The sequence below is a fragment of the Pinus tabuliformis genome, chromosome 3_2 (assembly GCF_031772625.1).
Source record: "Pinus tabuliformis cultivar Carrire ecotype Pingquan chromosome 3_2, CPIR1, whole genome shotgun sequence".
In the NCBI taxonomy this organism is placed as follows: Eukaryota; Viridiplantae; Streptophyta; class Pinopsida; order Pinales; family Pinaceae; genus Pinus; species Pinus tabuliformis.
Window position 1 is genome coordinate 593,802,476 of NC_142302.1, and position 72,089 is coordinate 593,874,564.

The 72,089-nt window shown below is 34.1% G+C and overlaps 1 protein-coding gene across 1 annotated transcript; it reads right to left on the reverse strand.

Annotated features, from left to right (window-relative positions):
• Positions 1–13,780: 13,780 nt before the first annotated feature.
• Positions 13,781–14,721, reverse strand: LOC149181973 (uncharacterized). The gene is made up of 3 exons (XM_089414410.1): positions 14,384–14,721; positions 13,960–14,263; positions 13,781–13,873 (listed from the first exon to the last, which is right to left on the reverse strand). Exons 1-3 carry the CDS (start codon positions 14,719–14,721, stop codon positions 13,781–13,783), a joined length of 735 nt encoding a protein of 244 aa, XP_089270536.1.
• Positions 14,722–72,089: the final 57,368 nt, after the last annotated feature.

The following is a 72,089-nucleotide window of genomic DNA, read 5'->3' on the forward strand; positions in this document are numbered from 1 at the left end:
CATCTCTGCCATTATTGGTATCGCTGCAACTTGATCAAATTTTGAGAACTTGCTCTACCAAATTGCAATTCGAGACTTTCTCAAGAACTATAAATGGTAGACTTTGGCAAGAACTATAAAACAGTTTCTCTTTGAATGTATAATAAGGCCATTTTCATTTTGTAGCCTTATTTGGGATTATATAGAATTGTAAAGCAGCATCGTATATGACTTGAAATGTACTCATTCCGACATAATCTTGAATAATCCATGCTAAAAAATTAGGATGAGATTCAATATAGCTTTCGTGGGTCGGAATTATGGGTTCTAAATATTTTGTCACTTTTAATTCAAGCTAGATATTGTTTAAGAATGTACATCAATCTAATAAAATAAACCCTGAAATTGCCTGCATTTGAGTAACAATTTTCAAATTCTAAGCAGAAATATTCATCCCTGCTTATGCTCCTACATCATCCAACTAACAAGAAAATGTCAATATAGTACTTCCATCTATAGAATTAGACGAGGATCATTGATCCCTCCTTGTTGAAAGGTGATCCAAATAAGTACTAACATACAAGAAGTGTTGTAATTAAATAATCATTTTGTTAGGCAATAGCTACTCAAATGGCTTGGCCAATCACCCAATACATAATCAGTTGTGTCTAAATATAGTTTTCCCTTTTAATCCTATCACCTATGTAGCTTATACCTCCCCTATGTGACTAATGAAAATTAGATCTATTTTTTATCGTACTTGTAATTGTGCATTTGTTCTGTTTATCTAGCAGTGCATGTTCTTTCCAATAAACAAATTATTTAGATCTGTACCTCCACTTATCTACTTAGTATTTATCATTGTTTATCAATTGTAAGAAAAGGCGTGGTTCATGTACACTGATTCTTCTTCTCCCTAGAAAATTCACATAGAACTATGTTTCATCATATATCATACCTAGGGTTGAGCTTAGGATAATTAGTAAAAGCATTGAGATGGTAAGAAATTTTTATTTTAAGAGGCCCTTTATTTTAGGAGAAACCCAACTAGGAATCAATGTTTTCCTTTGGAAAAGGGGATATGGATCATTAGGGGTGAGCCTTCTGCCAAAAAGGAAATCATTGAACAACGCTGAGATGAATTATTCCCAACAGTCAAGCAACTCTAAGAATATAAAATAATAGACAATGGATTTTTCCTTGTTAGAAAACCTATATATATATATATATATATATATATATATATATATATATATATATATATATCTATATATATCTATATATATATATATATATATATTTGAAATTCCATTCATAACCTCATTTCCATTTTTGGAAGATAAGGGAAGCCACCCTTTTCATAGATAAAAACAAATTTTGATTAGTCTAAGCTTGTCCAAGATAAACTTTCTGGTAAATATAGTTCTAAAACATCATACTATTGGTCGTTGATGTCTTTATAATTTTGCAAGCTTCAAAATATTCCTTAGCTTATCAAGAATAATAGCCCCTTCCAACACAGTCGCAAGTCTAGTATTCATCATAGAATTTATACACATTGTAACTGAAAATGAATTTCAAACAAGCCAACTGTGTTCATAACATTTATGTTCGCCAAATGTTATGTTTTATGTCCTTTTCCTTGAATAATTGTTATATTAAGCAGAGGTTGGTGTAAGAACATCCAAAAAAGAATTAGTTTGAGATGAAAGAAAAACTTTACATCTCGACATGCAGTTGAAAATTAAACTCTGAAAACATGGGGCATAAGAGCCTCAATAAGATGATTTCATAGTGCAAATTCCATTGTTCCAAGTGTCATTGGATGTGGTATGGGAAATTTCTATTAAATTGAAACCGTAGATAAATTGCCATTTAATAATAATCAAGTTTTTAGGTACCAAAACATAGTCATATGGTACTGTATCACATGTAGGCTATATGTCTTTCCAATGTATAATCAAGGTTTTAGGTACCAAAACTTAACGTATGATATTGTATCACATGTAGGCTAGGTCATCTACAAAGGCCTTGGAATTGGGTGAATGGTCAAAATGATGAAAAAAAATAAAAAAATTCAAGAAATTTGTTATGTTTAAATAATATTTTTTAGGGAAAAAATAGATTTAGCACCATCAAAAAAAATTTGGCACTCAAAATTTTGAAATTTGAAAGCTATACATTGGATTTTAAAAGATCATTGTTAAATTTGATCAAAAACTTGCCAAAATTTTCATAATTTCCCAGGCAAAAAAACTAGTTAGTTACACTACCATTAGCATCCAAATACAATCTTTTGTAAATGTTGTTTAATTATGCATAATTTTTGGTACATACATATGTATAGATATTATAGAAAATTTAGACAAAAACTTGGGATATAGATACTATAGAAAATTAGCCAAAAACTTGGGATAATAAGGTAATAGAAATCATAAATATAAAATTGGTATTGTTTATAAGTAATTAATTTTTTTTATAATACTAAGTGTTATGGTATAATTTTTATATTAAATAATAATAAATATATTGTGTATATTTTTCTAAGTTATAAGGAAGGTTACCGCGAAAGTATAAATATTATTATGAACTTCGAATTTCAAAATAAAGATGATAGTAAAATAACTTTTCAAGGTTATAATAATGAAGATATTTTTTAATTAATTAAAAACTTATAATATTAAATATATTGTATAATTTTTATTTTATAATATAAAATTAGTTTTATATATATTTTTGGGTGACTTAGAAAGAGAGTGGCTAGTCGTTAGGTGTGTTCTATGAAAGTTTGGCTCATAATGTGTTACCAAATACATTCTCACATGGATTAAGTATGGCAAGCATTTAATTGATTTAGAGTGAGATCATATGATTATATGATCTCACAGCTTCTCCATTACATTAAGATCATATGATTGGCACTTTTCAGGACCCATAGGAATTTTCCAGAATATCCACATAGAATTTCCAAATATATAGTCCTCATAGATATAAAAGTCTAAGATGCCCAACTTCATTACAATATCTTGTTAGGACGAAGCTATGTATATTCCATGAAAGCAGTAGTGTCATCTTTATTCCACGTCATGATGTTCCACCATAATGGAAAAATAATCACTATCGACCAATTAACGCACTACGAAAAAAAACATCTTCCTCGCCCAATGGTGCGATACCTTTTTTAGGGTCCCAACAAGAGTTAGTCCCCTCCCTAACCGAAAATATTCCATGGATTTTCAAAGCCTTGTCATTCTTCAGTACATATCTAGGATATCCACCAATGGCCACAATTCTTTGCAGTAAACCAATATGCATGATGAGTGCCTTATCCAACTCTTGAAACACACAATGTTGTGGCAACTAAGCCACCCTTCTTACCTTACGCGATAATAAAAACACATTTCTTATACCCTCCACCCAGTTTTGTCTCGAACCAAGTCATGACAACTCTAACCTATCCAACATGGCTCTTGCGATACATGTTTTTTATTTGGCTCCTTAGGCCATATCATCAAGCTTAGGTGTTACTTCTACTAGAGTAATTCCTTTAAACACCCCTCAAGAGACTACTCCTCAAGGAGTCATACAGTCATCAACAACAATAGGTGTCACTAAGGGGGGTAAACATAGAGCCAAGAAGGTTGAAACTTTAGCTAACTCTTCTCCTATGATGCCTCCCCCATGTGCATTATGTAATGCAACTCGACACCCTACCAACCAATTCCCAACATTGGATAAAATCAAATCTCTCCTTCATGCTCCAAAAACACCTATGGCCCCACCTCCACCCCCAAGAGACAAGGCTACCCCATCACGTAGTAAGGGATTACGTACCAACCACCCATTTTCTATTTGGGCATTACGCGCACCATTGCTGTGATCTCCCTCACTATCAGGATGATTTGATGGCCCTCCACCAGAACAATGTTGTGACGCTATCAATACCTACTACTTTAGTTATGCATGTTGGTTCTCAAACCATTTATAGGGTCTTCAAGGAAGAAGCTCCATGCTTCGTTCAACCTTATGATCATTCTCATTCAACCTCTCACTCTATGTCAGTGTCCACTAGGATGGCAAAGCTTCCAAAATCAAACCTCACCTAAATATGTCAACACATGTGCCTTATGTGACCAATCTGGACATTTGATCAACTAGTATCTAGATTTCAAAAAACTAAGGAATATTTTTCTCTCATTAGTCGATATTCCTCAACCTATTTGTTCAAACTAGTCTAAATGAAAGTGCAATAGTTGTCGCATGTTCTCACAGGACCACCACACACTTCCCATACATCCCTCGACTTCGAAAGGCACAGACAATATTACGACAAAATGATGCAGGGCCTTATGTCCCTCCCCCTGCCACTAAAGCTAATATCAACAGGTGCCACACACCTTAAATAAGTGCCCCACCTCATGATTTTATTCACTAATTATCATCACAAGCTACGGGAGATGCCACCATGCACACCATTTACTACATCAACACATGACCAACATTAAACGTAGTGCACCCTTGTGATATTTGTACAAGCACCTTTCATAGCTTAGCCACTTGTCCACTTCTTCAGATATTTGGATAACTTAGCATAGCACAACGTCCTCTCCATGCAATTCTTAAAGATAAGGACCCCATGGCCCTTAGGACACCACCACCTTCCTAGGAACCTTCTCCAACTGACCATCAGGTGATCATCTGGGTGATACTCCTGCCTCTTGGTGCATATGACACCGAACACCATATTCGATTAATATCGTCGACCATAAGAACTTCAGTTCATGCCATCTACTCATGAATATTCAGTGTGGATATTTCTTTGCCCTTAGCAAAGGTTGCACTACCAATTAACACTTAGAATCGTTATGTCTATGCATTGTCAACCTCATTAGGTTCTACAACATCAATCACTAAATAATTTTTGTGTTTATCGACCAACACCTCACGCTGTCAATCCCACCTGCATGACCTCTTACCATCCCTCTCACCTTGAAATAACCTTTAACCTAGATGAGGATTCCAGAGGTTATGATGGAACCACAAGACCCATGGGATATCATGCATCATCGCTCATTCTTCTTACCAAAAAAAGATTTATCACCTATTAAAACACCAAGGCATAACATTTGCACAATAGAGACAAATGATTTTCTATCACCAGGATAGGCATTTTGGTTCAAGAACCCTATCCCTACACCAGAGGCATGCATGGAAGGAAACATGCCCAATATATCACCTATGTCTAAGGTAGATATCTCCACCAAACTCGACATAGTCGAAGAAATATTGTTGGGAGCAACTTGTTCCCCTACAAAATTATCCTCGTACGAGGACTTATTTCAAGCATATAGGGATATTTTCACATGGTCGTATTTGAAAATGATGGGTATTAGTACTACCATTATGGAGAATCACATCGTCACATGGCCTGATGCCTACCCAGTTAGGCGTAAGCAACATCAACTCCACCCTTCCAAGGCAGAGGCAATTATACAAGAAATCGTTAAACTCAACAAAGTCAATTTTATCTATCAAATCACCTACACATTGTGGGTTACTCTGTAATTTCTTTTGGATTAATCACATAAGCATTATTTTTTGGTCAATGTTTCAAACCCTCTATTGTAATTCATCATGGATTTCCACCCATCTTAAAAAAATAGGACATCATTCCAGTTTATACTGACTTTCGAGATTTAAACAAAGCATGTCCCAAAGACCAATATGTGACACTTTTCATCAATCAGTAATTGACGTTGAAGCGAGAACGAAACCCTATCCTTTATGGATGGATTCTCAAGATACAATATGATTCAAATCCACCGCATGGATTAGTACAAAACAACCTTTAAACCACATGCACCCCATACATTATTCTAAAAATCCTTTGCAACAAAGATGGTTCTTAATAATAAATCTATTATTGTTCCTTTTTCCAAAAGTGCCTTATAATAAACCATCATGCCCTTGAACATATTATATATAAATATCTAGGATTTTTAAAACCTCAAAGTCCCCACCTAAAAATTCATTAAATTCATTAATGATAATATGAAATTGACTTTGTAACTAAGTATCTTAATTGCATATAAAACAAATTTTCATAAAATATATATATATAAAAACTATATTAAAAAAATAAAATTTAGTAAATAAGATGGCCCATGTTTATAAAGATCAATCCATAATAAATATGAAATCATTACTTCATAATATATTTTATATTGCTAAAGTTTAAAAAAAATCATAAAACTATCTATATTATTATTATTAAATATAAAAGAGTCACACATAAAAACTCTTCAGTTGTAAATTGGTTTTATTACAATATAATGACCTAATATTATGTATTACCAATTCATCAATTCTTTCATCGAAGTGTTATTAATCTAATATTTTTTAATAAATCAATATAATTAAAAAAGACAAAACATAATTGTTTTAGAAATAATACTGATTCTTTAATTTATAAATAATACTAAAAATATTCTAAACTATTTTATAAAATTTTTATTTTTATTTTTTATTTAATAATTATTTATTATTAAATTAAATTTCTATATACCTTGTATGAAAATAAATATACCGATCACTACAAATAAAACTTTGTAATTAAAAATAAAAATGATAGCTGTAATAGTTTACACCTACATGCTAAATTGATGATTGAAAATGATATATGCACAATAAATTAATACTAGATAGATAGGGTAGAGTATGAAAAATAAAACTGAGGATATTATAGGGCCTTTATGTCTATGGAGAACATTCATGAGTTATATACAATATATGAAAAGTGAAATTGAGGATATTATAGGACCTTTATTTCTATGGAGAACCTTCATGAGTTATATACATAAGTTTAATTTGTTATTTTACATCATAAATAGTAAGGACCTTTATGCCTCTGTATAACACTCATCTAATTTGTGATTTTACATCATAAATCATAAATGGTAAGTCTGTTCTATATATGTATATATAAATAAAGTTATCGTTATATATATATATATATATATATATATATATATATATAATTTAATTTATTAGAGGTGGGTTTATGGTTTGTTTTTATTTTTTTATTATAAAATAATGGAATTTAAATTTTAGATAAAGTAATTATATTTTAAAATGATGTTTGTTTAGATAAGAGTTTATTTAGGTTAATGATTCAAAACATATAATGAAAATGAAAATCTACCTGTTTAAGTATTAGTGCTGAGTAATTCTGAGTGGCGTGGCTTTTCTTGAATAATTCTTTAGACACTAGTAGTGGGGTAATTTTCAATACTGTGACTTTCTTTGAATAACTGTGATGAATCAGCTTCATTGACAAATAAAATCCCATGGTAATTTCCCATTACTAATTTGAAAACTAAATTATGATAGATTTTCCCACTATATAAAATTAAATATTTTATATCCTTAAGAATAATATTAAATTTTTTAAATTGAAATACACTAAAATTAAATTAATAATTTAAAATAAGCTTACAAATTCTATTTAAAACCTAAAATCTTATTTTTTTCCCATATACATATTAACAAGAATAATTTCTATTTGTTCAAATTTACATAGATGCCGCACTTCTTACGTTGAGGATTATTCAAAGTTTTGAACTTGAACATGATAGAGCTTTTGTTACTTCTTAACAGATTTTTTTTTCGTAATTTTGAAAAAATTTCAACATATATGCCCCAAAACCTTATCGCATTAAACGACATTTACAAAGTAGTATGTATAAAGTCTAACGGGAGGGGCCGCTTCTTCTTTACTACTTCCTGGTGAGGAGGCTCAATGAAATTCAAACCTGAGACCATTGAGGCACTGTAGGCTATTGGCTACTGATAGGGCTGGTTCAATTGGTCCTACATCCAGTTGATTGAAGGCTTTCAATTCACTCCCTCAGACTATCATCGCATCCTCATGTCTTTGGCTATTGTTATACTTGAAATAAATTGATTATGTTTCAATTACAAAGTGTGAATTTCCTCGTACAGCTAATTTATATTTTATTCCCAGAAAAACTTGATTTCTATACTCTAGGATTGACCATCTATAGTACCCGTCGTAAATCCTCTTGAAAACCGGGATTTTTTAATTTCTATACTTTTAGTATTAGCGAACTGTAACACCAGTTCCAAATCCTGTTGAAGCCCGATCCTTCCACTGAGAAGTTCAAGTTGGCATGTTTCCAAACACAAGGTAAGCATATTCAATTGATATTGACTTCTCCTTGCCTGTAAGATTCAGAATTATTAATTAAGGCATAGAAACTAATTACTCCCAACACGCTCAACACCAATGGTTTCTGCCTTCAATTGCGCCTAATTCCTATTCTCCTGAATTTCTTAGTTTACACAGTTTTTTTTGGACGACCAACCCAGATCTTTCTTAAATAAATTTCCTGAATGTCTTAGTTTACACAGTTTTTTTGGACGACCAACCTAGATTTTTTTAAAATAAAAAATTAACATACACATAATATTAATCCCTGAATGTCTTAGTTTACACAGTGTTTTTGGACGACCAACCTAGAACTTTTTTAAAATAAAAATTTAACATACACATAATATTAATCTGATTAGTTAGAAAAACATATTTATTAAATATATTTATAATTAATTTTTTTAAATTAACTTAATTTTTATCTTTAAAATTAACCTTATCTAGTAGAAGGCATCTACTACTTTAAATTTATGACCCATCAAAATTTATATAAACAGCTTATATCAATGATTTAATAGTGTACAAAGTGAAACTCTGCTCAAAGTAATTAATTTTGAGCAAATTTGCTTTAAACTCTATTTTAGCTTCAAATTTTGTTGAACCAAGTTGTATAAATTGTTTACATTAAAATATTTTTTTGAAATATAAAAGTAAATAATTTTTTTTTGAAAAAATTCATATATATAATATTCTAATTATAAAACAGTTACCATTTTACATTTTAAATTGATTAAGTAAATTTATCTCCAATCAAATTTCATAAAAACAGCTTATATCAGTTCAATGGTGTACAAAGTGAAACCCTGCTCAAAGTAACGACTTTTCAGCAAATTCACTTTAAACTCTATCCTAGCTTCAAAATTCGTTGAGCCAAGTTGTAAAAATGGTCGAGATTAAAACGACTTTTCAGCAAATTCACTTTAAACTCTATCCTAGCTTCAAAATTCGTTGAGCCAAGTTGTAAAAATGGTCGAGATTAAAATATTTTTTTGAAATACAAAGTAGAGTAAATAAAAAATTTTAGATTTAAAAAAAAAATATATATATATATATATATATATATATATATATATAATACTTTAATTATAAAACAGTTACCATTTTACATTCTATATTGATTGAAGTTATAATAAAATATAATTAATATTTTCAAGATATCCTAAATATATTTATGAAAAATAAAAATCATTTTATTTTTATAAAATTGTCATTTGCAATAAACGAATTAAAAAAATACAAAATTGCCAACATCTTTTTGTTTAGTTTATTTTTATAAAATTGTAACATTGACCGAAAACAATACCCAATACAATTAATATATAATTAAACTATTTAATCATAAATGAAAATTAATCTTAATTTCAATAATAAAACTAAATTAGAACTTACAAATGCTGAATTACTATTAAAGAAAAACACAAGAAATAAAAATTTAATCATAAATGAAAATTAATCTTAATTTCAATAATAAAACTAAATTAGGACTTACAAATGTTGAATTACTATTAAAGAAAAACACAAGAAATAAAAATTTAAAATAAATTTAATATGCCAGTGTCTTTTAAACGTCCATGAAAAACAAATCGCGTGCATCTTTTAAACCTCTATTGAATGTAAATACAATTATATTGATTTGCAAGTAAATTTTTTGGATTAATGACCATTTAGAAAATACATATTTAAAATTCAAAAGTATATTATCAATTTTACAGCATGGAAAAAAATATAATTTAATATTAGAATGGGAAATTAAATAGATAACTTTATATTAACAAGTAAATTAACAAAACACTAGATCACTAATTATTCAAAATTTTATAAACTTCTACATCTAAGATTTTAAATTGATTGATAATTATATTAAATTTACTCTTCAAATTTTACCGCAACAAAAATGCTAAAGTACACTCATCTTACTTGTATGTAGATGAAATTTTAATAGAATAAAATTGCGGAAATTAAAAAATATCACAACATATTTGAAAACCTAATAACTTAACATTACATCCTTGTAATAATTTAAAAAAGCATGATAAATTTAAGGCATAAGATGACAGGCACAAAAATTTAAGTGGTCAGATATTTGGCAAGGTAGAGTGATGACCTTTTCTATATATCCAAGTGAACCTGAAGATAATATAGATGACAACATTCATAACCTTAGTTCAGTGTTATTTTACTTATTACATATTGTACTAATTTGATGGTAAGAATAAATTAAGATGAGTTTAAAACAATCCGGATCGTAATGAATTTTCTTTCCATATTCTTCATAATGAAATTTCATATTTATATCAATTAAATAAATTACATGTCATAATATTAAGTTATTTTGTTATTAAAATTTCAAAATTAAAATAATATTAATTAATTATAAAATTTCATTTTTTAAATAAAAATACATTATTAATTTTAATATTTAATTATACATTTTAATAATATATTTATAAATAATTTAATTTTTATTTTTATTTTTATTTTTATAATTTTTTGACTTAACACTAAATATTAATTCAAAATGGTTATGGTTATTATCAAATCGGGTTTTTTTACATCACCTTGAATTCACAAAAGACATAATGTCATCATTGACGCGGATTCGATGTTGATTATTAGGGTGGCCAAGAAAATATGTAATGTTACATCATTGGATAAAGTGTCGAAACACTGAACGCTATCACAAGTCTTTCACCGTATCTGCACCCCATTGCAAACCTTAAAAACTGTAAGCTTTGTCTTTGTGAAAAAAAAATCTAACATGTTAGCCGATCATTTGGTGAAAGAAGGAGTGACTAATAAGGAAAGGGACACTCGACACGTTTAGGAGTTGTTACCCCCAAGTAAACTATTCGAGCACTGACTGTGTCAGGCTGCCAAAGATAGGGAGCAATGGATTGACAAGATGGATCAAAGAGGATCAGGAGACAGGTGAGAGGTTAAGGAAGTTTAAATTGTTTCAGGCTGCCAAAGATAGGGAGCAATGGATTGACAAGATGGATCGAAGAGGATCAGGAGACAGGTGAGAGGTTAGGGAAGTTTAAATTGTTTGCCTGTTGTTTGGCAGCGCTCCGAAGATTATTTTGGCATTAGTTTCCATTAGATTTGAGTGGAAGGTTGAGATCAACGAAGGAAGACCAAAGATGTAATGGCGTGAGGACCAATTCTCGAAGCGTTGCAATTTTAATAGACCATCGATCACTGTATGGATCGATGGCGACAAATTGATTAATAAAATATTGTTATCTATCAGTGTTCATGTGTTAAACGAAGTACAACAAAGAAACTGGGGTTTAAGCACAAATCCATCGATAAGTAAAAGATCAACAGCCCAGGAAGGAAGGAAAGAGAACCATCCAATGGAATAGGTCAACAGTCTTGGCTTGGCAGTAGAGCGTGCAAATTAATTCGCACGGAAATGGTTTCTCGAACCACAAGTGGTATTTCGAGCGGGGTCTATAAATGGTAAGCAATTTTTCAAGGTTGACCTCCGATTCCACACTTCAAGCAACACATAGCAGCAAGGAGAGACGAAACTACTTTTTGGGCAGTTAATCGTCGTGCCACTTGTCCACCAGAAATTAGCGTGGACCATTGGATCCATGAATGGTAGTTTAACATTGGAGGTTCGATCGTGCAAGTGGTTGATCAGTGATCGGAGGAAGGAGGAGGTAGAGTTGGAATTGCGGTTCGCCGAAAAGAAATTTAGCAATTTGACAATAGTCGTTGGATCATTGAAAGAAATGGATGGTAGTTTTCAAGCCGATCAGAGATCGGTGTTCCATGAGCACAGTGGGAGGGCGTTGCACTGGAAGTGTGGACCTGCCGTTTTTTATGGTCACAGATATATCATTTTTCAAGTCTAAACTTATGGGTTGCCGGTGAGGTTTTGTGTACTTATTGTGTAATCTTTATTTTCAGATAGAGCGAATGGTTCCACGTTTTAAAGGTTTAAAACCAATAACACTTCTGATAGGTTATGTGAACCATTTTTTGGTAAACAAAAAGAATTTTGGTTTACCCTCTAACATATGTAATGTATTTGTTCGGTTAATAGAAAGCTCCATTCTTACTTGACAAAAAAAATTAGTTTTCTTCGCATTAGTGCTGCTAAAAAATTAGTTTTCTTCGCAATTAGTGCTGCTAAAAGTAATGACTTTCCATCCCACTAGTGGTAACCTCTATGGGAAGTTCAAAATACGTTGAACTAAATTTGAGAAAAACCGTAAAAAAAAATAGAATATTTTTAATATATTCATATACATTAGAACTTTTAACAAAATTATATATATATAATAATATTAATATACATTATTTTTTTTTTAACAAATTTATATATAAATAATAATATTTATATAGAAAATTTATATATAAATAGTAATATTTATATTTTTAGTTATAAAATAATTATTATTTTATTTATAAATTATAATAGATTTATCTTGAATACAGATTTAACATGACCTTAGAAAAATTTAATTTTTTCACTTGCAATATTTTAATGTTTTATATAGTTATTTAATTTTTTTTCTTTGAGATTTAAAAAAAAAAATCTATTTTCAATGACATAAACAAAATTTCAATTTCAATGATGGACCAACAAAGTTACACATCATACTGGACTGTAAAATTAACCTTTCCACTTCACTAATTACAAATTTACATTTATACACTAGTAAAAAACAAATTATATATAAATAATAATATTGATATTTTCATTATATTCCAATTAATAATCTACATCCGTAAAGAAAAACTTAAAAGTTAAAACTAAAAAATGGCAAAGGTTTTGTCAATTTTTTTTAATATCATTCTTTAATTTAAATGGTTTGATAACATTGTTTTACGATATAAAAAAGATTACAAAATTATCAATCTATTAGTTTAGTATAATATTTCAAAAGAAACTTAAAATATTAAATCATCCTAAATTAAAATTATAAACAAAATTACCATCTCCCCTAAACTATTTAATCATCCTAAATTGAATTTAATCTTAATTTCACGAATAAAACAAAATTACCATCTCCAAATACTTCATAAAGTTGAGAACTATATTACTTCAAAGGTAGGGTTTTTAAAGGTTAGATTACCATTGAAAAAGGAAGCATAAGGTTCGATGTAATATTGCCAGGTCAACAGTACCTAGTATATCACAGATTTCGAAATTTAAAATAAACTTACTACTTGCATCCGTTAAATGTCCATTAAAAGCAAACATCTTGCATATTTTAAACCTCCATCAAAAGTTACTGTTGCATTTTGTTCTGTATGCGACCTATGAATTACACTGCGGAATACTTGTAAACTATATGTCCATTAAAAGCAAACCGCAGACCGCTTGCATCTCTTAAACCTCCATCAAAAGTAAATGGGGCACCTTCTTCTATATTCGACCTCTGAATTACACTGAAGAATACTTGCAACTAGATCATTTCGATTAATGACCATCTTGAAAATACATATTCAAGATTCAAAAAAAACATCCTCCAACACCAAAAACATAACCTGACAGTATTCTGTTGACGACCAGCCTTATTACTCGTCCTTTGGTAAATTAAGGCCTTCAAAGCACTATTGCCTTCGTTTACTTCGGGAGACGGCAGCACCAAAAACGTCGTTCAAAGGAGTCGTGGAAACCAGAGAAGCCCATAGCAGCTCCAGTGCCTGATAAAATATAAAATTGTTATGGTCTTCCCATTCACAGCATTATGATCACACACGAACTACAAACAACTATAGTATCTCCTTACCTCATTTGGACCAACACTCGCATTTCGCTCCGCCAAATCTGATAACTCTTTGACATTGAGCTTATTCAGCAAGTTAAGGCTGGTGATGGTTGACGAGGGAGAGATCTGCAAATCATCGGTGATTATGAAGGTAACCGTCTCCTTCACGTAACCTCCCCCGCCGCTTCCACTTCCACCGACTCCTGCGCCATCAGTTCTACCTCCCATGGAAGGGTTTTGCAATTGCACCTCATAGATCATAGTATTGCCGAAGGCACACCTGCCGCCGCTTTGACTGGTCACATAGTGGGTATCGCTAATGTAACTGCTCTGAAATGATTGGTACCGCCGCTGTACCGGGGGCTCGGCCCCACAACCGTAATAGACTCTGGGATCCCGCTGTATTCGAAGGATGTTAGTGGAAAGGGTAGGTGTAACTTTAGGCTTAGCCCCACAAACGTAATAGACTGTGGGAGCCGGCTGTATTCGAAGGATGTTAGTGGAAAGGGTAGGTGTAACTTTAGGCTCCAGTAAGTCGGACTTCTCTGCAATCATAAACATAGTCGGGAGCATGTCTACGCTGTCGTAAAGGTTAGTGAGGCAGCCGATTCTCTTTTCTTTTTCCAACGCTGAAAGCAATTTCATAACAGAAGCGGTTGGCAATGTGAGAAAGCTGAAGAGAAGATCGACAAAATCCTTTCCTGCCTCCGCATACAATATCTTCTGACTTTTCTTGTTCACCAGAAGCCTTAGACTCATGCAACTAGCAGTTTGGCTTGCCATCTTGATCACTTGACGACTGCAAAGCAAAACCTAACAGAGTAGAACTTAAGAGGAGATTGCCGTCGACCTAAAGCCGAAGAATGTTGCATATCACCAAAATTTCAGGACATTTTACTGGAAAGTCCAATTACTTTGAGAGTGATGCGATCAACGTCATTTTAGATTTGGTTCACGATTACAGATTCGAATTTAATAAGACATGTGGCCTGCGGATGAATGACCATTAAGGATGGTCAGGTTTTGTGTACCAAAACTTGGCCCTATGGTACTCTACCACGTGTGGACTATTTTCCCTTCTAATGATTTAAGTACTCATCCAGGCTGCTGAACTTAAATGTCCCTGCTCTCAGATCTCCACCTGAAGAATGCAACCATAGGAGAAAGATATGGAAGCACATCTCATGCGCTCTACATGTCCTTGATCATTCCAACGAAGTACGGGGACATCTCATTCGAATCTAATGCGCTTCCTTTCTTAGTTCAATCTAAGGATGTATGAAAATGCAGGAATAGGGTTCTGTTTTTTATTTACGAACATTAGGATTGAGCTGAGGGAGGAGTTGGTGCATTGTGCATAGATTTATCATCAGTTACATGAGGCAGACGGGGAACAAGAAACAAACACATTAGTGAAGAGAATCTATACTCAAATGGGATTCTCGAGGCCATAGAAAGTGGATGTAATTTGTGAGGAGTGGAACGGGAAGTAGCACGGCCTAAGACCAGAGATCTTTTGCCATTGCAATATAGGTAGATTCATATATGTAGACTAAGATACCCATTGCCGTTGCTCCATAGTAAGGCTGTTATAAGGTTTATGCATACGTTATATTCATACGTATTGCGGTTAATAAAAGATTTGATTTGATGTCTTCCGTGTTTATTGCACTTTATAAAAGATTTGATTTGATGTCTTCCCATTGCATTGCACTGAAAAATCTTTTGCCACAGTTGAAATGTGATATGATTGTTTGATGAGAGAGACAGAAAAGGTCGAGAGAATCTGATGTGCCAGAGAAAATGGAGCCACACGCATATCTTATGTGAAAGGAAAAGTATTTTCGGTAATGATGTATGGATGGAAAGAGGTTTTTCCTTTCAAGCTAACAAGGAAATTTTGGCCAAGGTTTCTAGATAAATTTAATTTTTGAAGTTTTTTCTGGTTGTAAAGATAAGATTTTTGAGGGATGCAATGTGTCATATTTTTATGGGATCTTTTTAACCACACATAGATGGGTGTGACACCATCGTATTTTTTCTTTTCATAAATATTCGAGTATTTGGACTATGATTTACTTCAATACTTAACCAATTCTTTCACTAAGAGGTCACAATGCAACAAAATAAACATTGATATTATCTTTTTCAATTAATATTTCACCAATATGCAATGGAAATCATAACACAAGTATACACATATATTTGGGAGGGGAAACTCTCGTAAATTCCACCTAACAGTTTTATAATAAATTTCACTACTTTACAAATCTTTAATTTTACATAATTCGTGCAGCCAACCAACTTGGCCTGCACACTTTGCTGATTTTGCCCAGCCGACGTGCTCGGGTCATGCAACGCTGCCCACTATGTTGTCGCTGCCACCCGTTTGCAATGTCTCTACCCAAAAACCTCGAATTACATGATGCCAAATTGTTTGCAGCATTCTGCCAATTCTACCCAACGTGCAACGCTCCTTACCCGAACCTCTACCTGCATTCAGCTCTTATCATGAAGCAATTCCCATTCAAAAACTAATCGTTCACCTATTGTCTGTCATAGTGATGACCACCCATCACATTACAGCACAGCGGCCCAACCTAGCTACACAATGATTGCACTAACCGACCCTTCAAAATATTCATGCCGAAATTCATTCAGAACTTTATCGCTCTGCCTGTTGGTGGGGACGCATGGCCTACCACAAAATGTGCGGCCTACGACCCACCCAAGACCCGAATCACCTCGAACATCCTTTGAACTGTCTGAACTTCCACACAAATACTCGCGTTGTAATCCCCCTACCCTTGGATCGACCTTGCCTACAACCTCTCAAACTTGCCCTTCGCTTTTCTCTATTTTCATTTGAACTTTGCGTTGTTTGGTTGATGGTCAAACTCCATTTAACATTCTCCAATATATATGTACTCCTCCAACGAATGCGACCACCCAAACGACGTGTCGATTGACTTCCCATGGTTCGACCCACCATGCAGTCGACTTGCCCACCAACACAACACAACCATGAACCGTTGGGTCGGCTCATCAAGCCAACCAACACGTCACACTTCACTGCCCAAGTTGACCAACACGTCCGCAACCCATCTAGCTGGTCGTATAACTCGTCCATCAGTCATGTTCGCACAGTCACATTCCCACATCGCACATCAGGGGGTGCCCGCCTACCAACACGCCTGTTATACGTGCTCGCCCACCTGTTGCACATAATCGATTGAATCACCTTTAACCGATTGTGCGGTCACACAAAAACCGAACGTCTCGCCTCCCCTTCACACATACATGAACGCTCCACCCGAATTTCCTTTAAACGAACATGGTTGCTCGTCGCACATATAAGCGTGCCCGTACTACGTGTTCGGTCTTTTGAATCTCTCGGATGCTCCCGAATCACATCCCTGACATCCTCCCCCACTCTAAATAAGGTTGTCATCCTCGACAACACCATCATCATCAAAAAATCACAAAGTGTCACTAGCTCCAACATCGAATGTCCATGTTGCCGAACTCTTCTCTCCATCGCACAAACCTCCATCAACGCTCATGATTGAAAATAAAAAAATCTCCTCAATCGATGATCATCAACCACACCTTTCACAATCCCCTCATGTTGCCCCATCATGGAAGGTTGGTCCCTCTAACTCAAGTTACATGCTCTCACTCCAACAAACATTATGTCGACTCACCATGTATCATCCTCGTGTGAAATACTACTATGATACTCCAACCCAACTCAAACACATCTCAATACACTGGCATCCCCATGACTCGAACTAGTTGGATGGCTAATCCAACCATCATCCAATCCATGAGAATGCACTTCCTCATGGAATCATTAGTCGTTTCTCCAACATCCTATCACAACATCAACTCGATGAAGAATCTATCCCATCTCTATCAAGTGTAAAATAACCCATGTCCAGGTCCATGAATTAGTCTCCCTCTCATCTGCAACATGATGTCATCAATGCTAATGTCCATATGTTGATCATTAATCAACTACATCCATCTCAGCATCATCCTCCATGTGTGAGAGGGTCTTCTCCTCAAATCGATCAAGAGATCCTCCCATCAACGCAATGCTCAATGTGTTATATCGAGGTCCATGAAGAAACCTCCATCTCATCTGCAATATGCCATCCATCAATAATGTCAAAAAAGGGGCAAGTCTATGCCTGCCTCATCATCTTGTCCATGTGCTACCTATTGTCATAGACCAATTAGCCGCCATGTCTATAAAAAATTACTAACTATGAACTCATCCAATGCCCAAGTACTCCTACCAAGGCATCACCATTGTTGAAACTCCATCAACTCTAAAGTGTCTCGTCTCCATCGTATCCATCAATTCACTCCTCACTAACAAACCCCATAATGTGCCCAAGGTATGCATCTCATACTACATCAAAGTCAAGTACACCATCTAACCTTAGCTCCTCAATGAATCATATACTCCAAGGCCACTATAGTATTAAGTCTCCATCAACTTCAACTCTCTCAAGTCATCATGAGCTTACATGACCTATATCCATCCAACATCTTGGAAAACATACTTTTCTTGGTCTCAAGTGTCATCATAAGTTTCATCTACCTTCTCTGTCGTATGAATACTCTCATAAGATGCTCAAAAACCAACCATGGCCTTGTTGTACAAATATATGCACAACATCTCCATCGAATTATCTACAAAAATGTCTCCATGTCACATCAGAAAGTCTATCTGCACGACATTCATGCCTTGCCACTTCTCCTTGGATTCCCATAAGTTGCATCTCTACAAGTGCTCCTGCATAATGTCTCTGCACGAAGTCTTCCATGCTCGATCTATTCAGCTCAATGCCCATGACTCCAGCGTCCCATCTCGTCCACCCTAGTAGACCCATCACAACTTTTGTCATCACATCCTTGTTCTCAATCAAGTTTAATGCCCTTGGTTGCTCAAACTTGATATCACATCATAACACAGGTTCCTTCCATCATCGTTGCCTCCCCCACTAAAGTTCCACCAAGACTGCCTTTTGGTCTTAACCGTGAAGAGTCCACCCAATTATCGTATCATTATAACTTCGATGTGCGCTTCCTTTAATATGTCCATGAGTCATGTCGAGAACTTAGCCAATTCTCACCTTTCCTAAGCATGACTCATACATCGCAAAGCTCATCATGTTGCTCCCTTGTCACGAGCATTTGTACACTCTGCCATAAGGTCACAAATTACCCCAGCAAGTCTTGCAACAATCAATGCTTCTTTCCTCAATACAGAAGGTCTCATCATAATCATCCATGGTAAGGTTTTCCATCGCATTGGAAAACTTCCTTTTCCCATCCCTGCATATGGCCCATCCTCCAAAAGCTCTAATGAAACACAAGTAACATTAATACTTACATCTTCATGACATCTCTCCATGTGAGTGCCTCCTATCATCAATGTCTACAATATGCATAATCCTGGTCCCACTTGGTCAAGTGTCATCACACCAAGTTCTTCCTCCATCATTGTCACATCTGTAACATCATCTTCCTCATATATCACGTCTTCTTCTTCCTCGTCGCAATTCATGACTTCATCATGCTCTATTGCTCAACCAAGTCGAAGAAGCTTTCCAATAACATTTTCCTCCAAGACTTTAGGCTCATCTTGAATTCCTGGGTTCTCTTCTTTCATACGCCTCAACCTGTATAATGTCAGTAAGAGCCTCCCATGGCATTCTTCCCAACTTTCCATGTCTTGTCGTTCAACTAGAACCAAAGTCAATACTTTACCCCTTATACTATGTCACTCTATGATCATAGTGCTTCCTTCAACTTCAATCTTCAATTAGCTTAACTCGTCCTAAACCAAGCTATGATACCATCTATCACGCCCCTATCCTAGTGGTAGTATTTGAACCACACGTCGGTGGGTGTGACATCACCATACTTCTTCTTTTCTCCAATATTCAAGTACTTGAACTACGCCTACTTCCACACTTAACCAATTTCTTCACTAAATCTTCACAATGCAACGAAATAAACATTCATATTATCTTCTTCAATTAATCTTTCATCAATATGCAATGAAAACTAAAACATAAGTATACACATATACTTAGGAGGGGCAACTCCCATAAAGTCTTCCCAATAGTTTTATAATAAACTTCAATACTTTAAAATTTTACAATTTTACATAAGTCGTGCAACCAACCAACTTGGCATGCACACTTTGTTGATTCTCCCTGGCAGACGTGCCCGGGTTGTGCAACAGTACCCACCGTGCTCCCACTGCCACCCGTCTACACAGTCTCTACACGGAAACCCAAAATTACATGCTACCAAAATGTCTGCAGCGTTCTGTGGATTCTACCCAACGTGCAACACTCCTTAGCAGAACCTTTACATGTGTTCGATGCTTATCGTGAAGCAGTACCCGTTCACAAACCTGTCGTTCACCAGTTTTGCGTCGTAATTCTGACCACATGTGGCACTACCATAGTGGCCCAACCTGGCTACATGACGGTCACAGTAACCTACCCTTCGAAATATTCGTCCCCAACTCTGTTCAGAACTCTGTCTCTTTGGCCATCGGTGTAGGTACATGCCCTGTCACAAGGCGTGTGGCCTGTGAGTGGCCCAAGACCTGGCTCGCCTCGGCCCTTCTCCAAACTGTCTGAACCTCTACATAAATACATTCACTACAATCCACCTACCCTTGGCTTGACCTTGCTTGTGAATTCTAAACTTTTCCCTTCACTTTGCTCTGTTTTAATTCGAACTCTATGAGGGTTAGTTGAAAGTCAAAATCCATCTAACCTTCTCCAATATATATGAATTCCTCCAACAAATGCAACCATCCAAATGAGGCATCCATTGGGCCACCCATGGGTTAGCCCACCATGTAGGTTGTTGGTAAATGAGAAAGGCAGTAAAGGTTTTCTAGATCTTGATAATTACTTATGATGTTTCTTATTATTACGAACCTTTATATCTTCTTACTTTTGTTCATCAAGCAATTACCAACAGCAACAGCACATAAATTAATTGAAACGAGATGTAGGCACATGTAAGGACAAAACCCCCATCGAGGGGAAAACTCATTCAAGATAATTATTTCTTTCAATAGTATTCTTTAAGACTCTTCACCCTAGACCAATACAAGGCTACACCAAATCAGCCTCCCAGAATTTTGACCTCTTTCCAGCAACTTCAACTAGGGCAGGAGCTCACGACAACTAGCATCTTTTGGCAATAACGAAACTTAGGAGACTTTGTTCTCCCATTCCAGAACATGAAACAGAGAGATAGAGAAACCAAAATTTTTATTTTTCCTTTCTCCTTAGACTTCCCCAAACGTGCATTCACTTTGGTTTCGGGACAATAGACTTCATACTTTTTCGCAACTACAAGAGAACTTCGCACTCTACCCAACGACAAGAGAATTCAAACTTGATGTGCTTCCTTTTATAGGCTTCTTATGGGGTCGAATAGGGTCCTGAGGCCGACTTGATCTTCTCTTAGGTTGACATGGTGTGGAGGTTACATAATTCATATTTGACTCAATACTTAACCTTTTTACATGGTTTAAAAGCCCAAGAAGGGTCTCCTTAAATGTACAAAAAGTCTATAGGTCGAGTAAGTCCTAGAAGTCTTCAATGGGGACTTTAAACTAAAACACGGTTACCCAAGCATGAAATCCATGCTTTAATAAGTCACAATAATAATAATAATAATTCTTTTCTTTATTCTTTTGACAAGTACATTACATGATGACTCAAGTACATTAATGAAGATCGAGCATAGTTACAGTTTCCAACAGTCCCTCTTAACTAGGTAGGTATTCATAATGTACATACATAATGGAAGATCTCAAACTATATGAACCATGAAGAGCTTTAGGCACCACAATGCCATGGACTAGATTCCTCACTAGGGCAATCTATCCAAACAGTCACTCAACAGTTTAGGCACCTCAATTCCATGGAATAGATTCTTGACCAAGGAAATCTATCTATGTGGAACTAAGATAGACTCAAGGTTTCAACCCCTTTAGGTACTATTGGGCTTACTTGCTAACCATCAACCCAAAGATCCAAGTTGTATCCAAAACAAAGATCTTTGATTTACACCACCTTTCCAACTTTGGGAGTCAAACATCAACCCAAAGTGTCAGCCAAATGTCTTCCTAGGCAATGCTTCATTCTCAAGGCCTCAACACCCCTTGATCCAGTAGATCAAGAATGACCAATCTCTCCCAGTCAAACTGATTGGTAACCAACATGATATCAAATCCTTTGAGAGATTCACATGTACAAACACAACCTAAATCAATAATATACTTTCACACGTACATAATTAAATACAAACCTCCAGGATCTTTCACGAAAGTTGATGTTGTTTGTCAACCTTTCATAGTAGGAATATCAACAGAAAATTTGAGAGAAGATTCCTCAATCATATGTTTTCATTCCTACTTCTCATGCAACAACATATCCTTCCAAATTCATTCTTTAATTAGTACCAAGCTATGCCCTCCCTCTCAATCAGGAAGCAACTCTTTATCCGAACTCCCTCTTAATCTTAGGGAGATCTCTTTTATTCATACTTCCTCCAAGAGATCATCTTCTTCCTTTTTGACATCAGAGATTATTCCGTGGCTTCCAACCATTTTTAACTTTAACCTTATTTGGTACAAAGCATCTACTACTTTAAATATATGACCAATCAAATCTTATATGAACATATTATATCATTATAAGTTTACAACAAATAAAATTTTATATAAACAAATTATATCAATTTAATGGTGTACAAAGTTAAACCCTGCTCAAAGTAACGAGTTTTCAGCAAATTCACTTTAAACTTTATGCCTACTTCAAAATTTGTTGAACCAAGTTGTAAAATTGTCTAGCTTAAAATATTTTTTGAAATACAAGAATAAAGAAAACAAAATATTTTAAATTCATATATTTAATTTTTTTTAACAAATCCATATATATAATATTTTAATTATAAAACAATTACCATTTTATATTATAAATTCATTAAATTTATAATATAAATATAATTAATATTTTCAAGATATCTCAAATATATTTATTTGAAATACACGAGTAAAGAAAATAGAATATTTTAAGTTCATATATATATATATATATTAACAAACTCATATATATAATATTTTAACTATAAAACAATTACCATTTTACATTATAAATTTATTAAATTTATAATAAAATTAATATTTTCAAGATATCCCAAATATATTTATGAAAAACAAAAATCCTTTTATTTTTATAAAATTGTCGTTTGTAATAAACGAATTAAAAAATTACAAAATTGCTTAACATCTTTTTTTTCGTTTACTCTTACAAAATTGTAACATTGACGGAAAACAATACCCAATGCAAACAATACATAATTAAAATATTTAATCATCATAAATTGAAATTACTCTTAAATTGGAATCGGTATAAGGTCTATTAAAGATGGAGTAAAATATTTGGGATTCCACCTAAAGGCAAAGGGTTATTCTAAAGACGACTGGAAATGGCTCATTGATAGATATTATAAAAAGATATCCGCCTGGGAATATAAATGTCTATCTCTGGCTGGAAGAATCGTCCTAACTCGAGTAGTACTTTTGCAATTTGCTGTAAATTGGGCTCACATTTTCTTCCTCCCGGCAAGCATCATTCAGAAAATGAACAAGATCACTGCAAATTTTATATGGGGCGGCAATTCAGCTCAAGGAAAATATCATCTCGCCTCTTTGGAGAAGATTTTCAGACCAAAGTCTTCTGGTGGTTGGGGCTTATTGGATTTGAGGACCTTCGGGAAGGCACTCCTGTGCAAATCCTTGTGGAGGGGGATCTACGGGGAAGGACCTTCGAGCCATACCATTAAGATGAAATACATGAGAGGAAAAGGAATGGAATACTGGTTTCGTTTAGGAAGGATTGGGGCTAAGTGCGGCTCTGCCATCTAGCTCAGTTTCCGCAAAATAGAGAAGTATTTTTTAAGGAACCTGAAATGGTGCTTTCAGTCCGGCAATAGAATCCTCATCGGAATTGATCCAATCATGAGCGGGCGTGAGATCATATCAATTCCCGATAGGATTCTATTTTTCCTCCATGGCAAAGGCTTCTTCATGTGGGATAAGTTGATTTCAGGTTGGCAAGGCCCCCTCCCTATATGGAAATCGGCTGCTGATCTTGGTTTGCCGGAGTCGTTGTTGAGCCAATGGGACTCGGTCAGGAACGTTCTGAGAAGCTGCGGGTTTCACAGGTCCATGCCACAGGACTTTTTGGTCTGGAATCTGTCTAATGCAAATTTTCAGGTATGCGTAAAGGATATTTATGCTGATATGATTGGTTCAAAGTCTATGCTCTCTTATCCCACTTTCCCATCAGTGTTTTGGAAATCAGGTTGCGCACCCAAATACATTTAATTCTCATGGCTGGTGTTTTATAATAAAAATCTGTCTTGGGAGAATTTGAGGAAAAGAAAGTGGCATGGGCCGAGTAGGTGCCAAATGTGTGAATTAGAAGAGGAATCCAATCTTCACATGTTCTTCCAATGCAACTCTATTCAACAAATATGGCGGGATCTGGCATTTCTATATGGTTTCCCTCTTCTATCTCATGCTTCTACTCCCGCTGCTTTTGATTGGTGGAGTAGGAAAAGAAAATAATGGATATCGATCATTATAATTGCTTTATGGTGCGCCTGGAGGTGGAGGAATAATAAAATCTTCAATGAAGCAAAGGAGCCCCTCATGGATATATTACGTCACATAATTCTCATATATGACTCTGTCCCCAAAAAGCTTCCAAAATTGAAAAATGTCAACAGAAGTGGGCTGGCAGATTCTTTCCTCAGGACCCCGAGGGCCTTTTTTGAGGGTGCTGCCCAACAAAATTCATGTGGCTGTGGGGTGGTCATTATTATGGATGAGAATCTACATTACAGCCTGTCCTGGAACGCAGGTAAGGGTACAAACAGCTTGGCGGAGGCAAAGGCCCTCGCACGTCTTCTCGCTTTCTGTATTTTTTTTACATCCATTCTATCTCAATCTTCGGGGACTCAAAATATATGGTCGATCATGTCAATGGTAAAAACCTCATCAGGTGCCCTCACCTCACATACTGGATGGATAGAATTATGTTTTTTTGGGGTCAAATGGGAGGGAGTCCCATTCAGCACGTCTACAGAGCAACTCATCATAAACTTATAAATCTAAAACCTTAAATTCATCAATAATTATATTAAATTTATTCTTCAAATATACCCTCAACAAAAATTCTAAAGTACACTCATCTTACTGGAATATAAATGAAATTTTAATAGAATAAAAATGGGGAAATTAAAAAATATCATAACATATTTAAAAAAATAAAACTTAATATTACACCTTTATATAATAATTTACAAGGATGGGCTAAATTGAAGACATAAAATGACGGGCACACAAATTTAAGTGGTTAGATATTTGGCAAGGTAGAGTGATGAGTGATGTCCCTTCTATATATACAAATGAATCAGAGGATAATATAGATGACATCATTCATAACCTTAGTTCAGTGTTATTTTACTTACTACATATTGTACTAATTTGATAGTAATCATAAATTAAGGTAATTAAAAACAATCTAGATCGTAATTGATTCGCTTTCATCACAATGAAATTTCAAATTTATATAAATTAAATAAATTACATGTCATAATATTAATTTGTTTTATTATTGAAATTTCAAAATTAAAATAATATTAATTAATTAAAACTATTTATAAAATTTAATTTTTTTAAATTAATTTTAATATTTAATTATATATTTTTAATAGTATATTTATAAATAGTTTACTTTTAATTATTATAAATTTTTTTATTGCTCAAAATTGTTATTATCAAATCATATATTTTTACATCAACCTGTATTCACAAAAGGCATAAGGAGTTTATGACCAAACAAATCTTACGTGTGCGTCGTGTATCAAAGCAGTGTTATTCACGTTAAGCACTGCTAAAAGTAATGCATTTTCATTTCACTATCGTTAGAGGTTCAAAGCATGTTGAACTAACCTGTAGATATTTTTTCATAGACAGAAATTTGAAATAAAACCCTAAAGAAACTAAAATATTCTTAATATATTCACATACATTTAATTTTTTTAACAAATTTATATATAAATAAGGAGTAGTCTAACAAGGCGGAGGAATTGCCCGCTTTCCGTTCCTGCCCGAAAAAATGTCCGGCTCCGGCAATCGAGAAAATCCTCCGCCCTCCACCACCCTTCGCCAACTCCGCGACCACCCATCACCCTTCCACATTTATTACAGCTTGAAATTTGCTCGAACATAATCAGATCCAGATCCGATGACTCACTTTGGTCACATCTCGCGGCGCTATGGGCTGTCCCGACTTGGTCCCCAGTATTCAAATTTCCCCGCCATCAGAACTCAGAGTCCAGAATCATTTGCAAGGAGAAAACCGCACTCATAACTCAGACCCAACAAGATCTTTTGCCATCAGAACTCAAAGTCCAGAATCATTTGCAGGGAGAAAATCGCACTCAGAACTCAAACCCAACCAAAGCTGTCATTACAGGAGCAACCAGGAATTTCAGAGCAAGCCGGGACACATTTAGGTTTGTGCATATGTTTATGTTTATGTTTCAGAGCAAGCCAAGAATATTAGTAAGTGCTAGTAAATAAACAAATTTTGATGTAAAAAATATTTTTAATTCTTTGATTTATTAGGGATAAAGGAAACATATTGAATTTGTAACTTCTTTTATGCATGCCTTTTCACCCTTCTTCCTAATTGATCCCATCATTTCTACCTCATGCTAATTGTTTTGACTATTTTCTAACCAAATTGCAACCATGATTGTTTCCCAAGCCCTGTATCTTTAAAATCATATGATGAAGTTTTAGTTCAGAAGTCATGGAAGCTGAACCATTTGAAGTTATTCCTGCGAAAGAAAAACAAGTTCAAATCTCTTAACAATGTGAGGAGAGACAGTGAGCCATGTTCTATTTAGATTGATAGTCTTGGTTTGATAAGAGTAGTAAGAAAGGGTCTGAAAAAAATTAAATATTTGTGGTGGGGAGTATTCATAAGCCTTGTTGTCTATATTTTGATGAGTCTTCCTCTCTTTCACAGGGAAATTTTTACCAGACCTTGATTTTTAGTTCCCATTGTTGCCTTCTCTTTGTTATTGAAGAGAATTGGAAAACAAAGATTTGAGAAGACTTTCCATGATATTTTTTGTTTTCTATATGTGAATTATTAGACAAGATCAAGGATTATTTTGAGGGCACCATGGAGAACCGGAGTTTCACCGTAGAATTGTAGAGGAGTTTGAGGTTTGAAAACATTCATATTAAGTTTTAGATTTATGAAAGCATTCGAACGAGCCGAGAGGGATTATGATGTTATTGGATCCATTGATCAACGGATGAGATTGGTGAAGAGGAGACAAAAGATATGAAGGGTTGAACAACGAAATATCAGTCTGAATAGATGGAGCACTTAATTGGAATGATCAAAGTTACACAAAGAATATCAAAACAGAGGAACTGAAGTCCGAATGCAAGTGTGGAATAACAAAGTACCAGGGCCATTGGATCAGTTAGATCAATAGACATAATTGATAGATGATGAGTGATAGAGATTTAATCAAGTAAAAAAAATGGAACAATAGATGGAACAAATTGAGCCACGAATCAATAGAATAGTGGAGTGGTTTAGGAAAACCACAAAGAGTTTATCGCACTGCTTTAGAGCTACAATAATTTTGTGAAAGAATGAGATAGTGGTTAGGAGGTGACACATATCACTTATAAAACTAGTTATTTTGCATGGTAATGTTTATGCAGGTTGAAAAAGTGATGGAACATGATGGTCATTGGATTGGGAGCACAACGAGTTCGACAACGAAGATTGAACCTTGAATAAGCATCGATATATGCATAAAGTCAAAGGTTGAGGATTGGCAAAGTGGTGTGGTTTAGGAAAACCACAAAGAGTTTATCGCACCACTTTAGAGCTGCAGGCGGTCATTTTGTGAAAGAACATGATAGTGGTTAGGAGGTGACACGTATCACTTATAAAACCAGTTATTTCGCGTGGTAACGTTTATGCAGGTTGAAAAAGTGATGGAACACGATGGTTGTTGGATTGGAAGCGCAAGGAGATCGACGGTGGAGATTGAACCTTGAATAAGCATCGGTATATGCATAAAGTCAAAGGTTGAGGATTGGCAAGAAGGTAAGGTTTTATGATTTTATGGATTAGATCCTAAGGTTTGAAATGAATAGAATTCCACAAAGATATGTGATGTATTATTTTAATACGGGTTGAGTGTATAAGCGGAAATTGGGATTTTAACCAAAGCCCAAAGATTATAGTATGATTGATATGTACAGGTAGAAAGAATTCAACAAAAGTATTATGATGAAAAGAATTTTATAAAGAGAAGACAAAGAAGGTTTAAACTCTGGATAAAGGATGAAATGCTTCTGCATAGTTTTGATATGAAAGGGATTTTTTTTTTACCTTGATTATAAGGTTTTTCACCTTGAGCATGGGTGCGATGACCTGGGACATAATATTGAAATTTATGGAAATGTCAACTGTGGGTATAGATGTGGCTTAGGCTGCATCAAATACTGGCAGCTACATGAAGGCTTCCATGGAACATTTGAAAATTTCAAAATTGATAATTGTCTTGCCATAAACAAATGTCAAATATATATCTCATAGTAGTCTCTAACAACAATTGTGGATGGATTCATCATCAAGGTAAACTTTAAAGATATTCCCTATAGTGTTCTGGGAGACTTCCATGTAAATGATGATGGTATATTTGAGATCCTTGTGAGCTCATGATTTTCATGAGCTACTTTTCTAGTGACATTTGAGACAATGCTATTTTTAGCAGGGGCTACATATTAAATCTGATCACACATTTTGAATCCAAATTGAATCATAGAAACCATTAGAAAAGGCTCATCTGTATATATCCGCCAATTCTATAAAAGAGTGAATTTGTATGATTGGTCCTTCGGGATGTCAGTAGACAAATTAAGTACCTCCCATCTCACAGTAGGAGAAAGAGGGTAAAGAAAAGTCACTGGAATAGTTTCATTATTGTCCTCGTCATCATTTCCTTGAACACTGCAATTAGAGACATCATGAGACACGTGCCATCCCTCTCTAGAAACAACTTCCACCATTGAATGTGGTCCTCAAACTCCTTAATTGAAAAAACTAAAGGGGTAAATAAATGGTATCATTCATTCTCCTGATAAGATTAGCAGGTTCCTAGGGACGTTAGGCCTAAAACAGAGAAGCTCTCCAACTCTTTGATCAGATGCTACATTCTAGTGTAAAGCTTGATGATATCACATGCATTGGTGTTTTTTATTCTTGCACTCATGCAAGCTTGTGGAAGAAGGGCATCGATACTTTGAATCTATGACTCAAGATCATTGTATCATCCCCAAAATAGGCCACTATGCCTGCATGACTGACCTTCTTGGTCGTTTTGGGAACTTGGGTGAGGCCGAGGAAGGAGGCCATGAATCTTTTGTATTGTGGAGATCTTCAGGTAGGGTATGTCACCTATGACAGTCTCTTGTAGGATGTGTTGACATAAAAGCCTTGGCAGAGGGTAAGTGGATCCATACCCATATGATAAAAAGTGGGTTAGAGCCAAATGTATTTGTGGAAAAAAATCTCATCAATATGTATGCTAAATATGGAAGTGTCAATGATGTGCGCCAACTGTTTGACAAAATGTATGAGCCACATGTTATTTCATGGAATACCATGATTACAGGATATGTTAAACATGGTGCAATTGAGTTTTCCTGCCAAATGTTTGATGAAATTCCTAAGCAGGACATGGTTTCTTGGAATTCAATCATTGAAGGATATGCAAACACTGGGGATGGGGAGAAGGAACTTGGTTATTTTGTATGAATGATGAGGGCAGGGATGAGGCTGTACCAGATCAGTTTCACTAGTGCTCTTGGTGTTTGTGTTGGTATCGAAGATAGAGGAGGTAAGAAGGTACATGCCCATATTGTTAGAACTAGATTTAAGTCCTGTATATTTGTGGGGAGTGCCCTTCTTGACATGTATGCCAAGTGTGGAAGTATGGAGGAAGCAAACAAAGTTTTTGACAATATGCCGGAAAGGAATGTGGTGTCATGGACTGCATGATTTTGGGGTATGCCCAGAATGGTCATGGTGAGAATTCTTTGAGGTAAAAAGCTTAATTAAATGTGAGGTCATGTTTGTGGGAATAGGTTTCAAAGCACACTGTAAACAAACTATATTGTCAAGTTTGAAATACCTATTGGAAATAAAAACATTAAAGAATATTGAACGTTAATATCAAAACCTAAACAATTCACTTTGCAGCCATCTACAGGAATATAACCAGTAAGGAATGTGCCATCATATCTAACATTTTCAGACTTTTCTCGCCTCTAAAATAGAAGTCAAGGACACCATTGTTCCATATATTTTGAGATATGTCTCGATTAGATTTGAATGCAAAATGATATTGTTGTGGATCAATGAAAAAAAGAAGGAATTTTTTTAAAGATTTGCACATGTTTCATGTCTATATGGCAGAACACTAGAGGAATGGATATGAATTTAATAAGAATGAGATTATGTTGTTCCTAAATGAAGACAGTGAAAGCTTGAGTTGATGATTTTGTACCTTATAGAAACAATAAGAAAATGTAATGGAAAAGAATATGTATAGAGTTGGAAATAGCCTTCTATTGTCATTAAAAGCCGCTTGTTTTATCCTTACTTTGGGAAGATTTTGTCATTAAAGAAAATTATACGCTGGACTGTAACATAAGGGCAACCAACCTACCCTTTTATTTGTTTACTTTTAGCAACACCAATTGGAAACTATGATGAGAGATTGCGTCAACCCAGAAAAGCTCAAAGGCAAATAGAGGAGAGGGATAAACAACAAAAAAGAATCGCTGTCTGCAAAGCAAGCACAATTTTGGGCCTTTCCTCACTTGAACAAGCAAGGGGTTACTTCTATATATGCTTATTTGGAGAAGTAGTAAAAAAGCTAAACAAATTCATTTTCTAGACTTTGGTAGGAGCAGAAAACTACTCACTTTTCCATTCTCTAGTTCTCAAATCACTACCACCACGCAAGCAAAGGTACTCATGGTAACCTATTTCTAGGACACATTATGGTGAAACCAATTTATGTACTTTTTTAGGACTCTCCCATTTCTCTCGAAGAAGTTGGCACTCCACTTAGAGGGACGAAATTGTCATTCTTTCAGAGAGTACATGCTATGTCAACATTATTTAAAATAGCCTTCCGCTTGCTTACCCACATAATTAGGGAAAATGCATGTGATCTAAATCCTACATCTAGTGTCATCTTTGACTTTCTTAAGGAAATGAGATGAGTTCAATATTGAATAGCTATAAAGATGAAATTTCATTGCCTTTTATTTTCTCTAGTACATCTCTTTGGCCATAGGTAGTGGAATGTGACCATAATGATTGTCTGCTATAAATTTCACATATATTATGGCAACACCGAGAATATTTGAGGATAAACTACTAGTAGAGTTGTGATGTAAAAATACATTGTAGAACGGCCTTTCATTCAAGTCTAGTCCTGCTTAGTAAATGGTCACCCTCAAAAAACATGGCCAACATTTATTGGATTGCATCTGTTGATGTTGTTTTAGGAATCTTTCCTTTTAGGAATGCCATGTTCAAAGTGAATGAGGCAAGAAGCTGCATATTAAAGGAAAGGCTTGCATCCCAAATAGCCTGCATCCTTTTGCGCTATTTATTTTTGCCATTATTGAGATTATATCATCTGTTTAATTTTGTTGCAATACCAGATTGAACATTAATTTCAATTTTATTTAGAATGTTGCAAAGAAAGAATTGTAAATAATAGAAACTACTCAAATAATCAAAAGGTGTCGTGAGGCTACCTTAAATTGCACTATATACCCCATAACGTCATAAGACAACATATATTGCAGTAATTTATCTTTCTGAGAACACAAGAAGTTTTAAGACCGGTGCACTTAAGAAATCTTATTGTTTTGAAAATTATTCTTGCAAGCTTTGAAATTGAATTTCTAGCTCCCCCTTATAACTACTATAAGGAAATATGACATTGTAACTGTCATAGGGATACTTATATCTAACAATATCCAAAGCATTCAATTTGGTTCTGATACTCCAACAAAATTTGTCAGTCAGTCTTACATTGAATTTGTGAAAAAAATTGTCTTCTTTTTTGAATTATATATGATTGAAAAACATGTTGAGTATTAAGAAATAGATAATTGTCTATTTGTTTAACATGAATTTATTGTTATCTTATTTTTCAGGTTTTTTATGTGTAAAAAATGGTGCAAAAGTGGAGTTTATGCATTGAAGTGTCCTGCTTTTCAAATCGAGGTCGAGAAGTTGTTAAATTCATCCTTTACAATATGGCAACAAATCATTTATTTCATGGAAAGAGAGAAGTGTTTGGAATGACGACAAACAATGAGGCATATTACATTTCCCTTCTTGAAGGGCTAAAAGAGGCAAAACAACATGATGTCAATGATATTGAAGTCTTCAACAACTCGGAGTTGATATGTAATAAGATGAAAGGCGTTTATCGAGTGCGGAAGGACAATTTAAAACCTCTTCATAATGAAGCAATAAATTGGAGTTGTCAATTTCAACATTTTACCATCAATCGCTTTGCAGATACTGAAAAGATGTCCACTGATATAATGTCCAGAGCATTTTTAAGCACATATGTAGATGTCAAATATGACATAGGATCACCATCCACTGCAACAAAAATCATTGATCACTATCAATATAGATCCCCATTGTGCGAATGGGTTGTTGTTATCATTTTTCTTGGGTCTATCATAGCATGGTTCTTTCACTAAGGAAGAACCTGTTAATGTTTTATTTTTCCCCAACATGCAAGGATTACGGTTTTCTGTATGGGAGAAAAATTTATGGACAAATGTATTTTGAGAAAAGTAATTGGTTCATGGTTTTGTGATTATCATTAATACATTATGGTGGTGTCTGATCCTTCCAAACACCTTCTTAGATCTTTGTTTCTGGAGAGATATTGATATGCTATGTGATTTGTTCGTTGGTTGTTGATCAGTGATAAAAGGTTTGTTTAATTCGTTTATAAGGAATTTATTCTTAATAACACTATTATTTCTCAATCACCCAGTCACTCTTCCCGTCTCCGCCTCAAATTTCATCCCAATAGTTTTCCCAGATCACAACTCTATTTTGGCTTGACTTCTCTGTATTTCGGATCTTGTGCTTGTGGATTTATCATGAGAGTAAGGACCTATTTTTTTAAATAAAAGCAAATATTGCTCATGCTTAGTGTGTCATAAGTTAGGAAATTCAATATTTCTGTAAGAAATCACATCCATCATGCTGGTCTACTATGCTAAATCCCCCATGTGACCACTCCACTTCCTCCAAATCTTGCACTAGTGTTTCCTCTACAAAAGGATTCTTAGATAAAAACTAGAATATCTATGAAAGGGTGATCATAGTACCATGCCCTGCTTTAACAAATGCTAGAATTTCATCTCACACTTTTTTTTGTCTTTTTTTAATGTATATTTCTAGATTCTCCTCAGAAAATGAATATTGACAACAAATCAAATTTTACCTTACCTTTATATGCATTCATGAGATTACGGGGTTTTTTACGATGGAATAAGAAAAAATAGTCCAAAAATGATATCTGAATCAATATGGATTAGACACAGCCAAATTTGAGACTAGATCAGGATTTGATTTTTGCAAGAAATTGAATTGTAGAGTGTTGGAAGGTCACTCATAAAAAATATCCTATCATTGTAGTCTCCTAGCATTGTGCACACCCTCTATATTATATTTACAATCCCAATCAAATTCTAGATATGTTATTCCTAATTACAGTGGGAAGAGACAAAATTGTGAAGCTCTCCTCCTTACAAGAATGCATGTGATAATGATTTAATGATGGTAGCATCTAATAAGCATCCATTTGAATCCATGTGAATCCAAACCATTATATACAAATATGCTAAGTTTTTCAAGTATATAGCAAGGGTGCATATAACCAATATAACACTAAGTGCAATCCATTCTGAACCAAAATACAACAACAAAGAGGCTTTGAATAGCCTCTAGAGACTAAAAATGAAAATAGTAGTAATTAATAAATATCAAATATAGTATACTATAGAATCTACAATCTAATCATAGGAGAGAATCATCTGAATTCTCATCATCTACATATTCAACATGACTATATAGAAACTAACACCTCCTAATAGCATGAAAAACATCTTCACAACAGTCCAAGAAATTATGAAAATGAACCCTTGAATCAGATCCAAACTATCCCAGGAAATTCTAAAATAAACCCTACAATCAGGTCCAAATCAACCCAAGAAACTCAGCTCAAAAGCTCTCCAAATCACCCCTTCAATCAACTCTCCAAATTAGCCCAACAAATTCTTAAAAACAAAACCCTTCAAGTGTTCAAAAATCTCTCCAAATCAACCCAAGGCTCAACTCAAAAATTCCAAATTGCTCAATGAATTGTATGAATGAAATGGAGGGTGGGGACCTCTTTAAATAGCATTAGCATGTACCTAGGGTTAGGTTTAGTGTAGTCAATCACCACTTGGAATCAATCATTGGCTTCTCTACTAGTATCAATACCATCTAAGGGACATCATTCTTTAGGATGAATTTGTAGTCCTCTGCCATGGTATCCTACCATACTCTCTCACCTGCTACCGCCTCAAAAATAAAAGGCTCTACATTAATAATGGAAGATACCAAGCACCAGAATTAGGAAACTTCTTAGTAGGAGGACTAATTTTAAGAGAAATCTTAGGCTCTCCTACTTATCCTCGTGCTTCTATACGATTACCATTGGTGAGTGTACACACTTTTTTAAATTAAGCAAATATATAAACCATAATGCAGACACCTTGCAATTACTTAAACCCTATAAAATTTTGATAATGAGCTATAAAGTTTCTTCTCATATAGTTTTTAAGAAATTATAACTCACAATAAATATAATCCAGAACATTTTTCTTTTGTGACGTAGGACGTGGAACAGCACAACATAACATGGGAGAAATGACTTACCTGTGATGCTGCTGAAGAGTGCTTGGACGTGGAAGAACGCACCCTAAACAATTTCTTCCTTACCAATGTTCACAACAAATGTTCACCATGTCCAATTTCCTACGCTACGACGTTTGGAGTCCTCCGATCCCTTCATCTGCTAATCATATAAATTTAAGTGTTCACATATTTCGACAAAAGAAAATTTCATAGGCATCATTTTTTAAGCTAAATTGTTACTAGAATGATGATTAAGGCATTGTAATGACCACTTAGAATGTTATTGTCATAAGTTAATTTTAAAGCCTTAGTATAATAATTGTGACATAATTATAGGATTGGGTCTTGGGTTCTAATTTAAGCCTAATGAAAGTTCAAAAATTTGAATGTTAATGGCAAAGAAGTATATGGACTTGTTTGTACATAGTTGTCTATGATATGGATGTATGCACTACCAAAAAATGATGTGTGATTTGGCAATAAACGGATTAGAGCCAACAACAAGGCAAATTTTTACAATACTCGAGAGACTAACCATGCCTTGTTGACCGAAAACGAAAAGTCTAAAAGAAAGAAGATAAATAAAATTAGAAGACAATAAATACCTCCTTGGGGTCTGTTTCTCTTTTAAGAAGACTCTTTTAACACATGGATTTGTTACCCAAACGATTTTGACGCTTTTGAAAAGAAGAGGGGACTTGTTTTCTACTCCAATATATATATATATATATATATATATATATATATATATATATATATATTTATTTTGTTGCAACATATTATGTCATGTACGATATATATATATATATATATATATATATATATATATATATATATATATATATATATATATATATATATATATCGTACATGACATAATATGTTGCAACAAAATAATATATATATATATATATATATATATATATATATATATATATATATATATATATATATATATATATATATATATATATCGTACATGACATAATATGTTGCAACAAAATAAGAAACAAAGAAAAAGAGTAGCCACAAACACAACAAACCTAAACAAGAATAAATCGGCTGAACATGAAAACTAATGTTGACGATGCTCCCATTTTGTATAATGATAAAACCATGTGTGTGGAATGATTACTATTGGTGAGTGTAGAATTTTTTTTAAAATTAAGCCGATCTATAAGCCACAATGTAGACACCTTGAAACTACTTAAACCCTCTATTATTTTGATAACGAGCTATAAGATTTCTTCTCATATAGTTTTTAAGAAATGATAACTCACAGTAAATATAATTCGGAACATTTTTCTTTTTTAACATAGGACGTGGAACAACACAACATAACATGGGAGAAATGACTTACCTTCGATGCTGCTGAAGAGTGTTTGGATGTGGAAGAACACACCGTAAACAACTTTCTTCCTTGCCAATGTTCACCACAAATGTTCACCATGTTCACTCCCCAAATTTCCTACACTACGGCATTTGGAGGCCTCCCATCTCTTCATCTGCTAATCATATAAATTTAAGTGTTCACATATTTGGACAAAATAAAAGTTGACAGGCATCCTTTTTTAAGCTAAATTGTTTCTAGAATGATGATTAAGGCATTGTCATGACCCCTTAGAATGTTATTGTCATAACTTAATTTTAAAGGCTTAGTATAATAGTTGTGACATAATTATAGGATTGGGTATTGTGTTCTAATTGAAGCCTAATGGAATTTGAGAAATTTGAATGTTAAGGAACATAGAAATATATGGACTTGTTTGTACATAGTTTTCTATGACATGGATTTATGCACTACCAAAAAATGATGTGTGATTTGGAAATAGACACATTAGAGCCAACACAAGGAAAATTTTTACAATACTCCAGATCCTAACCATGCCTTGTTGACTGAAAACGAAAAGTCCAAAAGGAAGAAGATAAATAAAATTAAAAGACAATAAAATACCTCCTTGGGGCTTGTTTCTCTTTTAAGAAGACTCTTTTAACACATGGATTTGTTACCCAAATGATTTTGACGCTTTTGAAAAGAAGAGGGGGCTTGTTTGCTAGTCTAAAAATATATCTATCGTACATGACAGAATATGTTGCAACAAAATAAGAAAAAAGAGATAGAGTTACCATAGACACAATTGACCTGAACAATATTAAATTGGCTGAACGTGATAGCTAATGTTGACGATGCTCCCATTTTATATAATAATAAAACCCTGTGTGTGGAATGATTTCCATTGGTGAGTGTACTTTTTTTATTATTATTTAAGAAAATATATAAGCCACAATGTAGACACCTCGCAACTACTTAAATCCTCTAAAATTTTGATAATGAGTTATAACGTTTCTTCTCATATAGTTTTTAAGAAATGATAACTCATAATAAATATAATCTGGATAATTTTTCTTATGTAATGTAGGACATGGAACAACACAATATAACGTGGAAGCAACGACTTACTTGCGATGTTGTTGAAGAGTGCTTGGACGTGGAAGAACACACCCTAAACAACTTTCTTCCTTACCAATGTTCATTGCAAATGTTCACCATGTCCATTCCTCCAATTTACTACTCTACGACGTTTGGAGGCCTCCCATCTCTTCATATGCTAATCATATAAATTTAAGTGTTCACATATTTGGACAAAAAAAGTTGACAGGCATCATTTTGAAGCTAAATTGTTAGTAGAATGACGATTAAGGCATTGTCATGACCACTTAGAATGTTATTGTCATAAATTAATTTTAAAGTCTTAGTATAATAATTGTGACATAATTATAGGATTTGGTGTTGGGTTCTAATTAAAGCCTAATGGAAGTTGAGAAATTTGAATGTTAAGGGACAGAGAAATATATGGACTTGTTTCTACATAGTTGTCTATGAGATGGATCTATGCACTACCAAAAAATGATGTGTGATTTGGCAACAGACGGATTAGAGCCAACAACAAGGAAATTTTTTACAATACTCTAGAGACTAACCATGCCTTGTTGACTGAAAACGAAAAATAAAAAAGAAATAATATAAACAAAATTAAAATAGAATAAAATAACTCCTTGGGGCTCATTTATCTTTTAAGAAGACTCTTTTAACACATGGATTTGTTATCCAAATGATTTTGACGCTTTTTCAAAGAATAGGGGGCTTGTTTTCTACTCTAAAAATAAATCTATCATACAAGACATAATATGTTGCAACAGAATAAGAAACAAAGAAACAGAGTTACCACAGACACAACTGACCTGAACAAGATTAAATCGATTGAACATGACAACTAATGTTGACGATGCTCCCATTCTGTATAATGATAACACCCTGTATGTGGAACGATTACCATTGGTAAGTATACAATTTTTTTTAAGTTAAGAAAATCTATAAGCCACAATGAAGACACCTGGAAACTACTTAAAACCTCTAAAATTTTGATAATGAGCTATAACATTTCTTCTCATATAGTTTTTAAGAAATGATAACTCATAGTAAATATAATCCGGAACATTTTTATTTTGTAACATAGGACGTGGAACAACACAACATAACGTGGGAGAAACAACTTACTTGTGATGATGCTGAAGAGTGCTTGGATGAGGAAGAACACACCCTAAACAACTTTCTTCCTTACCAATGTTCACAACAAATGTTCACCATGTCCACTCCTCCAACTTCCTACGCTACGACGTTTGGATGCCTCCCATCTCTTCATCTACTAATCATATAAATTTAAGTGTTCACATATTTGGGCAAAAAAAAAGTTGAGAGGCATCATTTTGAAGCTAAATTGTTACTAGAATTATGATTAAGGCAATGCCATGAGCACTTAGAATGTTATTGTCATAAATTAATTTTAAAGGCTTAGTATAATAATTGTGACATAATTATAGGATTAGGTGTTTGGTTCTAATTGAAGCCTAATGGAAGTTGATAAATTTTAATGTTAAGGGATAGAGAAATATATGGACTTGTTTGTACATAGTTGTCTATGAGATGGATCTATGCACTGCAAAAAAATGATGTGTGATTTGGCAACAGACAGATTAGAGCCAACAACAAGGAAATTTTTTACAATACTCCAAAGACTAACCATGCCTTGTTGAGTGAAAATGAAAAGTCCAAAAGTAATAAGATAAATAAAATTTAAAGAGAATAAAATACCTCCTTGGGGCTCGTTTATCTTTTAAGACTCTTTTAACACATGGATTTTTTATCCAAGCAATTTTGATGCTTTTTCAAAGAATAGGAGGCTTGTTTGATACTCTAAAAATAAATATAGCATACAAGACATAATATGTTGTAACAGAATAAGAAACAAAGAAACAGAGTTACCATAGACACAACTGACATGAACAGGATTAAATCGGTTGAACATGACAACTAATGTTGATGATGCTCCCATTCTATATAATGATAATACCGTATGTGCGGAACGATTACCATTGGTGAGTGTATAATTTTTTTTTTAAGTTAAGAAAATCTATAAGCCACAATGAAGACACCTGGAAACTACTTAAACCCTCTAAAATTTTGATAATGAGCTATAACGTTTCTTCTCATATAGTCTTTAAGAAATGATAACTCACAATAAATATAATATGGAACATTTTTCTTTTGTAACATAGGACGTGGAACAACAAAATGTAACATGGGAGAAACGACTTACCTGTGATGCTGTTGAGGAGTGCTTGGATGTGGAAGAACACACCCTAAACAACTTTCTTCCTTACGAATGTTCACCACAAATGTTCACCATGTCCACTCCTCCAATTTCCTAAGCTACAGTGTTTGGAGGCCTCCTATCTCTTCATCCGCTAATCATATAAATTTAAGTGTTCACATATTTGGACAAAATAAAAGTTGACAGGCATCATTTTGAAGCTAAATTGTTACGAGAATGATGATTAAGGCATTGTCATGACCACTTAGAATGTTATTTTCATAAATTAATTTTAAAGGCTTAGTATGATAATTGTGACATAATTATAGGATTGGGTGTTGGGTTCTAATTGAAACCTAATGGAAGTTGAGAAATTTGAATGCTAAGGGAAAGAGAAATATATGGACTTGTTTGTAGATAGTTTTCTATGAGATGGATCTATGCACTACCAAAAAATGATGTGTGATTTGGCAATAGAGGGATTAGAGCCAAGAAAAGGGAAATTTTTTACAATACTCTAGATAATAACCATGCCTTGTTGAGTGAAAATGAAAATTCCAAAAGAAAGAAGATAAATAAAATTAAAAGACAATAAAATAGCTCCTTAGGGCTTGTTTCTCTCTTAAGAAGACTCTTTTAAAACATGGATTTGTTATCCAAACAATTTTGACACTTTTGCAAAGAAGAGGGGGCTTTCTTGCTACTCTAAAAATAAATCTATCGTACATGAAAAAATATGTTGCAACAAAATAAAAAACAAAGAAACAGAGTTACCACAGACACAACTGACCTGAACAGGGTTAAATCGGCTGAACATGACAGCTAATGTTGAGGATGCTCCCATTCTTTATAATGATAAAACCCTGTGTGTGGAATGATTACCATTGCTGGGTGTACAATTTTTTTTAAGTTAAGAAAATCTATAAGCAATAATGCAGACACCTTGCAACTACTTAAAACCACAAAATTTTGATAATGAGCTATAACATTTCATCTCATATAGTTTTTAAGAAATTATAACTCACAGTAAATATAATTCGGAACATTTTTGTTTTGTAACGTAGGACTTGGAACAACTCAATGTAACATCGGAGAAACAACTTACTTATGTACGTCTTTTATGTATGTGCATCTATCGTACACATGCAACTTCCATATATGGAAATTTTGAATATATGGAAATTGTGCATATACAAAAGATATGCGCATATCTTCTGTATATGCGAAACTTTTCTATATGCAGATATCTTCCAGGTATATGTGCAACTTCCATATATACACATAACCTCCATGTATGTGAAACTTTAATTCAAGGCCATATCAACATATGCTATGACCTCATGCATGACAACAACCATTACTCCATTGTACACATTACTACATGCAACCGACAATATGCATAAGCAATGCCTAACCAACTATAAATATGCATAAACACATGTAGTTGAACATAATTGATCGGTTCTTGCAATCAACCTACAAGACTGATACATGTAATCAAAATATTCAAATGTAAACTAGCATACAAGGATATAAGTAGGCGACATAAAATCAACATGTAAGTGACATGTAACCATATGTAACCTATCACATGCTCATGAAAAATACTCTTCATGAAATCAACATCAAATTCTCCATGATAACCATACTACAACCCTAATACATCATCAATCCAATGCAACAAATATATAAGTGTAAGAGACACACATGCAACTGACATGCATGCATGACTAACACATTCAACCCATGTAGTCTGAGAGTTGAACCATGCTCTGATACCACTCTGTAACACCCTCCTTCCACTTCTACCCAAGTAACCATGCCAACTGGGGTAGAACATGAGACGAGAGGCTATTATGATTAGATTCGACCTCCTATGTGATCTGTTGTAGTGGCTACAACCACCCTCCAAAATTTTTCCTTAGCTTCATTTTGGAACCTCCCTACCAACCTTTCACATTAACATGTCTTGCCTTGTCAAGTACACAAGCTTTAGTGATTTTCTAGTAGATTTCCAGCCTGTGCATCAGAGCTTGTTGCATCCCCTTCACAGGTTGTTCCTCCAGACTTGGTCTAGCTAAAGGCTGAGCATCTCCCTCAAGAAATTGTGCAATTTTGGAGGGGAACCAACCTTCCCTCTAGAAATTGCGCAATTCTGTCTGGCAGCTTGGGCTGCAGAATTGCACAAATCTGCCTGTCATTATTCACTGGAAAAATTTTGCAATTCCTCCCAGTATGACTGCTCAACCCAAAAATTGCGCAATTCTGGGGAGCAGTCAGCTGCTCTGCTTAGAAATTGTGAGATCCCTCTAGGTAGCCAGCCCATTTCTCTCCCAAAAATGCGCATTCTTTCCTCTCAGTTGAGTAGATTGTTGCATGTGTAGTTAGGTTGACTGGTTCCCTTCGGACCGAGCAAAACTGATTTGCATGCATGGACTGCTTCTCCTAAGGCAGCATGTAAAGGGATCCCTTGATTTAGGTATCTAGTTTTAGCATCTAGAGGTTGTATGTAAGGATCATTTCAAAAACCTCCCACCAAGTGTCGCTCTTCCTAGATTTGTGGCATGCACGTCACATCTTTGATTTTATCAAAACTCATGAACCGGATGCTACAAAGCTCTTTCCTGGCATTGACCTTGCAGCTCTAACATCCCACATTGCATCTAGGAATCGTCGACACATTCAAATTTGTTGTTTCGCGGTAAGCCCACTTTTCACGTCTCGCATTGCATTTCTGTCGCTTTTTGTGTTTTTCTTTGTGTGAGTGTTATCTGCGTGATTTCAGTGAGCGCTTGTTTTCGTTTTGATGTATGTTAGCTTGTAGAAGCACCATTTCAATTTTTGTTCGCATCTCACTGTTGTCGCATGCATGAAACTGTTTTTTCACAAACGGTCGTCATTGCGGGGACTCGCTTCACACACATGCATGCTTTCCTGTATTTTGAATCCTTCAGATTAAGGGGGAATGTTAGATATCTAGTCCTACGGATAAAGGTTGGATTAGTTTTGTGTCATGGTGAGTGGTTATTAGAGTCCAAGAAGACCTTGAAACTGAATCAACAGTTTCTTTATGTATATATATATACATTCAACATCATTATTTGAGATCAATTCTTAATATACATTTGAGTTTCGTTTCCAGTTTGTTGTCTTACAATTTTCTTATAAGAATATGCATATCAATCCATTCTAGCACAATGATTGTTAAGGCTCGTATGAATAACGATTATACCATGGAATTAAGGATAGTGAAAACTAGAATTATTAACTCCCCACGTGTTTTTGTGCAACTTCAATTATCATTGAGGGCACTGCAGTGTTCTAGCCATGCCTAGGACCATATAACCCATAGGATGGAAGCTAAGTGAGATGACCATGCTTAGGACCATATAACCCATAGGATGAATGTTAAGTGTGACAATTGTTTGGGAATATAGTCTGTTCGAAACTTTTTGTGTTGTGATTACGACATAACCATTTAATATTTTAAATCTTCCTGCATTCTCTAATTCCCCTAACTCTTCAAAATTCCTATTAATTATAGCTCAAGCTCAAATTTGGCATACCCATCAAATGATTCTAAGTTAATTTGGACAAACTATTTTATACGCAGTTTTTGTAAGAGCATAATTTCTAACTCGATTAGTTTCTATCTTGAGTGGCAGGGACCAAGTTGTCTAGCATCACTTGTTAAAATGATTTATGTGTTATCTTTAAGTTATTAGAATGAATATATTATATTAGATTAGTTTATGATGTGATAAATGTTAAATATTTTAAATTATATGTGTCATCGTATTTAAAATAAGTATTGGTTAGGTATATTAAGATAATATAAAAAAAATATTCTTTATGGGAAGAATTTTCATTTTGTATCTTAAACTTAAGAGTCGTCGTGTAGAGAGATGAGATTAAGGTAAAGTAGTAGTTAGGATTTCACATGAAACTTAGATGATCATTCAACAAAATAGATCAAGTTCATGATTTGGATCCTCCCACTATATCAATATCCCACATTATCGTAGCCTTTCTTTTTGTGTGTAATGCTCATCTTTATATTACTGGATCCAAAATATACATATGGTTTTCTTTTGTACTATTGGTCGCCATGCTAGGAAACCAACCCAGTAATACAAAGTGAGTTTCTTGAGATTACTAATTTTCAAGAATCTTAACTAATGTATCAAACAAAAAAGGAGGACCTTTACATGATTTACTATGCATTTAGGTACAAAAAGGATGGCGCTTCTCGTGAGAGTCACATGAATTATGACAAAAAAAAATTAACCATTCCATAACTATTTTGAAACATTTTAGAGACTAATAGTATTGAAAAGCTAAATAGGTATTGACCAACGATCACTCATCCAAGGTTGTTGTTGACCTGGGTCTTTGACCATCCACCTTCTATCATTGTCGAGTTGGACCCTTGAGGCACTGCCATGGACCATCGCATGGAGCTCTAAGACCCAAGTGATATCCATGTCCTTTGAGGCCAATGTGTCTAAAGAGAGAGATTCTATCAGTGCTTCGAACTGATACTTTGAGATGGGTTTCCATGAATTTCCTTGCAGTCACGACCAAACACCATTAAGCAACCATTGGGACTTCATTGCAGTTGTTTGTAATGCAAGTAGTTCTTCCAGATTATGTGTAGAGAGGGTGTTTCGTGTGGTTCCAACCAACACCATCATGGTCCCATGAGCAAACTAGACATGGTAAATTGAAATCGGTTGTGTCGTGGTGCATACCATGTGTGTTTATGAGCCAAAGAGTGGAATTCGAAAGCCACGAATTTACGTGATCTTTCCGAGTTATTGAGCTCATCCAAATTTCTCCCATGGAGCTCTATAACCCTGCTCCCATTTCACCGTCTCTTATCAAATTTCTCCATAGACTTAAAAGTAGGGAAATTGATGAACCAAATCAAGCTATGGCTCTCTGGAACTACATCTCGCGTAGGATAAGGAAACCTATAAGGTTTTTGGAGGGTCGGAAAAATATTGTGAGCCTAGGAGGCCATTGCAGGTGCCAAAATAACCCTGCAAAAACTGGAGGTTGGGGAGGGATGAGAGTCCACCCAATTGCAATACCAAAGTTCCACCTCCAAGACAACCATAAAATACTCAGGAACGGGCCAATGACCGAGTGTGATGAAAGGAGCAACATCAAAGGAATATTTTTTCTGCATTAAACTTACACCCAACATTTGCTCAGATCACTTGCTTCCAATTGAGGTGGAGTTGGGTAGAAATAAACTTGAGGGAGGGTGTCAACATGCCATGACACCACCCTCGTCTTCCATCACACGAAACCACTGCTAACTATCATGATCAACCATTATGATCCCACATGGCGAATGGATAGTAATGTACGATGGCCAAGATTTCAACATTGTGGGTATCATTTCAACGTTCTTCCAAGCATGATATAGGGATATCATTGTGTCCATATGGATGTTGATCACTTCCGGCCATGAATGCATGTTGACATCTATCAATAATGGGCAGCCGTCGTGGGGGAATAGCCTTTCAAAATTAATACCTTGGATGTATTCCACCAGATGCAAATTTTATTGCCTAATATACCCATTTTAGAATGAGAACTGTTTAAAATAGGTAAACAAAACCATTAAAAGGAACTTGTTGGAGGGTTTGTGATACTAGGACGAGTATTTCCATTGATTGATAATGAGTCCATTCTTTTTACAAAGGATGAGAGCCTTAGTGGTGATAGCAGGGTGGCTATTACAATGAATTAAGATTGTCTTTGATGTTTTTAAAATGAATGAGATCTTACATATTGGTTTGCATAGGGTCAAGTTTTTTCAACAAAAGGGGATAGTATCAATCATTATTTATCTCATAAAGGTGAGAGTGGGACAAGTCTTGTCAAAGGTTGAGACATAATCTATTTTCCATAGGTTGTTACCATTTATGAATTTTTAGTTGCAAGGAGGTTGGTAATAGATACTCTTCTTGTTCAGTGGAGGGTTTTTTCTACCAAGGTTTGTGAAGGTGCTCATGGATAGAAGGAGGTCATGATTTCTCAACACTTTTTTGGTGTTGGTGGTGGTAATACAATTTGGTATTCAAGATCCATGCAAAGGGATTCATGAAACATTTATATTCAAAGTGTTTGATGCAATGCCTATATGAAAAATATATGCCAATTTAGCTTGCTCTCAAGGATACTAACAAGGCACTAGTTTTCTAATGCCACAACAATATTTTAGCCAATGATATACACTTTCTAGGAAAATCATTTATCTATGGGTAACTTCTATTGATTTTGTGGTGGATATCAAGCCCGAATTGGAGCTACCACAAAGAATTCATGTGGCTCAACGTTTTCTCTATGAAGGAAAACAACTTGAGGATCAAAATCCATTCTATATCTATTACATGGTAAATATTCAACTCTCTTTTTGGTGCTATGGTTGTGTGGAGGAATGCCTATTTTTAGGGGTCCTCCAACCTCCAAACCTATGTCTTCTAAAGGTGTGGTTAGGAAAAAATAGTCCACTTTAACTCATTAATCCCCTCTTTTGTTGGTGCACATATAGTGGACAAAGATGAAGAGGAGAAAAGTGGAGATCTGAGCATGAAAGATCCCCCCATCTACATTCAATGTTTAAAATCGATGTGGTTTTTGCATATTTAATGGGTATTCACCTACTTCATTGGCTTTGTACCAATGGACCCACTCAACTTGGACAAACAATTGGGAGGTCCTCCATTATTCCAAAGGTTTTTGTATTGGTTAGTTATATAATCATGATAATCATAAGAAAGTGTTTGAGGGTCCATGTTTTTTGGTAGGAGTAAAACTTTTAATAAACCCTTGGTTTACATAATTTAATTCTAACTCTATGTCAATTATTAGAATGCCAATTTGGTTTTTCCTCCCCATTTGGCCATTACATTTCTAATATTTATCAATTTTATATTTAACAGTGGGAATACTTTAGATACCTACATAAAATCGTGTCTTGAGAGAGCTATGGTGAGATTGAGAGAGCGGTGGTGAGATTGTGCACATAAATCTAGCGTCTATGTTGAGACAAACCTTACTAAATGTCTTTATAAAATTATTCTTGAATTAAAAAACAATAATAATAAATAAATAAAGTCAAGTATTCAATTAGGAGAACATAACAATTTGGTGTTAGATCTATTTACGTACATGATATCTAAAAGATACTTGTCTCCATGTATAAGATCATCCTTCAAGAAAAAAGAGACCAACTGAACATAACAAATTTGAAATTTTCTAGAATAATTGGTGTTGGATAATGACTATGATTAGAATGAGGCCATTTAGTAACAAGAAGCACAAAGTGGGGATCCAAAAAATGACACCAAATGAAAATAAACAAATTCGAAATATTTTGGAATAAATGGTGTTGGATTATGAGTATGATTAAAATGAGGCAAATTAGCAACAATAAGCACTAATTGGGAATCCCAATCCTTCCTAATGGAATAAAGTAGAAGATTTGAATCTTGAACTTCATTCGTTGAGGGAGGTAGTTGGACTTAAAGAGACTTCATGAAACATGTATATATCTTATCCCAATAAGGAATTGATTCATTACATTGACTCCTTCATAAAATGTGATTTTTCATTTACAATGGATAAGCTATTATAATTTTTTTTTGTTTGAAAAAAAGAAGCTATTATAATCTCTTTTTTGTTTGAAAAATAAAATAAAAAAATTGAGAACAAGAGTGACTTAACTAAAAGTACGTATAATACTATTTTCCCAAACTTTTTCATTTACTAAATAAAAAATGCCATAAACATGTCAATAACTATATCACTAAAATATTTTACAGTAAGAAAAAATAAAAAGTCATTATTATTATATGTTCTCCTCACATAATAATTGAGTAACTACAATAACAATATTAATTTACCTAACATTGCTTTATAATATTGTATTGTAAAACTTTATAATACTTTTCTCATAAATTTATCTATATACTTATTAAATAAGATAAATATATTTATTATGAAAAATATATTTTGTAATATAAAAACAATTTTATCTAACATTTTAAATTGATATTGATAGGATAAATTTGTCTTTACAATATAAAATAATGATTCTAATTAACTAAATGACTAATGACTAATTATTAACTAAATATCCAAATAATTGAAAAAGATAACACTCTCTGAACCGACAACAATTTGTTGTAATAATAATTATAAATAATAAAATAAATTTTATAACATTTTTATTAAAACATCCAAAGAAAATAATTTTTTATTTTAATATACAATGATATATTAATACATATTGATATTTCATATTAACAAAATAAATCAGTAATAAAAAATAACATTTTTAATTAACATTTTCTTACTCTTCTTTACATAATTTTATTAGAATAGTTTTTAAAATATCAAAATTAACACTTTCAAGTGAGTACATTTTTAATAACTAAAACTTACTCTCAGAGATTATCTTGACTTCTTTTTACTTGTTTTTAATAATTGTAAATATTAAAATAAATTTTCCTCATATCAAAACTTTATTTCTAACGTAATACCTTATGTTGATTGAAAGTCAAATGGTATAGAATTATGTCTCCGCTTGACAGTTCTAATTCTAGCAAACATCTGATCTGATCCGATCCGATCCTATATATATATATATATATATATATATATATATATATATATCACCACAACATTCAATCTAAATGAAATAAATAAATATGAAGAAAAAACATAAATCCAATTAAAGTGACCACCAAAATGAAGATGTACATCAAAGTTTTTCTGATTGTTTAGGAATTTTTTTGATTGTTTATGATTTTTTTTTAAATAAATGTTTTTATAAGAGAGATATTTATAGTGGTTGAAGTTATAACGGCGTTCTCTATAGACATAAATACATGATACACCTCCACCTTGATTCGATACGGAAAAAATTTGACCCTATAAAATTCAATATCCAAAAAATTCGACATTATATATCTTACACATACTTTATTTTTATTTTTATTTTTATTTTAAATAAACAATCATTATATGAAAATTCATTAAATCTTTCTCTACCAAGTATATTTATGTTTAGTTATTTCCAACATTAATTTCTCCTATCTAAAATGTTATAGACCCCTTCTCTCTAAAACGATTTAGAAATAATGAAGATCAAAATGCATCAAATTAATTATTATTGCAGACTAGAAAAACATGTAAAAGTAAAATCTAATAATATGAGTCACAACACACAAAACTAGAGTTCAATGTAAAAATTGAGATATTGGATATTAAAATTATGATATAAGTGATCTCTAAATACCATGAAATTTATCTCTAAATCACTAAATAGATCTATTTGAAAATGTACATGCCATCTACAAACATTGATACAACTCTTAAAGGGTCTTTTTTTGTAGATATCTACAGACTTCTAGAGAATCTTCTTGAAAGACAACAACAGTGATATCCAATTTAAGATTCAAATATGAATTTAGATCATTTACTTCATGCTCATTTTGTATTATAGTTAAAAAACAATGTTACTTGTAAAATAAACACCTTTAAAACTTATAAAATAATGCAATAAAAGTAACTAAGAATCATAATATGTCAAACTAGAACAATTCAATCATATAAGTCAAAAAGTTAAAACATAGTTTAAGACTTATGTGCTTATACAAAATGCTAATAGAAATAGAAAATTTATGGTCACTACCATAAATGAAGGGCCAAAATTATCTTAAGGTGTGTAGGTCATCTCATGTCCATTGTCCTCATCCACATCAGTGTATTCACTCATGAGAGAGTCATTATCACTACTAGCACTCTCATCTATAATATCTCTGAGCAAAACATCATTCTCATTGATGTGATGTGTGGATGTAGAAGACGATCCCAGAATTGGTGCTTGTGAGGTTGCACTAGATGCATTAAAAATAGGGGAACCTCTTGTACTGTATTTGAAGTTGTTTTCTTTCCCTCCAAAGATTTCAGCCACAAGTGTAAATTGCAATGAATGCTAGCCAAATCTGCCAATTTGCTAGCTCCTAAATGGTTTCTTTTCTTACTATGGATGAACTCATGAGTGCTCCAACTCCTTTCACATGCTGATGCACTAGTGACCTATTTTTTTACATGAAAATAATATTATATTAGTATAATAATTTACATGGAATAATTTTCAAATATACATACAAAGTATAAATAATTATGATGCCTACATACCTGACTCAACACCCTGACTGCAAATGTTTGTAGTTGAGGTGTCTCATATCCATGGAGAAACCACCATTGAGTAGGGGCAACCTCTGGATGGTGCATATCTCGTAGTGCCCTAGTAGCTGTAGTGAAAGCATGACCAGTCCCTTGCCTATATGATATTGATTGTATTCGTATTTTATATTGTATCTCAGGATCATGATACATCCTCTCCATGCAATTATAAAATCCCTCCATGATATCTCTATCCTTAGGAACGTGAAAGTAATTAGGTGCTAGAAAAAGCCTCGTAGCATGTAATGGCGTATGCAACATACACCACCTTTTTTCCACAATTCTCCATATTGGATTATATACTGAACTATCATTTTTACATACCAATGATATGTGTTCTCTTACCCTATCCATGCCTTCATATACAAAACCCATACATGCAGCATTAGAATCCACCATCCTCAATATTTGTACAATAGGCTCACAAATAGAGATGATTTTTTCTGCACATGACCAAAACATTTCATTGAAGATTTTTTTCTCTATTAGTTTACCACCTCCTGACCTTGACAAAGGAGAGTTCACCCACTCTTCATTGCATACGAATGATCGAAATGCAACTTTTTGCTCTACCACCCTTTGCAGTGCAATAAAATGGGTTGAAAATCTAGTGTCACCTGGTCTCAGTAGATTCCTGGTTTTGTATTTTCTAAGTATACTCAAACTCAATCGGTGGTTAAGAATGAATTTGACCAGTTGCCTTGCTTGAGATATATTTACTTTCACCCAACCTATTTTACCAATGTCATGAAGGGCTAGATCAATACAATGCGCTGCACAAGGTGTCCAAAACAACTTAGGGAAATGCTCCATCAATAGCTCACCAGCACTAACACAATTGGATGCATTATCAGTGACAACTTGGACTACGTTGTCCTCTCCTATAGATAATATGGTGTCCTTTAGTATCTGAAATAAATATTCAACAGTCTTTGTTTTGTCCATACAATCAATAGTAGACAAATGGATCACTCCCTGAGGACAATAAGCAAGTGTGTTTACAAGAGGTCTAGACTGGCGATCAGTCTAACCATCACTAACTAAAGTACATCTAGAAATAGCCCATGAATCCCTTATTGGTTTAACTCTTTCCTCTATTCTATGTTTGCTCCTATCAATTCCTTTGGTCCTAAGACTTTCATAGCTGGGAAGAACATATGAGGGACCAAAATGGCCGATCTTTTTTAACATATCATGAAATAATGAGTTTCTGATAGTGTTGAAAGAGATATTACAACCAATGAAAAAATCATAAACTGCATCATCTACCTCATTTCGCTCCAATGGCTTCCAAGCTTTCTCCAATGTTTGTTGTGTTCGATCAATGTCTAGTAAAGTAGGTTCTCTTTGTGATTCATATGGCATAGAAGATGTTGTAAATTCCACAAATGGTGGGAAAGAGCTTGGTTTTGAATTAATAACATTTTCTCTTCCCATGAGTGTATCTTGTGTTCTTTTTTTTCTTGCTTCTTGGACTACCTTTCCTTGCTTATGAGCATTGACTTCTTCACTTAAACTTTTCTTCACATCTTTATCAATTTTAGTACATTCTGCCACTCCTCCACCAGTTCCACCCACAATGCCGAGCAAATTATCTCTTGCTCGAGTCACTGATGTCCCACAAGTATTATTGCAGAACTTGCAATAAATTTTTCCATCATTTTTTCTTTCAAGATATTTCCATTCAGGAAGTTTCAATCTAGGTGCCATCAATTTCCTTTAGAGGGTCTCCAAGTATCCTGTTCGCAAGAAAAAAAATCATTCAAATTCATTGAACTATATCTGTACATATATTGAAAAACAAAAAATTTCAAACTATAGAGAATACAAAAGAGACAATGCATAGAAGCCTACTTATGAGATTACTTATAATTGAATTAAAAACATGGCAGTCTATGTGAAACTAAAACACATTAATTCCTAGAAATCTATTAGAAAATTGCAAATATGGCCAGGAAAAAAATCAAAACTATTACTAGAGTGATATTTGGATAGATACAAGGAAATTAATATTTACATGTCTATTAACAACAAAGACAAAATATTTGATCACATATAACAAATAATAGTTTTCATTTAATTACACAATATGTGGCAGTGCCCAACTTTTCTGGTTGACTACGAGAAATGAGCCCCTCTATTTGAATTCCACACCAGTGATCCTTGTTTTGCAATGGAATGCAATCCTATCTTATATCTTATCCAAATTTATTACACAATATGTGGCAGTGCCCAACTTTTCTGGTTGACTACGAGAAACGAGCCCCTCTATTTGAATTCCACACGAGTGATCCTTGTTTTGCAATGGAATGCAATCCAGGTAATCACTATACTCCAACCAGATAATAGATATCATAAAAAAAGCATGAGAATAAAAACAAAAAAGTGATTTAAATATATTTTCATTTTTTTAATATAAAACTTACAATTCCTTGTATTCCAAAAGTGTTTGGTACATGCATTGATCCAAAATTCTTTGTTGAAAGAGAACAAATTCTTAATTCTAACTCTGTTTTGCTACTAATTTGACCAAGAATTATTTATGGAAGGGAATAAGTTTTAAATTATAATTTCTAAGTATACTTTTCTACTACATTAAGACATAATTCCATGTTGATTCTCATTACTTGTAGAAGGTTTCCAAAAAAAGAAGATTAGTTGGTAAACTAGTTTTATTGCAATTTTAAAAAAAAATAGAAATTACCTTCTATGTCATAATTTAAATTTAATATGAAAAAAAAATATATGTGCAAACTTATAATTTTCTACCAAACTTTAATGTAAAATTGAACATGTAAATTTAGTTTATTGTTTTTTATATAAAACATGTAGCATGCAAATTTACTGAGCATACCAATCTTACTATACCATTTGTAACTACATAATTTTTTACATGTTATTTATTATTTTATTATCTTATACATAAAATTTAAAATGTAAATTTACTTTCTATTCTATTCACAAGTGTAACCTTATCTTTATTACTATTTTATAGCTTTTTTCATGTAAATTTAATTATTATTCTAAGCCAAAATTACCTTTACTATCATTTATTTTATTCCCAAGTGCACAGTTATCTTAGGTAATTGCAATTTTATATTTTATATTTTTTTGTAATATAGAAGTTGCCATTTTTCTATACTTTTGTATAGGAGTTATGGATTTGCAACTAAGCTTTTTCATTTTATACTTTTTATATGTATTTTTTAATATTGGATTTATCAATTTCCTATTTTTCATTAGAGTTATCCATTTTAAACTGAAATTTGCCATTTTATATTTTTTTGTAATATTAGAAGTTACTGTTTTTCTATTTCTTTTATTCACAAGTACAAACTTATCTTCATAATTTTTTGTAATATAGAAGTTATCGTTTTTCTATGCTTTTGTATATGAGTTATGCATTTGCAAGTGCAACTAAGGTTTCCATTTTTTATTTTTTATTATTATTTTAATATTGGATTTATCCTTTTTTTTTTCTATTTTTTCATAACCCTTATCCATTGTAAACTCAATTTTTCCATTTTATAATTTTTTGTAATATAAAAGTTATTGTTTTTCTATTTTTCTCTATAAAAGTTGTGGATTTGAAAGTTTACCATTTTATATCTTTTATAATTTTTTCTGATATTGATTTATCAATTTTCTATTTTTTTTGTAGGAGTTATCCATTTAACACTTAAATCTGTCATGTTATAATTTTTTCCAATATAGAAATTATGGTTTTTGTTTTTTTATAAGAGTTACCAATTTGCAAAGAATTTACTATTTTATAATTATTTTTAAGATAGAAGTTATCCTTTTTTTTTTTTCAATTTGCCATTATATAGAAATTACTAATTAGTTATCCATTTAACATTGAAATTTCTCCATTTATAATTTTTTCAAATATAGAAATTAAGTTTTTTGTTTTTTATATAAGAGGTACCAATTTGCAACCCGTTTATTATTTCATAATCTTTATTAAGATAGAAGTTATATTTTTTTCAATTGCAATTATATAGAAATTACTAACTCACCTCTCATTTAAAACAATTGAGTCACATGATGCCTCTATGTATAGGATCAATGGCAATATTGATTCATTTTTAATAAAATTAATTATTCAATAAAATTTTTACATTTTAGCATCAGCGATTTGTTTTGGATTATAACATATTATGTCCTAGAACAATTTGTAAATAATATATAATGAAATACCAAAATCAAACTAAGATTAAAATAATCAATTTTCTAACTAAATTGTCAACAATATTTAGCATTTTATAGAAAAAATTAATAGAAATTATCTTTTTTATAATATAAGAATTATTGTTTTTTATAAAAATTATTCTTTATATTTTTTCTAATTTTCTGGTTAATCCTGGTATAAAAATTACCCATATAAAAATATTATAAAAACTAAAAAAAATTAGAATTAAAGATCGCTGCATTATTTTTCAATTCTCAAATTTCCACGGGTAAAACTCGATTTACTTATTCTATGATTTTATTCAGCAGCGATTTGTCAACACTCTGATCCATGGTTACACAGAGCCCATGCTTCATTGTTCTACACAGCATAGTGGCAGCACAGTGGACGCTCGACATTACTGATTGAAAGCTTTGACCAAAATCATTCAACGCTAACCCGTACCGAATTGGAAAATGACGAATTATCCGTCGTACCGAACCGAATCAGCTAATTTCCGAAAAAAAATTTGCAGGTACGGCCAAACTTGGTAACTATGGTTTTCATGGGGGGAGAAATAGAAAATACCCAAAAACCAGCCATCAAGCTTTTGTGAGGCTTGACTGTAAATATCATCACCTAATGCTTGACTGTAAATATCATCACATATTGATCACTACTTGTCTGCATCGATGAAAGCTTTTGTGAGGCTTGACTGTAAATATCATCACATATTGATCACTACTTGTCTGCATCGATGACAGACTACAGGTCTTCAAGTCACTCCTCCAGTACATTACTACAATGGACGAGGAGTGGCGACTTACCTCTGAAATGCTTACATTCTTGTAAATATTTTCTAAACATAGAAAAATCACAAGTCCCATAAAAATAATTCGTCGAGTTAAGGAAAAACTAGCATCTGGTTGTTTGATGAGTCTCGATGATGGCTTGCTCGGTGCGCACTCTATTCTTGCGCTTCTCGACCTCAAGGCTGACGGATGTGGGATATTCGCGGATGCCGTTAGCCCAAGGGAAGATCAAAATCTGTTCTTTGGCATACATTTTTTGCTGCGATACTGGATCCTTGAAGGAGGATTTTTACTCAACGATATTTGATGGCTAAGATTTTAAAATCTCAACGATGATGTCTTTGTCTTCTTAGGCGTAAAGGTCCCCCAATTTGGTGGTGCAGAATTCATCCAAAACCTTGGTTTGGCAGCGTCCAATGTGTATATTTTGCAGTACCATGTCGGGAGCCGAGGAGCGAGAAAGCTTCAACTACACATCCTGCATGACAACGCTCAGCAGGCCCTGATGTGTTCGACGAAGGTGTCTTTGGACTGAAGCTTCAACTTTCTTGAATGAAAATGTACCGCCGAATTCTTTGAGATGATGCGGTTTTAGTTTCAAATTTCAAACCAATTTAGAATAATGAATGGTCGAGTTCAAGTTCTTGTTTCGGCGGGTTTCCAAATTCAAATGAGTGTAGGGTCTGGTGGTGGTGGTCAAGGCGGAGGCAACCCACTGATCGGAAATCCCATAAGCGGAGCTGCCGGAAACAGTAATTATCAAATGCCATGAAATGTCACATAAGGTGTATTGAATGCTCAATATTGCTTGCCCATGTTCATGCTCATACATGATGATCTGCCGATACAGAGGTGTACTTCATGCCATGGTGCCATGCACTAAGCCAGTAATGATTGGCTTAGTGACTTGTTTTTAAGAGTTGCCAAGTATCTACTACTTTAAATTTATGACCAATCAAATCTTATATGAACATATTATATTATTGTAAATTTACGACAAATCAAATTTTATATAAACAACCTATATCAATTTAATGGTGTACAAAGTTAAGCCCTGCTCAAAGTAACGAGTTTTCGGAAAAATCGCTTTACACTCTAACCTAGCTTCAAAATTTGTTGAACCAAGTTGTAAAAATTGTCTAGCTTAAAATATTTTTTTGAAATACAAAAGTAGAGAAAAAAATATATTTTAAATTCATATATTGATATATATAATATTTTAATTATAAAATTATTATCATTTTATATTATAAATTTATAATAAAATATAATTAATATTTTCGAGATATCCCAAATATATTTATTTGAAATACAAGAGTAAAAAAATAATATTTTAATTATAAAACAACTGTCATTTTACATTATAAATTTATTATATTTATAATCAATATAATATAATTAATATTTTCAGGATATCCCAAATATATTTATGAAAAAAAAAGTCGTTTATTTTTATAAAATTGTGGTTTGTAATAAATGAATTAAATAATTACAAAATTGCTAGCATTTTTTTGTTTTGTTTACTTTTACAAATGTTGAATTGAGGCTTCCGTGATCCATAATATTTATAAGTAGGACTTCAGCGTAAATCACATAAAGAGAGACATTTGTCGACACGTTTCGAACCAACTAGTGTGGTTCATCATCAGGACAAGTTGGTTCAAAACGTGTCGACAAATGTCTCTCTTTATGTGATTTACGCCGAAGTCCTACTTATAAATACTTTAACAAAATTGTAACATTGACCGAAAACAATACCCAATGCAAATAATATATAATTAAAATATTTAATCATCATAAATTGCAATTACTCTTAATTTCAATAATAAAACTAATATAGGATTTCAATTGTCGAATTGAGGTTTCTATGATCCATATCAAATTTATGAAATTTTTTTTGGCATAAATCACATGATAATATAGGATTTCAATTGTCGAATTGAGGTTTCTATGATCCGTATCAAATTTGTGAAAAGTTTTTTTTTGGCAAAAATCACATGATAATACTTTTGTCTACGCGTTTAGAACCAACGAGTGTGGTTTATTGTCAGGGCAAGTTGAAGAATCAAATCATGGCGGCATATTAAATAGGGGAGCAGATCATCCAATGACTAGGTTTCACTGAAAAAATGCTATACTAAGAAACAACGATATTAGATGAGACTAGATAAACGATTAAGATTAGACTAGATAAACCATTAAGATTGACCAGGAACAACGATATTTAACATGTTTAATTATATAATATTATTTTAATATTATTATAATAAAACAAATATCATTTTAATACCTATCATATACTATTTAAGTGAAAAATTAACCAAATTTAACTTATTATTAGAGAATATTTATAAATAAAATTTTAATAAAATTAAATTGAAAAAATTAAAAAATATCATAACATATTTAAAAAGATAAAACTTAATATTACACCCTTATAATAATTTACAAGGACGTGCTAAATTGAAGACATAAAATGACGGGCACACAAATTTAAGTGGTTAGATATTTGGCAAGGTAGATAAAACTTAATATTACACCCTTATAATAATTTACAAGGACGTGCTAAATTGAAGACATAAAATGACGGGCACACAAATTTAAGTGGTTAGATATTGGCAAGGTAGAGTGATGAGTGATGGCCCTATATGCAAGTGACTTTGAGGATAATATAGATGACAACATTCATAACCTTAGTTTCGTGTTATATTAGGTTGATAGTAATTATAAATTAAGGTAGTTAAAAATAATTTAGATTGTAATTGTTTAGCTTTTATCACAATGAAATTCCAAATTTATATAAATTACATTTCATAATATTAAAATATTTTGTTATTAAAATTTTAAAATTAAAATAATATTAATTCAAATTAATTATAAAATTTAATTAAAAAAAATATTAATTTTAATATTTAATTATATATTTTTAATAATATATTTATAAATAATTTAATTTTAGTTATTATAAATTCTTTTACTACTCAAAATTGTTATTATCAAATCATATCTTTTTACATCAACGTGTATTCACAAAAGGCACAAGGAGTTTATGACCAAACAAATCTGAAGTGTGCGTTGTGTATCAAAGCAGTGTTCTTCACGTCAAGCGCCGCTAAAAGTAACGACTTTTCATCCCACTGGCGTCAGAGCTTGAAGAAATAAAACCACAAGGAAACTAAAATATTCTTAATATATTCATATACATTAACAAATTTAGATATAAATAATAATATTGATATTCTTAGTTATAGATTTGTTATAGATTAATTATAATTTTAGTTTTAAATTAGTATAGATCTATTTTAAATATAGATTTAATATGAGTTCAGGAGATTTAATTTTTCATTTACATTTTATTTTTTTTATAAATATTATTTTAATGTTTTGTATAGTTATTTATTTATTTTTTTTAAAGAAAATTGGTGATACAAACAATTTCAACTTTAATAGAAAACCAATAAAATTACTCACCATACTGATACTGAGCTATAAAATAAACCTCTGAACTTAACTAATCATTATTTTACATTTATACACTAGTAAAAACAAATTATATATAAATAATAATATTGATATTTCATTATACTCGCCTGAGTAATCTACATCTAAAATAAACAAAAATAAATAAATAAATTATCGCAAACGTTTTGTCATTCATTTTTAATTTAAATTGTTTGATAACATCGTTTCACCGTATTAAAAAAATTACAAAATTATCAATTTCGTCATTTATTTTTAATTTCATTCTTTAATTTAAATTGTTTGATAGCATCGTTTTACCCTATAAAAAAAATTACAAAATTAAGTCTCTGTTGGTTTAATTTCATTTTTATAAAATATTAACATTTCAAAAGCGACTTGAAATATTTGATCATCCTAAATTGAAGTTAATCTTAATTTCAATAAAAAACAAAATTACCACCTCCAATTAAAATATTTAATCATCCTAAATTGAAGCTAATCTTAATTTCACGAATAAAACAAAATTACCATCTCCAATACTTCTGCATAAAGTTAAGATCTATATTACTTCAAAGTTATGGCTTATAAAGGTTAGATTACCATTGAAAAAGAAGCATAAGGTCCGATGTGATATTGCCTGGTAGACAGTGCCTAGTATCGCGGATCACATATCTCGAAATTTCAAATAAACTTAATACTACTTGCATCCGTTAAACGTCAATTAAAAGCAAACTGCTGGCATATTTTAAACCTGCATCAAAAGATATTGTTGCATTTTGGTCTGTATGCGACCTATGAATTACATTGCGGAATACTTGTAAACTATATGTCCATTAAAAGCAAACCGCTTGCATTTGGACCAACACTCGCATTTCGCTCCGCCAAATCTGATAGCTCTTTGACATTGAGCTTATTCAGCAAGTTAAGGCTGGTGATGGTTGACGAGGGAGAGATCTGCAAGTCATCGGTGATTATGAAGGTAACCGTTTCTTTCACATAACCTCCCCCGCCGCTTCCACTTCCATCTCCACTGACTCCTGCGCCATCAGTTCTACCTCCCATGGAAGGGTTTTGCAATTGCACCTCATAGCTCATAGAATTGCAGCAGGCACACCTGCCGTCGCTTTGACTGGTCACATAGTGGGTATCGCTAATGTAACTGCTCTGAAATGATTGGTACCGCCGCTGTACCTGGCGCTAGGCCCCACAAACATAATAGACTGTGACAGCCGACTGTTTTCGAAGGATGTTAATGGAAAGGGTAGGTGTAACCTTAGGCTACAGTAAGTCGGATTTCTCTGCAATCATAAACATAGTCTGGAGCAAGTCTACGCTGTTGTAAAGGTTAGTGAGGCAGCCGATTCTCTTTGCTTTTTCCAACACTGAAAGCAATTTCATAACAGAAGCAGTTGGCAATGTGAGAAAGCTGAAGAGAAGATCGACAAATGCCTTTCCTGCCTCAGCATACAATATCTTCCGACTTTTCTTGTTCACCAGAAGCCTTAGACTCATGCAACTAGCAGTTTGGCTTGCCATCTTGATCGCTTCACGACTGCAAAGCAAGACCTAACAGAGTAGAACTTCAGAGGAGATTGCCGTCGACGTAAAGCCGAAGAATGTTGCATATCACCAAAATTTCAGGACATTTTACTGGAAAGTCCAAGTACTTTGAGAATGATGCCATCAACGGTCATTTTAGATTTTGCTCACGATCACAGATTCGAATTTAATAAGACATGTGGCCTGCGTACGTCGACGTGCTATGTTAAGGAAAGAGCTAACCAGCCATCCCCAGGGTATTTAATGCCCGGTGATATGCACGCCGGTTAAACGTCCACAAACTGTTTTATGAATGACCATTAAGGATGGTCAGGTTTTGTGTACCAAAACTTGGCTCTATGGTACTCTACCACGTGTGGACTAATTGCCCTTCTAATGATTTAAGTACTCATCCACGCTGCTCAATTTAAATATCCCTGCTCTCAGATCTCCGTCTGACAAATGCAACAATAAGAGAAAGATATGGAAGCACATCTCATGCGCTCTACATGTCCTTGATCATTCCAAGGAAGTATAAGGACATCTCATTCGAATCGAATGCACTTCCTTTCTTAGTGAAATCTAAGTATGTATGAAAATGCAGGAATAGGCTTCTGTTTTTTATTTACGAACTTTAGGATTGAGCTGAAGTAGGAGTTGGTGCATTGTGCATGAATTTATCATCAGTTACATGAGGCAGACGGGGAACAAGAAACAAACACAATAGTGAAGATAACCTATATTAAAATGGGATTCTCGAGGCCATAGAAAGTGGATATAATTTGTGAGGAGTGGAACGGGAAGTAGTATGGCCTAAGACCAGCGATCTTTTGCCATTGCAATATAGGTAGATTCATATTGGTAGACTCAGATGCTCATTACCGTTGCTCCATAGTAAGGGTGTTATAAGGTTTACGCATGCGTTATACTGATATGTATTGCGGTTAATAAAAGATTTGATTTGAGGTTTTGCATATTTATTGCACTTTATAAAAGATTTGATCCGATGTCTTCCCATTGCATTGTATTGAAAAGTCTTTTGTGATAGTTGAAATGTGATATGATCGTTTGATGTGAGGGAGAGAAAAGGTCGAGAGAATCTGATGTGCCTGAGAAAATCGAGCCACACGTATATCTCATGGAAGAGGAAAAGTATTTTCGGTAATGATGTAATAGATGGAAAGAGGTTTTTTTTTCAAGCTAATATGTATTTAAATTAAAAGATCTTCCTAGCTTTGTAGTGTTTGATTATGCAAAAAGTCTCAAATGTGAAATGGTTTAAATTTTTTTGAAATTTGGGATGAAGGTAAAATAAAAATTAAAAAAATTATTGTGATAAAGGAAAATTTAAATGACATGAAAAACAAATTATGGTAATGTAATATATTGTATAAATATAAAATTACTCTGATATGTATTAAAGAAAAGAAGATTGAGGTAACTTAGTGTTTCACAAGAAAAATTCTTACCATATAAAATGTGAAAAGGAAATTTTTGCCAAGGTTTTAGATAAATGCTTAATTTTTTAAGTTTCTTTTGGGTGCAAAGTTAAGATCTTTGAAGAGATCCAATGTGTCATGTCTTTATGGTAGTTATAAGTGGGTGCGACGCTGCTGCATTTTTTCTTTTCACCAATACTCAAGTACTCGAACTACACATACTTCAACACTTAATCAATTTCTTCACTAAGTGTTCACAATGTTGGGGATTAAACGCTCGTATTATCTTCTTCAATTAATAACTCATCAATATGCAACCGAAATCATAACACAAGTATACACATATACTTGGGAGGGGAAACTCCCATAAAATGTGTCCAATAGTTTTATAATAAAATTCAATGCTTTACAAACTTACAATTTTACATAGGTCGCGCAGCCAACCAACTTGGCCTGTACACTTTTCTGATTCTTCCTGGTAGACGTGCCGTAGCGCTACCCACCATGTTGTCAATGCCACTCGTGTGCATTGTCTCTACCCTGAAACCCCAAATTACACGCTGCCAAACTATCTGCAACGTTCTGTCAGTTCTGCCCAACGTGCAGCACTCCTTACCCAGACCTTTACCTACGTTCTACACTTATCATGAAGCACTGCCCGTTCACAGACCTGTCATGCACTTGTTGTCTGTCGTAGTGTTGACCACCTGTTGTACTGCCGCAATGTGACCCAACCTGCCTACACGATGACCGCACTAATTGACCCCTTCGAAATATGCGTGCCCTATATCGTTCAGAACTTCGTCGCTCTACCCGTCGATGTGGGCACATGGTCTGTCGCAAAATGTGCGGCCTACGATCCACCCAAGACCCGACTCGCCTCGACTCTCCTCCAAACTGTCCAAACTTCTACACAAATACCCGCGCTGCAATCTGTCTTCCCTTGGCTCGACCTTGCCTGCGACTTCTCAAACTTGCCCTTCGCTTTGCTATATTTTTATTCAAACTCTGTGTTACTTGGTTAATGGTCGAATTCCATCTTACCTTCTCCAATATATATGAACTCCTCCAACGAAGACCACCCAAACGACGCATCTGTTGGCTTCCCATGGGTCGAACCACCATGCAATGGACCTCCCCACCAACACAACGCAACCATGAACCATTTGGTCAACACGTGAAGCCAACCAACACATCGCACTTCGCTGCCTAGGCTGACCAACACATCCGCAACCGTCTAGCTGGTCGCACAAATTGCATGTCGCATAACTCGTCCACCGGTCGCCTTCGCACAGTGGCATTCCCACATCGCACATCGGGCGGGAGCTTGCCTATTGGTGCGCTCGTTATATGTGCTTGCCCACCTGTCACACATAACCGAACGAGACACCTTTAAATGATTGTGGGGTCACACAAAACTAACCGTCTCCCCTCCTTGTCGCACATACCTGAACGCTCCACGCAAGTTTCATTTAAACGAACGTGGGTTCTTGTTGCACATCTAAGCGCACCCGTACTATGGGTTCAGTTTTTTGACTCTCTCGGGCGCTCTCGACTCGCATCCTTGACATCCTCCTCCACTCTACATAAAGTTGTCATCCTCGACAACACCATCATCATCAAAACATCATAAAGTGTCGTTAGCTCCAACATCCAATGTTCATGTTGCGCAACTCTGCTCTCCATCGCACAAACCTCCATCAAGACTCATGACTCAAAAACGACAATGTCTCCTCAATCCATGATCATCAACCACACATGTCACAATCCCCTCACGTTGCCCCATAGTGGAAGGTTGGTCCCTCCAACTCAAGCTACATGCTCTCACTACAACAGATATCGTGTCGACTTACCATCTATTGTCCTCATGTGAACTACTGCTATGGTACTGCAACCCAACTCAAACACATCTTAGTACACTGACGTCCCCCATGACTCGAATTAGTTGGATGGCTAGTCCAACCGTCATCTAATCCATGAGAATGAACCTCCTCATGGAATCATCGGTTGTTTCTCCAACATCCTATCACAACATCAACTCGATCAAGAATCCATCCCATCTCTATCAAGTGTAAAATAAGCCATGTCCAATTCCATGAAGTAGTCTTGATCTCATCTGCAACATGTTTTTATCAATGCTAATGTCCATGTGTTTCTCATTAATCAGTAACATCTGTTTAAGCATCATCCTCCATGTGTTAGAGGGTCTTCTCATCAAATCAGTCAAGAGCTCCTCCCATCACCCCAATGCTCAATGTGCCATATCCAGGTCCATGAAGAAACCTCCATCTCATCTGCAATATGTCATCCATCAATAATGTCAAAGGGGAAAGTCTACACCTGCCTCATCATCTTGTCCATGTGCTACATATGGTCATAGACCAATTAGCCACAATGTCTATAAAAATGACTAAGTATCAACTCATCCAATGCCCAAGTACTCCTACCAAGGCATCACCATTGCTGCAACTACATCAACTCCAAAGTGTCCCATCTCTATCGTATCTATCAAGTCACTCTTAACGAACACACCCCATAATGTTCCGAAGGTATGCATCCCATACTGCATCAAAGTAAAGTACACCATCTGGCCTTAGCTCCTCAAAGAATCAGATACTCCAAGACCACTATAATTTGAAGTCTCCATCAGCTTCAACTCTCTAAAGTCATCATGAGCTTCCATGACATATATCCTTCCAACATCTAGAAAAGCATACTTTCCTCGATATCAAGTGCCATCGCGAGTTTCCTCTGCCCTCTCTATTGTATGAATACTCTCATAGGATTCCCACAAACCAACCATGGCCTTGTTGTACAAATATATGCACAACATCTCCATCGACTGATCTACAAAAATGTCTCCATGTCGCATCAATAAGTGTATTCGCATAACATACCTGCCTTAGCACTTCTCCTTGGATTCCCATAAGTGACATATCTACAAGTTCTCCTTCATACTGTCTTTGCATGAAGTCTTCCATGCTACATCTATTCAACTCGATGTCCATGACTCCAACTTCCCATCTCGACCACCCTAATAGACCCATCACAACTTCGGTCATCACATCCTTATTCTTAATTAGGTTTAGTGCCCTTGGTTAGTCAAACCTCATATCACATCATATCATAGGTTCCTTCCATCATTGTTGCCTCCCCCACTAAAGGTCCACCAAGACTCTCGTTTGGTCTCAGTCATGAAGAGTCCACCCAGGTATCATATCATCATAACTTCGATGTTCCCTTCCTTCAATATGTCAATGAGTCATGCCGAGCACTTAGCCAAATCTCCCCTTTCTTAAGTATGACTGATACATGAAAAAGCTCATCATGTTGCTCCCTTATCATGGGAATTTGCACCTTCTTCCTTAAGGTCACAAATTTCCCCAACAAGTCCCACAAAAATAAATGCTTCTTGCCTCAATGCACAAGGTCTTGTCGTAGTCATCCATGATAAGGTTTTCCATCGCATAGGAAAACTTCCTTTGCCCATCCCTGCATATGGCCCATCCTCCAAAACCTCCAATTAAACACAGTTAACTTCAATACTTACATCTTCATGAGGTCTCTCCATGTGAGTGCCCGTTATCATCAATGTCTGCAATATGCATAGTCCTAGTCCAACTTGGTCAAGTGTCATCACACCAAGTTTTTCCTCCATTGTTGTCACATATCTAACATCCTCTTCCTCATATATAATGACTTATTATTCCTCATCGCAATCCGTAGCTTCATCATGCTCTATTGCCCAACCAAGTCGAAGAAGCTCTCCAATAACATTTTCCTCCAAGACTTCAGGTTCAACATGAATCCATAGGTTCTCTTCTTTCATACGCCTCAACCAGTATAAGGTTAGCAAGAGTCTCTTATGGCATTATTCCTAAGTTGCCATGTCTTTTCATTCAGCTTGACCCAAGCTCAATGCTTTAGACCTACTCAACTATATCACTCTATGGTGGTAGTGCTTCCTTCAACTTCAATTTTCAATCAGCTCAGCTCGTCCTGAACCAAGCTATGATACCATCTGTCACAGACCTATCCTAGTGGTAGTATTTCAACCACACATAGGTGGGTGCGGCATCGTACTTTTCCTTTTCACCAATACTCAAGTACTCGGACTACACCTACTTCAACACTTAACCAATTTCTTCACTAAGTGTTCACAATGCAGTGGAATAAGCATTCATATTATCTTCGTTAATTAATCTTTCATCAATATGCAACTGAAACCATAACACAAGTATATACATATACTCGAGAGGGGAAAATCCCATAAAGTTTTCCCAATGGTTTTATAATAAACTTAAATACTTTACAAATATACAATTTACATAAGTTGTGCAACCAACCAACTTGGCATGCACACTTTGCCGATTCTGCCTAGCAGATGCGCCCAGGTTGTGCAACACTATCCACTGTGTTCCCCCTACCACCCGTCTGCACTGTCTCTATCCGAAAACCCCAACTGACATGCTGCCAAACTGTCTGCAGCGTTATGTTGGTTCTCCCCAGCATGCAATACTCCTTACTCGAACCTCTACATGCGTTCGACGCTTCTCATGCAACACTGCCCGTTCACAAAACCTTCATTCACCTATTGTTTGTCGTAATGTTGACCACCCATCGGACTACCAAAATGGCCCAACCTACCTATACGATGGTCTCACTAATCGACCCTTCGAAATATTCGTACCCAGCTCCGTTCAGAATTCCGTCGCTTTGCCCATCAATGCGGGCACATGCCTGTCACAAGGTGTGTTGCCTGCAACCCTCCCAAGACCTGACTCACCTCGACCCTTCTCTGAACTATCTGAACTTCCACACAAATAGCCACGCTGCAATCCCCCTGCCCCTGGCTCAGCCTTTCCTGCGAATTCTAAAACTTTCCCTTGGCTTTGCGATGTTTTCATTCAAACTTTGTGAGGGTTGGTTGATAGTCTAACTCCATCTAACCTTCTCCAATATACATGAACTCCTCCTATGAATGCGACCATCCAAACGATGCATCGATTGGGCTACCCATGGGTTGGCCTACGATGCAGCCTGTTGCAAAATAAAAAAGGCAGTAAATATTTTCTAGATATTGATAATTACTTGTGATGTTTCTTATTAATATGAATTTCTATATCTTCTTCCTTTTTTTCATCAAGAAATTACCACAAGAAGCAACACATAAAAAAATAGAAACAAGATGTAGGCACATGCAAGGGAAAAACCCTCCTCAAGGGGAAAACGTAGTCAAGATAATTCTTTCTTTCAATAGTATTTTTTGAGACTCTTCACCCTAGACCAAGACTAGACCTTCCCTCAAAATCAAGTCAACCTCCGATAATTTCGACATGTTTCCAGCAACTTCAACTAGGGTAGAAGCTCACAGCATCTAGTAGCTTCTTGCAACATCGAAACTTAGGAGACTTCGTTCTCCCAATCCAGAACATGAAACACAGAGAGAGAGGAACCAACATTTTTATTTTTCCTTTCTCCTTAGACTTCCCCAAACGTGCACACTTTGGCTTCCCAGAAACATACTTCGTACCTTTTCCCACCTATAAGAGAACTTCACACTTCTACCCAACGACAAGAGACTTTGAACTTAATGAGAGAGTGATACTCCAAATGAATTTTATGTGCTTCCTTTTATAGGATTCTTATGGGGTCGAATAGGGTCCTTAGGCCGAATCGATCTTCTCTTAGGCCAAAATGATGTGGAGGTTACATAATTCATATTTGACTCAATACTTAACCTTTTTACATGGTTCAAAAGCCCAAGAAGGGTCTTTTTAAATGTAAAATAAGTCTATAGACTCAGAATAAATCCTAGAAGTCCTCAATGGGGACTTTGACCTAAAACATGGTGACCCAAGCATGAAACCCATGCTTTAATAAGTCATAATAGTAATAATTATTATTATTTTCTTTATTCTTTTGACAAGTAAATTACATCATGACTCAAGTACGTTAATTAAGATCGAACATAGTTACATTTCCAACAAACCCTCTTAAATAGGGAGGTATTCATAATGTACATATACAATGGAATATCTCAAACTATGAACCATGAAGAACTTTAGGCACCGCAATGCCATGGACTAGAATCCTTACTAGGGAAATCTATCCAAACAGTCACTCAATAGTTTAGGCACCGCAATGCCATGGTCTAGATTCCTGACTAAGGAAATCTATCCATGTGGGACTAAGATGGACTTAAGTTTTCAACCCCTTTAGGTACCCTCGGGCTTAGTTGCTAACCATCAATCTAAAGATCTAGGTGTGTATCCAAAACAGAGCTATTTGATTAACACTACCTTTCAAACCTCGGGACTTAGACATCAACACAAAGCATCAGCCAAATGTCTTCCCAGATAATGCTTCACTCACAAGGACTCAACACCCCTTGATCTAGCAGATCAAGAATGACCAATCTATCCCAATCAAATTGTTTGGTAATCAACATGCTATCAAATCCATCGAGAGATTCACCTATACAAACACAACCTAAATCAATAATATCTTTTCACATGTACATAATTAAATACAAACCTTCGGGGTGTTTCAGGAAAATTGGTGTTGCTTCTCAACTTTTCATAGTAGGACTATCAAACGAATGTTTGACAAAAGATTCCTCAATCATATGTTTTCCTTCCTACTTCTCATGCAACAACATATCCTTATCTATGCCCTCCCTCTCAATCAAGAAGCACCTCTTTATCTAGACTCCCTCTTAATCTTAGGGAGATCTCTTTTATTCATGTTTCCTCCAGGAGATCGGCTTCTTCCTTTTTGACATCGGAGAATCTTTCATGGCTTCCAACCATTTCATCAAAGTTATCATTAACCTCATCATTCCTATCACATCAACGATCATCTTCACCAAGTTGAAGATTGTGTACCTCAATAAATTAAATATCAAGTACAACCATATATATAGAAGAATGATCTTAGCCATATCAGAATCACAAAATAATTTCATATTTATACAAATCACATACCCAAACTTTTAAACGAGAGACATATACTCTTCAACAACTTGCTAGGAATTTTTTATACGCCCTAGACTACTTCATAACAACATTTATTCCATCTAGGGTTTCAATGTGTCTTCCAAAGGTATGCCATACCTTACTACAACATATAAAAAACCCTAGAAACAATCCAAATAAATATAGATCTATAAAGTATCTAACAAACTTTAAAAATACATATGTTAGACTTCTCACTAGGGATTCATACAAATCCTAGATTTCATACAAACAAATCAATCAAAATCAATCACAATTTAGTCATTAACTTTATCAGTTCTCACTAGGGCACAACTTTGACATGGTCGTCACACTATCTACCATCTTTCATCAACAAGGGACTGACCCTGCTCAAGTTGAATTCTGTCAATTGGTCACAAATGCAACACCAACTATGGAGGACTGGAACCTTCTCATGTCAAGTATAAATTCCTTTTTTTCAAGCGATCAACGATAGGATTTAGACAATACAATCCACCTATATCCAACTAACCTAGTCGTCACATTTCATAACAAACAAATGCTAAAAAAATTGAGCATTCCAATTGCACGATGCTACGCAGAGAAAAGGAACCCATCATATTGACACACATGAAGAAGATGAACAATTGGATGCAAAAGTTCTTATTTGCAATGAACAACAGGTTTTCCTCACATGCAATTTGTGGGTTGAAGCAGGTCTTGTCAACAAAGCACTTGGAAAAGTATTTTCCATTTTCTATGCACTTGGATCAAAACCCCCTCAGTTGAAATCCTTTGTTGTTGTTGACTTATTCCAATACAAAGGCCCACCATGGGATACCTTCAACCCATCTTATGTTACACTTCCCCTAATAATGTGAGGGTCTCGCAGGAAAATTCCCCTTCAAATGGCATGAGGCTTGACAATACATAAATCACAAGGCATGACATTACCAAAGGTGATAATGAACATTGTAAACACAGGCCGACAAGGCTTAAGATTCACTTCCATCTCCAGAGTTAGAATGTTGGTTGATTTTTTCATCTCCCCACCATTTCCCTTCAGACGCTACTCTTGCATGCAAGGCAATGCTTATGTCAAACATAAGAAACAAGAGGAATCAATTTTAGCATCAAAGTCTTTACGAATAGCTACAGTATGATCGATACATCTAGTCCCTTCTGATTCCCTTTCAGTAAGTTTAATTTTGATTCAATTTTAATATACTTGCTTTCTTTTCTAAATATTTGTTGCAAAGTCACTTGAAATTTGAATATTTTTCCCCTTTCTCAAACAAATAAATCCTCCTCCTCCACAACTTGCTATCCTTGTAGTTATTTTGCATTTCATCAATGTTTTACACTCTCCTTTACTTGTACTAATAATATTATGATTATGATTTCCACTTATGGCATTCAAATCATTCAACAACTCTCATTTTTCTCTTTTTGAAAACTATCAAGATGGATAGCGAGTACCTATCCATGGAAAATTTTAGGGGCTAATGTTCGCCCAGTGGGCTAATTTTCCATGATTTTTCCAAAAAAAAGATTCGCCAATTTCCAATTTTATAAAAGACGATTCACCCAAATTTTAGAATATAAAATTATTTTACCTTAAAAATCGCCAACATTATAGAGAGACTATATATAAAATAATTATAAATTTGATTAATTTTACAAATATATCAATAAACATTTATAATTTGCATATTAGGGATTAGTGAGATTCGCCAATGTTTGAAACTTCAAGAAAATTTTCCATCCTTAAAATTTTCCTTGTACCTATCCTTACTATATGGATACTGTAAAGAGATATGTGAATAGCAACTTGCTCTTCTTAACATAAGGTCTGACACCTTCCACGCCTCATATTCATTCTCCATCGTATACAGTCAACAATTAACCTTCTCAATAAGTTGAAGGCCTTCCTACAATGCATTTTACATATTCATCAAAGAGAAAATGTAAAACAAATTCCGATGGATTAGTAGTCCCGCAATTCGCATCTTGGTATTATTGTAGATACAAACTGGTGTTGTCGTTGCCGTTGTGCGCATTGTATATATGAATAGCAGTGGACGCAAGATATTGCACTTTTCTTTGTACCTTTTCCGTCACCAGCATTTCTGGAATTTTGTTTGCACCTCTTTCTCTATTTTAGTACACATCAAACAAATATATCGAGAACTCAAACAACCAATTTTATAAGCTTCTTAATATTATAAATGGATAATCCTTCCTTCTGTTAATTTGAATATCAGTTCATAACTTCTTTCAATTTCATAAGGCCTACTATTATTATTTCAATTAAACACTCTTTCTAAGTTCATTACAGTATTGTTACATGTTCATTGCAAGCTCATCATATTGTTGTTACATTCTCCTTTGTTACATCTGATTTGATTCTCAATCATTTCGTTGTTATTTGATCATTCCTATAAAGTTATGGAAAGTCATTATTATAAGGTTCTCAGGCTATCTGTTGTGGTTTTTCCTTTTGATTGGTTGTGATTTGGGTTATTTCCAATAAAACATTGATGAGTTCTGTTATTTAAATTTTTTGGATAAATTCGAGGTCGATTATGAAAGATATTTCTTTCTAATCTCAATCAAACAGATGATCCACTGCAACGTTAAAGATTTAATTTTCCTTGATCTTACTAAGTTTGTTTTTAATACAATTTTGTTTTAAATATTAAATTATTAGGATTAATTAATAAATATCCCTCGAGACCAAACTCATGTTACACCATGTGGCAATGACTCTTTAATAAACAAATACCGAAACTTTAGGCTATTGGAGTATTCTTTTGAAAACCTTTCTAGTTAATGTTCGATGAATATAAAGTTAAAACTACTGCAAATAACACACAATGCATATAATAACAAACCATGGGAGAAATACCCATATCAGAGTGTCTATTACGAGTCACATTATGAAAGTTGTTATAAACCAAATTTCTGATATTTGTTGGATCCACCTGCCACATCATTTCTTATGCTCCCAAGTATCGCCAATTGAATATTTTCACCTGAGCAAGATTTTAAAATTTCAATCTCCAATAAGCGATAAAAAAATCCCTCCAAAAACCGATATCCCCTCCATGCCAATATCCGAATGCCCCTCCCCCTCCCACTTTCGATATGTTCCAACCTCCGATACCAGGGAAAACTTTAAGAACCCCCCCTAAATTTATAAATATAATAAATGGGCGAATCTCCATGGTATATAGGAAAAATGGAAGGCGATTTTATCAATAATATAATATGTATATATAATTTTTTGGCGAATCTCTCACCAGGCATGGCGAATATTTTACTCAATTATAAAATCTTGTAAGATCTTGGCGAGTCTTTCACTAAATAATAAAACTTTGTAAAGTCCTAGTGAATCTTAGCATATGCTACATGCTCGTTTAATTCCCCCATTTGCATGGCGAATATTTTACTCAATTATAAAATCTTGTAAGATCTTGGCGAGTCTTTCACTAAATAATAAAACTTTGTAAAGTCCTAGTGAATCTTAGCATAGGCTACATGCTGGTTTAATTCCCCCATTTAAATAGGCTACATTCCAGGTGAATACCATGGGTCAATACCATGTGCCATTTTTGTGAATACCATGGGTCAATACCATGTGCCATT

Excerpts from the sequence above, each read along its gene's own strand:
- LOC149181973 (XM_089414410.1), bottom strand. The coding sequence starts at position 14,721 with ATGGCAAGCCAAACTGCTAGTTGCATGAGTCTAAGGCTTCTGGTGAAC. Across the intron at positions 14,264-14,383 it reads TATTACGTTTGTGGGGCTAA|TTACATTAGCGATACCCACT; the intron begins GCCTAAAGTTAC and ends ATTTCAGAGCAG. Across the intron at positions 13,874-13,959 it reads CGAGTGTTGGTCCAAATGAG|GCACTGGAGCTGCTATGGGC; the intron begins GTAAGGAGATAC and ends ATATTTTATCAG.